At 40.8% G+C, this 70,189-nt stretch overlaps 1 protein-coding gene across 1 annotated transcript; it reads left to right on the top strand.

Annotated features, from left to right (window-relative positions):
- The first annotated feature begins 26,298 nt into the window (after window positions 1-26,298).
- On the top strand, window positions 26,299-68,041 carry lemd1 (LEM domain containing 1). Its single transcript, XM_060936902.1, has 10 exons — window positions 26,299-26,555; window positions 38,372-38,483; window positions 48,031-48,147; window positions 49,619-49,680; window positions 55,380-55,445; window positions 59,578-59,661; window positions 62,314-62,395; window positions 62,553-62,659; window positions 63,036-63,100; window positions 67,514-68,041. Exons 1-10 carry the CDS (start codon window positions 26,361-26,363, stop codon window positions 67,806-67,808), a joined length of 1,185 nt encoding a protein of 394 aa, XP_060792885.1. The 5' UTR covers window positions 26,299-26,360; the 3' UTR covers window positions 67,809-68,041.
- Window positions 68,042-70,189: the final 2,148 nt, after the last annotated feature.

Here is a 70,189-nt window from a genome sequence, read left to right as displayed (position 1 = left end):
CTGATTCGCTTTCATATTTTTCCTTTCTTTTCCACTGGCTTTTAGCTGGTGAGAGATCCGAGTCCGCCATGTTTGCCCACACTGACTTGTTTTGGTTAAAAGTAGGTCAAACATGCCTCACAGTGGTCATGTGATATTATTGCTCACTTGCGTCGGCAATCTGCAGGATTGTAAAATGCGGGACGCATTTTATCTCGGCAAAACTTTTGCATTTAGGATACACGGTGTGTGCAGCAGCACAACTCCTCAATTTCAACTCAAATCAACTTCAAATCAATGTGAAACATCTCGAAACTCCAACAGCAATAGAAATAGAACATTTTTGCCCAGAATTCAACTTTGCAGTCAGAACCTTTAACCATGGCTCCCATTCACAGGACACGTGGGCACAATGAGAATAACGCTGATGTAAATCATATGATACGGCCTTAACAGTCACCAGGTCTCACCAACTGAACAACTATGGGAGTTTATGTACTGATGTGATCGACAGCACTCTCCACCATCAGGAATTCAAACAAGAGCAGCTGAAAAATTCCAAACAGGTTTCTGCTTTTCTTTTCAAGAACATTGTTGTGATTATTTGCAGATGATGGTTATAGTCCAATTTGGTTCAAACAGAGTATTTTCCATAATGTCTACATCCTTGTCCTTTAGCTGTAGGTATAGACAGTTCAGTCCTGACCTGAGAAGCATTTGATAACTAATGTTAGCTATGTTTGCCTACATTGCCTATCTTAGCTATGAATGCCCTTCAGCATTCTTTGGCGTGAGCTTGTGAGTGTCCATTTAGTGAGCCTTTGTATTAAAGGTAGATCACAGACTTCCAATTTTATTAGGTTTTTAAAAAATAGAACAATTAATGAACTTAGGGCCACATGGCCCTAAATTCTCCGCTATTTTTTCCTGCTTCACCATGACCCAATTCAAGGTACATCATGCATCATATGATGGGCTTTCCCCGTTTGTGCAAGGCATTGTGGGATACAAATTTGAAACAGGAGAGGAAAATGGAGCATGTGAGTGTGCAAATGAAACATGAAAGACTGACTACAGTAATGGAAAGCAAGAAGAAATATGTTATTTACCAGCTGGGAGGTCTGTATCGTGAAATACCATGACCGAGGTCTTGAAAGTAGTACTGACCGAGGCCCTCTGGGCTGAGGTCAGTATTTAAGGCCGAGGTCATGGTATTTCACTATACGGACCGACCTTAAGCTGGTAAATAATATATAAATTTTTTTCTTTACCAAATTCTAACAGAAAACGAGAGCGCCCGAAAGGGAAAACCGAGCCGAGCCGAGCTGCCATTTTGAATCTTCATTCATGGCTGTAATGCAAATTGCTTCCTCCTCGGTATACAAGTGCACTTCCATGGCAGGAAAAAAACTACATTTTGCCGCCTATGTAGTCCCCTATTTATACAAATAGGAGTCATTCAGGATTCAGCCATGTTTTTGCTCGGCGTTAGCAACAGTTAGAGGTTTTTTAGCTTTCTCCTGAAGTGTTTTCTTTTATTTTGTCTTCCTCAGGGTAATAAAACTCACTTTCGCTGTGAACACTGTCATTATCGCTATCCATGATGCAGTGGCGGCTGGTAGTCTTTCAAACAGGGGAGGCTGGTCGGTTATGATATTTCCAGATTTTAAAAGAAAAAACACATAAATCTTGCCCATACTCTTGCCTCTGATCTGGCTGATTGTTGGCAGGGTCACAAACTGTGAAATAACAGGTTCTTTTGCCCCATTAGCCTACTGTCCAATATACATGATGGTGGTGTTGGGGGGGGGGGTATATTTTAACATTTTATATTTTAAAATTGTGGCATGTTGTTTAAAAATTGATCATTACTGAAAGCAGCTCTTTGTCAGGAACCTCAGCAGTAACAGCAGAGTGTTCTGGAATAGGCACAAGCACTGACCTTGGGGAGCCAAACATAGAGCTGGGTGCCACACATTTCATTCAATGACACTTTCCTTATATTTTACTTATTTTGACTGAGAAATGTTTTATTGACAAATTTTGATAACCCTTCACTTTTAATCCGGGTCTGTAGTGTGAAATGTTCTCGGCTGTGTTTTTGTTTAAAAATGTTTTCCAAATTGTAGCTGTGTTTAATTCATATCCAGAGAAATATATATTCCAATATAATATACTCAGCATAAACATTTTAAATAGATTCTATATTTTTGGTCCATCCATGACATATTACTAAAGTAGCCTATTTACTGTTGTTGATGTGGGTCACTTGCTGTTAGCCAATTCACTTTCTCGTACCAGGAGAGCTGAAAGGAACGAGTATTATTCCCTACCTTTTTCACCAAGTCAATTTGAGGCGTTGGTCTACCCTGCTCTTTAATTTTAATTTTTTCCTCGAAAGGAAGACTGGCAAATGGCTTCACCAAAATTAAATCAGCAATGCTTGGCATCCGTGCGCAGCTTTCTTGCTAGCTGACTAGCCCCCTCAAGTTCAAGTTCAGTCACTCAAATAAACGAAATTTCTGGAACTAAGATAGCAAACTTGACAACACTATATTTACACTTTATTTACAATGAAAATATATACAAACTAAAAAACCTGGTAGAAACCGTATGTAATGAATGAAATCGAAATGTAAGCTGATCTCTTACAATACACCACAGCACTTGCGAATCCGCATGGGACTGAACTGAAATTCACCGCTGCCTGTCTATATTTGAAACGAGCTGTCAATCAAAGAAAATATCCGGCCGCTTTCACCAATCATCAGTCTCCTCGCGGAAAGCTTTGCCATGTCCCTCCCATGTGAGGCTCGGAGTCCGTAGGCGGGCATTTTCGCAGTATTTGTCCAATAACCGTCTTGCATTTTGAGATTGAAAAGCACATAGCTCCCAAATGCCATTGAAGTCCACTGAGGCTGGGAGCCCGTGAGACTCCGTGGGCGGGCGTTTTCACAGTATTTGTCCTATAACCGCCTTGCATTTTGAGATTGAAAAGTGCATAGCTCCCAAATGCCATTGAAGTCCACTGAGGCTGGGCTGCATCGCGCTGTCACGAGGGGGAAAAAACTCACGCACACATTAAAGTTATAACGGAATTATTTCACACTGTAGTTGGGTTGAGCACATATTTCTATGATTCTGGATCTGAAATAGCAATGTTATAAGGTCGGCTATAACATAAGCCTAGCGCAATTCATCCTACATGATGTTCGTCATTTTTAGAGGAGGCTGAGCCTCCCTCGTTGTCTTAGAGCAATCGCCCATGCCATGATGTAAAATTAATGCTAGTCTCCTGAGAAATGCGAAAATAAATGTTGACAAAAATAGCTACTATGTTTGTTGTTGTTGTGAATGAGCGAGTCACCAGAGGTCTGTATCCAGGGTCCGTAACTGGGGTCCATACCATAAGATATGGACCTGCCCGCCAGCCAATCAGAGCGTGGGATCTGATGGAAACTGGACCGCGAAAAAAAAAAACCGTTATGTTGCGAAGGAAAGGAAATGCAGGACCAAACTAATAAATATTGGCGGTCAGTGAGCACCTCGGTGTGACCAGCTGTTCATTTAGCAACAGAATGATGTAACTGTCAGTGCACGGTCAAGGTAAACATGTAGATGGCAGTAATACAACACTGGATGCCAGCTGCCATAAAACCCAAAAGAAGAAGAAGGAAGTAAATCTGCGCATGTGCACATGGATTTCCTCTGTCTGCTTGACTGCACGAAGCGAGCGATTTCATACATATTATTTTCTTTAATCTCTTCAAATTAAATAACTTCCCGGCCACAGAATGGCCTGGGATTTTTTTGGGTTTTTTTTTAGATATTACAGTAATAAATATATATCACAATGACCAAATTTCAGATGGAACTAAATTTCACCAATATTATGAAATTGGAAGGCCGTCTAGCTTTAAGTCCATTTTCTTGCTGCTAAAATGAACCTTGTCTTTCTATTTAACTAACTATAGGAACAGTTGAGGCCTACAACTGAGGTATAGTTTTTCACGCATTTCATGTTACTATACATTTCTTTTGACAAGTTAGTTAGGGCAACTATGAGGGCATCACATCAGTCTTAATTTTACAACAGTCAGATGACTTTTAAAACAATTTTAAAACAGTCAGATTCATTTGAGGTTTAATTCACTTGTTCTGAATTTCAGTGGGTCAGAAGCATACATACACAAAGTTGACTGTCCCTTGAAACAGTCTGGGAGATTATAGAAAGTGCTATAATACCACTTAGAAGTTTCTGATTGACCAATGTCATAATTAGGCATTAACTGGAAGTACACCTAGGGTTGTATTGCACCTGACTTTTGCATCCATATGTTGTTCTTCCCCAAATTGTTGCCACAAAGTTGGAAGAACACAATTGCCTGAAATGTTTTTCTATGCTGTATCATTAGGATTTCCCTTCAATAGAGCTAATGGGATTAGCCCAAACCTTCTTCAGCATGACAATGCCCCAGTACACTAGGTGAGATCCATAAAAACATGGCTTACCAAGCTGTGGAAGAACTCAAGTGGCCTGCACAGAGCCATGACCTCAACTCCACTGAATAACTTTGGGGTCAATTGGAATGCTGATTGCACTCCTTGTCAGTCATCAATGCACGATGTCAGTAATGCTCTTGTGGCTGAACGGGCAAATTGCCTCAGCCATGCTCCAAAATCTAATGGAAACCCTTCCCAGAATATTGGAGACTATTATAGCAGCAAGGGGTGGGCCAACTCCATGTGAATGGCCATGGTTAGGAATGGGATGTTCAACAAGGACATATGGCTGTGATGATCAGGTGTCCACATACGTTTGACCATATAGTGTAACTCCCAGAATTAACCAAACTTTGAAGAAACTTTAAACCCTGCCTAATTGATAAGTATCCCCCAATCCCCAAGTGTATATACTTAATGTACCAATTACAGCTTTATATTGTATTGATTTTGGCATTTTCTTCCATTTCTTAATGCAAAATTTCTCCAAATCTCCCAAATTAGATGTAAGATGCTATTGGACAGCATTTTTCAGGACTTAAATCAATTGTATTTAAGTTTGGGCTTAAAGCTCTGCTTAGACACAAATTTCTGGCTGATTGCAACATGTTCTCCTCAATAATTTGCATGTATTTGGCTCCATTCATGTTTCTCTTGATGGCAACAAGATTTCCAGTACCTCTTGTTGAAAAGCAACCCCAGAGTATGATGCTATAACCACCATCCGTGATGGTACGGATAGTGTTACCTGTATGTTGGGCTATATTTAGTCTGCATTTTGTGCTTTTAGACCAAATATCTCAAAATGATTTTTCAAAAGCTCTCAGGTTTTTCCAGATCTGTGAAGAGCTGACGATACTGTCAGTGTCTGCACAGGTTCTTCTTTTCTGAAATTGAGGAGTTGCGCTGCTGCACACGCCGTGTATCCTAAATGCAGTTTCAGACAGTGAGCTCTGTAACTGCTTCAGTTTCATTGCTGACCTCTTGGATTCTTCTGTGACAGTTGTCCTTCTTGGCCATGTGTTTAATTTGGAAGGACAGTCTGACCTTGTTAGTGTCTGGGTTGTGCCATACTTTATTGTTATAATGGATTTTACAGTATACCTAGTAAGGTCCAGAGCTTTGCTGATCTTTTTAAATAAACTTTTGCAGTTTTATTTTCCTCATAACAACTAAATCTTGAAGCTACATGGGCAGTTTCGTGGTCCTCATGACAGCAGAACAGATCTGATCGACTATTTTTAGCTGTGAAACCCTACATTTATTGTGCAATCATATAGTTGGACACAGATGGATTTGAATCACACAGGTGATTCCCATCTCATCTCATTATCTCTAGCTGCTTTATCCTGTTCTACAGGGTCGCAGGCAAGCTGGAGCCTATCCCAGCTGACTACGGGCGAAAGGCGGGGTACACCCTGGACAAGTCGCCAGGTCATCACAGGGCTGACACATAGACACAGACAACCATTCACACTCACACTCACACCTACGGTCAATTTAGAGTTACCAGTTAACCTAACCTGCATGTCTTTGGACTGTGGAGGAAACCGGAGCACCCGGAGGAAACCCACGCGGACATGGGGAGAACATGCAAACCCCACACAGAAAGGCCCCTGTCAGCCACTCGGCTCGAACCCAGAACCTTCTTGCTGTGAGGCGACAGTGCTAACCACCACACCACTGTGCTGCCTATAGTTATAGTATGGTGGTATATTGTATAAACTGTCAGGAGCATCAAAACAACACCAACTTTCTAATACAACAGCATTTCACCTTTTAAACATTCCTTGTACAATGTTCTTTCAGTTGCTTTGAGAAGAGAGCCTGGAGGTATGAGGGTGCTGGGGGTAGCTGCTAGCTGTTAGTGCTTTAATGTGAAGGTTGTTAGCAGTGTGAAGGTGGACTAACCCCAGTGTACTCATTTTCTCTCCTTTAACTCTTTAACTCCCCAGTGCACTCATTTTCTCTCCTTCTCGCTACAGCCCTGTTGAGTGCAGTAGACAGCTGGAGATGGTGAGAATGAGGAACACAGTATGAGAGGATCGGTTCTCTCTGCTTGGTTTTAGCCAGTGGGTTGTGACAGCTTTCTGTGGAAGATGGAATAATAAACATGGGGCAACTCAGAGTTTGACTAAATGACACTGCCACAGTGTCTTTTACTGCCTAACAGAGAAGGGAAACATTGCAATGCATTGCATCATGGAATCTTTTGTTTGTGTTTATGTAGTGTGATTTTTGCGAGCTATTGTAAAGAATACATACCTGGACTGATTGTAATACATACAATTTTTTTTTTTTCAAATGACCACAAACACAGGAATGTTGGGATGATGTTAAATCTCTCTCTCTCTCTCTCTCTCTCTCTCTCTCTCTCTCTCATGAGTGTGAGCCGGTGCATAGTAATGAACTAAACTGGGGAGAGAGAGAGAGACTGAGGAGGGGGCAAGGACAAGTGTGTGTGTGTGTGTGTGTGTGTGTGTGTGTGTGTGTGTGTGTACTGATGCAGTGAGAGCTGTGAGGATAAAGCAGAGAGCAGTGAAGGGATGCAGAGGAGAATGGAGGGAGCCAAATAATCCCTCTGTCTGTGTACTCTTTCACTCTTTCCTTTCATTTCATTTCTAGCAAGCGGACAGTCTTGAAGATGACTCACTGTGGAATTTTTTCCAACTCAAATTATTTGCAATCTCTCTCTCTCCTCTCTTTCTCTCTCTCTTTCTCTCCCTCATTTTTTTTTAATCCAGTAATGCTACAGGGTGTCCCAGAGGGCCTTGAAGAATTTCTGTAGAGAGGCATTTGAGAGAGCTGAAAAAAAGAAGAAGAGTGAACCGGGAAAAGAGGCTGAAAGAAGAGAAGCACACAGGAGGAAAGGAATGTGGCTCTGAGGATGGAAGAGCACCTGCTGCCCTTCACAACCTATTTCCTGGGCTAAAGAAATGATACTTAGGAAAACATCACTGAAGAAAAGAAAAAAACTGCACAGAGAATGTCTTTTCCAACCTTGACATGATGTACAGTACTTCTTAAACCAAGTGAATTCTTCTCTGTGATGCCACATGGAAGTCAGTTTTGGCGGTATGTCATCAAATGTTTATATGTTCAAGGATATTGAAATAGCTCACAGATCTCTTTCCATATTAATGAACAATCAGAAAATTGTAAAATCGGACTATAAAAACTCAGCACCTGATGGCTGTGAAGCTCAAATATCAGTTGGAGTTCTAGTCTCAAAAGGGGTGTGTGGGGGGGGGTACATATAAAAGCACTCCCCCCTCCTTCTGTATTCTTTCCATCTAAGAGGCAGGGGCAAACAGCCAGAGCTAAAGCACAAGGGCTCATTGACGAAAATAAGAATGACGCTTGAAGCTGGGGCCCAATCTCACCCTCTCGTTTCCTTTATTCTTCTCTTAAGGAAAGTTTAAACTCCTCTTTTTTACATTCTACTCACCAAGCCATGTTGCATACGATGAGGAGATATATATATATATATATATATATATATATATATATATATATATATATATATATATATATATATATATATATATATATATAAACTATTTATTTATTACAAATTGCACAATGGGCATATGTGGCCAGATTTTGAAACATCTATTTCTGACACATAGTCTTATGCTCTCTGTCTGTGTCACACATGATCGCACACAGAAGATATGGAAATGCAGGTAAGTGTGTGTTGGTTTGTTTTTCTTTTAATCTCAAGTGTTTTAGGTAAATGTGTTTCGGGGTTTTTTGGCCACAGCCCACTATACACCTTTGTGATGAAGGTTATTTGTATAAAAAAGTGTATATATAATTAAATTCCTTAAGATATGACAGCTTCTGACATTTAGACAAGAAGTAAAGCTCAACAGTGTAAATCAGTGCAATTGTATTAACTTTGGATGATATGTACTGTCTAAATGTACTAAATGGACAGTGTAATTTGTTTTTTTGAAAGTATGTCTTAAATTAATGGATTAAGAGCAAATCCGTTTTGAAAATCAGCCTCCTGTTTTGAAAAATTGTTCTGTATTTTGGGAAATTCAGTTAACACTATCTTAAACACACACACACACACACACACACACACACACGCAATAAAGTTACTAAATCCAAGCTTATGAACTGTTTGCTAGAACTGCAATTTGAAGTGGATCAACTTCAGCCAAACTCTTTTTTTAAGCATATTATTCTTTAAAATGTGAAATCTGTGCTGTTCTTGTAAAGAAAAAAGCTGTAAAAAAACATTAGCTGTATTTCTTTGTTTCTAAGTTGCTTTTGTATATGTTAGAAATGTAAATTACTGATTTATTCCTCGTAGTACATGAGTGAGGCTTTTCACACACACAAAAAAAATAGTTTGGATCAGTTTATACTGGCCTTAATGACCTTAAACAATTGGTATTCAACCAGATAACATTCTGCATCAGAGGTCAGGTTTCTGAATAATTATAGAGGTTATATCAGGTGGAGAGTTAAGTTTAAATGTTTGCCTTGGTGATCACTGACCATATCTTTACCTTCTTTGCTAATTTGGACTGTAATCAATTTGAATCAAAAACTCAGCAGGTTGTAATAGCATTTCTTCATTAAGAAACATGATGAGTGTGCTGCTGTATGAAAGTAATCAATCACAGGGTGGTGTGATGTGGTGTGATTCATTACCACACTGAATTTGACTATTTTCCTATAGCAGTATGTCCTGAAATTTTTTTTTTTTAATACCAGAACAATTTGTGAACAGTAGCACATTTTTATTTATTAAAAAATTTCATCTTACATTTTTTATTATTTGTTAATAGTTAGATATGTTATGCCCATATTTAATAAGCTAGTAGTGTACCTGTTATCACTTACGTTATAGCAACTATAAACAGTCAAACCCTTTATCTAGAAATGTTACATAAATGGCTCCTTATAGAAAGCGTAACCATTTTAATAGTTGTACGTTTTTCAAAGACATGCAGATTAGGTACAATGGGGCCCACTGTTATTGGCGCAAGCTGTAGTGGTTTCCCAGCCATAATATGTGTGTGTGTATATATATATATATATATATATATATATATATATATATATATATATATATATATATATATATATATATATATATATATGAAGAGTTTAAACGCCAAATTTGAAAAATTGAAACTCCTGCCACCAAACCATCAGCAATTACTCATACTATCTTCAGTTTTTGCCAAAACACAAACTCTGCCATTGATTTACACACTGCATTACAGCCTTTCATTCCAAAACGCAACAAGAGCCATCACCGATTTTTCTCAAAACCAAACAAATCCATTTGGCCAATCAGAGGCCGCCACTGGCGTGAAGTCTTCTAAGATGGCTGTGCCCATGAAGTAAGAAATCGCTTTGTCACTTCTTGCATTTACTGGACAATTTCATGCTGAATTATGAATAATTTCGATAAAATAATCTAAAAAAAAATCTATAAAATAAAATTATCTGTCATGAAAGAACACAGTTAAATGAACTTTAAATAGAAAGGGATATGTAGCATTTAGGGGAAAAATGCCGTGGCATGGATATGTAGCGACTTAGCTCTGGATTTCATTTTTTAATTTTATTATAATTAAGGAGTTAGTCAATACATTTTAAAACAGGATACAGTGGTTTTCCTTTTATCACTTCCCATAATCAGAAAAAGTGATTTTTCTTGAAACAATGGAATTGGATATATAGCGTTTTGGAAACAAACTCTTTGCTATGACAAAAGCTCATCTCATCTCATTATCTCTAGCCGCTTTATCCTTCTACAGGGTCGCAGGCAAGCTGGAGCCTATCCCAGCTGACTATGGGCAAAAGGCGGGGTACACCCTGGACAAGTCGCCAGGTCATCACAGGGCTGACACATAGACACAGACAACCATTCACACTCACACCTATGGTCAATTTAGAGTCACCAGTTAACCTAACCTGCATGTCTTTGGACTGTGGGGGAAACCGGAGCACCCGGAGGAAACCCACGCGGACACGGGGAGAACATGCAAACTCCGCACAGAAAGGCCCTCGCCGGCCCCGGGGCTCGAACCCAGGACCTTCTTGCTGTGAGGCGACAGCGCTAACCACTACACCACCGTGCCGCCCATGACAAAAGCTAAATAAATTAAAAAAATTAAATACATTTCTTATTTTTTAATCCATTTATTATTAACAATAGACAACGTAGATCTGTTACTATTGGAATTATAACATATTAGAATGAGAGCATTCATATAAAACAGTAATTTACCTTGCAGCTGGCACTACTGAGAAAGCTGCTGTTATAGAAAATTAATCAACAACTTCTGACCAATCCGAGTTTGAGAATTCAACAAGACTGTTGTCTAAAAACAATCACTGCAAGCTAATAATGAACTTTTATATCTACATTCTACCATTACCAAATGCAACATTAATGGGATTCATCTAAGTACAAAAAGAGGTTTACCTTCATTTATTGGCTAACTCCAATTTTCCATGTCATGCTTTCATTCCAATTAAACAACACAAGCAGTGTCCAACAGCTGATCCCTTTAAAGACATCCATTTAGAAGGGACCTTTGAAGTGTGCTACTTCACATATTAATGACACCTGCCCTATATAATGTCCATATGAATACTTAAATTGGCAGGAAGGATCGGATCAGAGATGATGGCCTCATAGGCAACCAGAGATTTGCATGGCATGGGAAAGACAATTATGTTTGTGTTATTAACGTCAGGATCTGGGCTTAATGCACTGATGGAGAAGTCTGGCAAGCTTTCAAGTATAAAACATCAACTGTTGGAAAAAAAAACAATGACTTCAACTTAGAGAAAGAAAATGTGATCATATTTGTTGAAGAGCTCTTGCCATAACAAAAGCTTCCCACTAATTACAGTTCATTTCAAAGAGAGAGAGAGAGGGGGGAAAGCTGGCTAGATGAAAATGAACCCATTCCAATTTAGACAATTTCTTGCTCAGACAATTTTGCTTTTCACACAAGCATCACTTTCCCAGAGTAACTGCTCTTTAGGCTTTGTGATTACACAACACAGATCTGCAAAGAATATGAAAAGTCTGCTGGTAATCTCATGTGTGGGTGAATACTTCCACACCTTCCACACCACAAAAATGTCTTATATTGAGAAAATGTCTGAAAGGAAAACAATAAATGTAACAATTATCTCTCTTAGACCAATTTCAATCAAGTTACTGATTGGGACATAATTAGGTTCCTTCAAATATTCTTTTCTGTCAATATTCTTTCAGTTTGTTCAGATATTCTTCTTCTGATATCTCGGGATTTGTTATGCTAATCTGAGCATAGGAATTTTTAAATCGCCGAAATTTATTTAATATGATCAGGAGGGCAGTATGGTGGTGTAGTGGTTAGCACTGTTGCCTCACAGCAAGAAGGTTCTGGATTCAAGCCCAGTGGCTGGCGGGGGCTTTTCTGTGTGGAGTTTGCATATTCTCCCCGTGGGTGTGCTCTGGTTTCTCCCACAGTCCAAAGACATGCAGTTTAGGCTAATTGGTGGCTCCAAATTGACCATTGGTGAGAATTGTGTCTGCCCTGCGATGATCTGGTGACTTGTTAAGGGTGTACCCTGCCTCTCGCTCATAGTCAGCGGGGATAGGCTTCAGCTTGCCTGTGACCCTGCGCAGGATAAGTGGTTACAGATGGCTGGATCAGTACAGGAAAAAGAAATATATTTAAACTATATGAACCCTAGCACTCAGTGCAAAATTGTTACCATTATCAAGGTGTTTAGCAACTATTTTGAAGCAGTTTAAAAATGTTAAATATCGACCATGAATTTAGGGCTAGATGTGAGAGCTGTTGTGTGCAATTACAGTGGAAACAGAAAAATATTCATGCTATGATACCTGAATAGGTAAGATATATACTGTTTTCATGAAACAAACATTGCACACGATCCCTTTCAGCCTAATCAAATAAAAACATGGTCAGTTATATGGTGGGAGTGGAATTACATGAACTTGAGTTTTCCTAATATGCCTATACACTCATGAAGATGATATGGATGTATCGCTCCCATCCAAAAAAGAATGACTGTGATTCCAGATTGCAGTTGTGGTATGTGGTATAGACCATGAACATTACAATAGGATTTGGAGCATTCTACAATACCAGATTTTTAACAAGAATCTAACAATAAAAATCATATTCACACTCTGTCATCATGCTTCCTTTGAATGTGTGTGTGCATGGAAATTATCCATGTGGTCTGTTCTGCCTAACCTGTTGAAATGATCAATGACCTGTATTTCTCACAGAATATATGCTGACTGGCCACTTTAATAGGAATCCCTGGACACCTGCCCATTCATGAAATTATCCAACTGACGAATCATGTAGCAGCAATATAATGCATAAAATCAAGCAGGTGAAGAGCTGCAGTTAATGTTCACATCAAATATCAGAATTGGCTTTGACTTTCATATGTATATTTGTACTGTAAAATTTTATATTTGTGCTTTAAAAATGAATAAATAAACCTTGACCAAAAATATCAGAATTGGGAAAATATGTGACTCCAGTTATTTTGACCATGGCATGATTGTTGGTGCCAGAAACAGGACAGACAAGGCAAAGTTTTCCTAATCTTCAACTGTCTAATTTCTATGATCATGTGCTCACTGTAGCCTCAGATTTCTGTTCTTGGCTGACATGAATGGAGCTCAATGTGGTCTTCCTATCTAGCTTTTGTAGCACATCTGACTCAAGGTACGGCACATCGTGCATTCTGAATCTTTGGCATGTTGTGTGGCATTCAGAATTGTCGCTCCCTGGATTGTGTGTGTGTGTGTGTGTGTGTGTGTGTGTGTGTGTGTGTGTGTGTGTGTGTGTGTGTGTGTGTGTGTGTTTGCACCATTCTTTGTAAATGCTAAAGACTGTTGTTTGTAAAAATAAACAAATAAATAAATCACAAGAGATCAGCAGTTTCTGAAATCAGTTCAAATCTCAAACTAGCCCCTCTGACATTAAAGGAACAGTCCACCATACTTCCATAATGAAATATGTTCTTCTCTGAATTGAGACGACCTGATCCGTACCTCTCCGAGCTTTGTGCGACCTCCCAGTCAGTCAGACGTGCTGTTACTCCTGTTAGCAATGTAGCTAGGCTCAGCATGGCCAATGGTATTTTTTGGGGCTGTAGTTAGATGCGACCAAACTCTTCCACGTTTTTCCTGTTTACATAGGTTTATATGACCAGTGACATGAAACAAAGTTCAGTTACACAAATTGAAACGTGGCGATTTTCTATGCTATGGAAAGTCCGCACTATAATGACAGGTGTACTAACACCTTCTGCGCGCTTTGGCAGCGCATTGATATCTGAGCTCCGTATCAATGCGCTGACGAAGCGCGCAGAAGGTGTTAGTACGCCTGTCATTATAGTGCGGACTTTCCATAGCATAGAAAATTGCCACGTTTCAATTTGTGTAACTGAACTTTGTTTCATGTCACTGGTCATATAAACCTATGTAAACAGGAAAAACGTGGAAGAGTTTGGTCGCATCTAACTACAGCCCCAGAAAATACCATTGGCCATGCTGAGCCTAGCTACATTGCTAACAGGAGTAACAGCACGTCTGACTGACTGGGAGGTCGCACAAAGCTCGGAGAGGTACGGATCAGGTCGTCTCAATTCAGAGAAGAACATATTTCATTATGGAAGTACGGTGGACTGTTCCTTTAAATAAACAACAAGTCTATGGTGAGATTCACTGAGATCACACTTTTCCCCATTCTGATGTTTGAGGTGAATTAACTGAACCTTGTGATCTGTTTGCATTATTTTATGCATGGTTCTACCACCTGATTGGCTGATTGGGTAATTGCGTGCACTGGGTGTACAGGCATTCCTAATAAAGTGGCCAGTGACTGAATATTACAACATTTTTGTATTTGTTGTACAAGATTATGATTTTGGATTAAATGCTCTTTAACTTGTTTCATTTTACCTGATGGCTTTGTGGCTACTGTTTGTTGGACTCTCGTGCATCAGGAGTGCACCTAACATTGTTCTCTCTCTCTCTCTCTCTCTCTCGCTCTGCTTTTCTTACCATCTTAAATTTCTGGGCAGTTGGTAAAAAGAATTTTTCAGTGTCACTGTGCTTTTGCATGGCCCCTTTCTTTTAAGCTTCTTTTAGATTTTTTTTTTTGGACAGGATTCTCTTGGAGAATGCTTTGGATAAAGGATACATGGATACATGTCAGTACAAATGTTCTGTGCTATATAATTCATAAACCAAGGAAACTTGAAATCAAAAAGTTCTGTACTGAGAGTACATTATAGTACATCAACTCAACGTTATAAGTACATCAGCTCAACATATAGTAATCAACTCAGTATTCAACTTAATACAGTATATAAATATTTTTGTATAATGGAGGTCTGCTGCTAAAGAAAGTATGATAACAAATTGACAAGATATATATATATATATATATATATATATATATATATATATATATATATATATATATATATATATATATATATACACACACACACACAAAGTAACTGTTATATATTCTACGAAATTCAGTTGTACATGAGCTGATAGTCAATAAGGCGCGTTGCCCTGAATTGAATATAAGCTATGTACAATGAGATTGAGTGGAATAATTGTTTTATTCTATCCACATTCACTGGATTTTGAGAAACAGAACATTTTTATTTTTTGCAAATTTGATAAATAAAAACTTTATACAAAACATCCGAAAAAATCTTTTCCGCTTAGAATGTAAACAAACTGGTGAAATGGCAGTAACAATTTGTGAAAAATGCTATAATAATAATTCTTGAAAAATAAGAAAGATAATTTCATTCCATAATTTGTTGCTTTTTATGTATTTTTGGGGTTTTGTTTTTGAGTAGAGTCTTTATTTCATGCTCGGTTGGTTCAGCAACATGCTCTGCCATTTTCTTTTTCTTCTTTAGGGTTTTTTGGTGGTTGGCAAACCAACTTAAAGGTGCATTACCACCACTGACTGGGCTGGAGTGTGGAACAGGAGATATTGGGGAAAAAACTATATTCTTTTAGCTATTTCTCATCTCATCTCATCTCATCTCATTATCTCTAGCCACTTTATCCTGTTCCACAGGGTCGCAGGCAAGCTGGAGCCTATCCCAGCTGACTACGGGCGAAAGGCGGGGTACACCCTGGACAAGTCGCCAGGTCATCACAGGGCTGACACATAGACACAGACAACCATTCACACCCACATTCACACCTACGGTCAATTTAGAGTCACCAGTTAACCTAACCTGCATGTCTTTGGACTGTGGGGGAAACCGGAGCACCCGGAGGAAACCCACGCGGACACGGGGAGAACATGCAAACTCTGCACAGAAAGGCCCTCGCTGGCCACGGGGCTTGAACCCGGACCTGAGAGAGAGAGAGAGAGAGAGAGAGATATGAACATGAGCACAGAGCCTGATATCACATTATAAGCTGTAAATACTTCTGTGTTTTGGATGCGAGGTTTACTTTGAACTAGCGGTGGGAATGCTAAGAAAAATTGACTGTATGAAACTGTGTAATGTAATTTGAATGGAATCAATATATCATTTTTTGACATCATTATCAATTACGACAAACCACAAGTTTGCTTTTAATACTTTTAGCACAAGGATGAGCTGATTATGTGAATCTGTTGAGTTTCTCTGGCAGCAGCCACGATCAGTGAGGTCATTTTCAAAGTCTTTTGTGTGAAGCAAAAAAAAATAAAAATAAAAATAAATAAATAAATAAAAGCCAAGAAGAGCTCTAGTGTTGAATTGAAAATGAATGTTTGTGTAATCCCCATAGCATTCACCAGGCCATAGCAACTGCAGAAAAAAAACCCTTTTGATTAGCACTGTACCTTTTATTCTTTGGCATGGGCACCATGTTGCATCAAAGAGTGTTTTGAATGGCCTGTGGGATCCAGTGACTTTCAGTCAGATCTCACTACTGAAGCTGTAAGAGGAGCTCAGAGGTGGCATGGAGTGATAAAAAAAAAAAAAAAATAAGAAATGAACCCTCTCTGAGGAGTTAGTTTAAAAAGAATAATCAGACTTCAAACCTTTCAGCAGTGAAAGAAAGTTGAATAATTCTCATTCTACTGTTTAATTATTCATGTTGATATGAGTTTTTTAATCTTCTGAGTTGCCTGTAACTTGACTCAATGATTTACACTGTATATGTTGGCTGATAAAGTGGTTCAGTAAGACGCTCAAAGCAGAACAACTTATTGCCATTTTGGTTTATTGTTGTTGTTCAATGAAATGCTGCATAAATCACTCCTGTGTTTTATGGCTTTCTATTCCTATGTGATTCTTTTAATAATGTCATGTAGGGTTCAAAGCCATTAGATACAGAGTGGCAAATCGGCAAGAGGAAAACGGAGCACAGATGAATTATTCATAGCTTTCAGTATCACAATAAATTAAGTCACACAAGTATCACAATATCGTCCAGAGTTTGTTAGATTGTGATAGTGACATTTATAGTACAGTGCAAGGTTTTTTGCACTTGTAAGGACAGAATGTGAAGCAAATATGATTTCAATGTAAATATAAAACATTAAAGAGCAGTAAAAGATAGAAGACTAATTTAAAGACTTGGTATGGCAATCTTTTGCTTTTATAACTGCACCAATTCTCTTAAGGAACACTGTTGTACAGTTTTATCATTTAAAAAGGAAATCAGATGTTAGCGTGTTCAAGTAACATGGAGAACTTATCCTGGGTTTTCAGAAGACTTTGGTTCCCACTTGTTTTTATTTCTGCAGAAAGACAAAACCAATGATGTTTTAATGTGAGACATAGACTATTACTTATTATTCTATCCACATTCACTGGATATGAGCAATCGCATGCTCCGATTGGCTACTCTACTAGTAGGATATCAGCTCATATACCGTGAGTAGAGAAAAACAAAATGTTGGAGCATGTTGCTGAACCAACTGAGGATGAAATAAAAACTATTCGAAAACAAAACTCCAAAAAATACAAACTCCCCCCCAAAATATGGAATAAAAGTATGTGATGGTCAGAATGTCTTTTTATTTTTCAAGAATTATTTTTATAGCATTTTTCACAAATTTGTATTACATACAAAATAACAGAGCAACACATTATTTGATATTTTACTTTATACATTTTATTGTTTGTTTTTTTCTTCCAAAATAAACAGCTATTACAATTTTAATCCTTGAAGCACATTTCAAAAAGTTGGGAAGGTAAAGCATTTACCTCTTTATAATGTTGCCATTCCTTCTCACAACACTTAAAATATGTTTAGGCACTGAAGGCACCAAGTGATGAAACATTTCAGGTGATATTTTTTCTCATTCTTCCTGAAAACAGGTCTTAAGGTGTACAAAAGTACAGGGTTGTCATATTTTTCAATTCAAAATTCACCACACATTCTCTATTGGAGACAGAGGGGACAGGCACTCTCTCCTTCCACAGCCATGCCTTTGTAATGTGTGCAGAATGTGGTTTTGCATTGTCTTGTTGAAATATACCTGGAAAAGATGTTGTCTTGAAGGCACAATATATTGCTCCAAAATCTCAATGTACTTTTCTGCATTAATACTCCATCACATAAGTGAAAGTTACCTTTCCCAAGGGCACTGACAACCCCATACCATGACAGACCCTGGATTTTGGACTTGTTGCTGGTAACAGTCTGGATGGTCCTCTTTGTCTTTGGTCCAGAGCACACCGCATCCAGTTCTTACTAAAGAGACCTAGAATACTGATTTGTCTGATCACAATGTATGTTTCCACTGTGTGATGGTCCATCCCAGATGCTTCTGAGCTCAGGGAAGTCAACGGTGCTTCTGGACACAGTTAACATAAGGCTTCCTTTTTTGCACAGTAAAGTTTTAACTGGCATTTGTGTATGTAACTCCATATTGCAGTGCTGTTTTAAACTTAAACTACATGACAGATATTTAGCAGATGCGTTTATCCAGAGTGATGTACCACATACCCAGAGCAGCCCAGGGTTAGGTGCCTTGCTCAAGGGCATTTCAGCCATTCCTGCTGGTCCAGGGAATCGAAACAGCAACCTTTAAGTTCCAAAGCTGCTTCTCTAACCTTTAGGCGATGGCTTCCCCCGTTGCTTGACAAAGGTTTACCAAAATAATCCCAAACCCATGTGGTTATATCAGCTATCAATGAATGATGGTTCTTGATGCAGTGCTGTCTGAAGATCAGATACCTCAGGTGTTCACCTTAGGCTTGCACCCTTGCCCTTTACACCCTGAAATTCCTCCAGATTCCTGGAATTGTTTTATCATATTATGCACAATACAGGGTGAAATATCCAAATCCCTTCCTATCATTCTTTGAGGAACACTGTTTTTAAACAGTTCAATAACTTTCTCATGCATTTGTTGACAAACTGGAGATCCTTGGCCCAGATTTGCTCCTCGAAGACCTTTCCTGGATACTGATTTTGTACCAAATCATGATTACAATCACCTGTTGATATCACCTGTTTCAAATCACATCATTAGTTAACTGTTTATCTCGTTACTAGCCCTAAATTGCCCCGTCCCAACTTTTTTTTGGAATGCATTGCAGGCCTGAACCACAGGAATTGATGTGTATTAACAAATGAAATGAAGCTGACTGGATAAAACATAAAATATCTTGGGTTCAGACTGTCTGCAATGAAATACATGGAAATTTAGAAATCACTACTTTCTTTTTTAATTTACATTTTCCATACCATCCCAACTTTTTCTGATTTGGGATTGTAAAGGATATGTTTGGTATGAAAACATGACAGTTTATCACAATATCCATAATGAAGCATAGTGGTGGCAGCAGCGTCCTATGAAACTTCTTCTCTTCAGCTGGAATTGGGGCTCTGGTCAAGATAGAGGGAGTCATAGATAGCTCCAAATATCAATCTATTTTGACACAAAACCTGCAAGCCTGGGGTGGCATGGTGATATAGTGGTTAGCACTGTTGCCTCACAGCAAGAAGGTTCTGATTCAAACCCAGTGGCTGACAGGGACCTTTCTGTGTGGAGTTTGCATGCTCTCCCCATGTCTGTGTGGGTTTCCTCTGGATGCTCCTGTTTCCCCCACAGTCCAAAGATATGCAGGTTAGGCTAATTGGTGGCTCCAAATTGACCGTAGGTGTGAATGTGAATGGTTGCTCGTCTCTCTGTGTCAGCCCTGTGATGATCTGATGACTTGTCCAGGGTGCACCCTGCCTCTCACCCATAGTCAGCTGGGATAGGCTCCAGCTTGCCCTCGACTCTGCACAGGATAAGTGGTTATGGATAATGGATGGACCTGCAAGCCTGTTAGACAGCTGAAAGTGAAAAAAAAATTCACCTTTCAGCACAATAGCAACCCAAAGGACAAATACAAGTCAACAAAGCCTTCAGAAGAAGATGATCAACATTTTGGAATGGTTCACTCAGAGCCCAGATCTAAGTTCTATCAAAAACCTGTGGAATGACTTGAAGAGGGCTGTGAACAGGAAATCCCTTGCAATTTAATAGATGTGGAGCATTTTTGCAAGGAAGAGTGACATAAAATTGCCAAATCAAGATATGCAAAGTTGGTAGACTCTTCCCTAAAAAGACTGAGTTTAGCTAAGATAAGCAGTGTGCTCACTTATGTAGCCAGGTTATTGTATTTTTTTTCCTCCCCCCCCCAAAAAAAAAAAAAAGTTTCTATTTATTTTTCACCTTAATTTTGTTGATCGTTGTATGAGATTAAAGGTGGAAAAATATCTGACATGAATTATGTTGGGTTCATTTTTTTTTCACGTCACAAAAAACTGCACTTTTAACAGGGGACATTTTGTATCCACTAGACATAAAAAAATCTCTGTAACATTTAATTTGTTTTTGAAACATGGATGTTTGAATGAAATCTAAACTTATCTTGTTTCTGTTAGCACTGATACAGAAGATATCTTAGACAATTTTTATATAAAGGTTGCCTAAGACTGTTGCACAGTCTTATCTCATTACATTACAAGAATGTTTTGCATTATGATGTCAAATAGTTCATCCTGATGATGATGATGATGATGATGCTATTATGTGTGCATTGTGTTACTGGCAGTATCCTGTGTATTTATTGTATTGTGCTGTGCTTCTCATTCCACTGAAGGTGTAGGTTTGCACACTGATCATGTCTTGAACTTAACACACTGTTGGCAATTTACTTAGTTGCATACTAAGCAAACCTTACCTAGGTTTGGGAACTTATTTATTATTATTTTTTAAAATACTTTGTGTTTTAATTTTTTGTATCAGCAATTTTAACTGCTGTTTGTATTGGCCTCAATTTTGCATTTAGCTGCACAAATGTAAAGAAGAAAGCACATTGAAGTTTACCCTCTTTTGCATCATGGTTTCCTAGGAGAACGAATACATCCATTCAGTAAGAGAATAAATAAACAGTAAAGGGAGAGAAAACATGCACAGGCAATGCATGCTGATGAGCGTCACAGTGCCTCTCTAATCTAGTCAACAGAAGAAACGTTGCATTTCCAGAATGAGGATAAGTATGATATATTCGGGAAGCACCACAGCAGAAGAGCATTGGGCATCTTTGTCTCCATTCCCTGGCGACGTGAGGGAGAACGAGTGCAGTTGTAATGCTCAGCACGTTCCATGCTGGCAGATCTCTCTGGACTGTTGGAGCCCATTAAAATGTCTTGTAGTACAGGATAATCCTTTTGCTTGGAGCCAGGCACGGCAATGCATCAGGAAGATATGAGCCTGATGAATAACCAAAAATGCAGCCTAGTCCATGTGGAATTTAAAGCCTGGAGTGTGTGAAGAATGAGAACGAAAGGCAATTCTTTCTCTTATGTGACACTGCCATTGTTGAGTTTATGTTTTGAACAGAGAATGGTAAAATAAGCAAAATCTGTACTCAAGTAAACTTAATAATAATAATAATAATAATAATAATGATGATGACGACTCAAGTAAAAGTACTCATTAAATAACGACTTGAATATTAGTAAAAACAAATCTCATCAAGTAGTGAATAACTTCATGTGATCATTTAATGCATATGTGATAGATTACATTCAAATGTATCAGAATATCAGTTGGACTCAGGTTATGCCCAAAATAACAATATTAATTTAAAGTGTTTAAAGTAATCACAACATAAAATCTACCCAAATACAGTACCTCAGTCTTGCTCTCACCCCCCAAAAAACAACAACCCTCTAAAAACAAACAAACAAACGAACAAACAAACAAACAAACCCAGAGCTTCACTGGCTCACTCTAGAGCTTGCATATGGCTCTTTTAGGGCAATAATTTATTTCTAGCCACCCTCCCATACAGTCCTCAATTATCAAGAGCTCTTGAAATGGTTGTCTGGTGAACTTTCACTCCACTCTCAGCCACTGTACATTGCAACTCCTTCAGAGTGACTACTGATCTCATCGTGGCTTCCCTCACCAGGCTTTGTCTTGTTTTTGCACCAAGTTTGAAGGGATTCACTTCCTCGCTATTGATCCACCAGTGCTTGGGATGTCCAACCTACTAGACATAATTTAACACTCTATTCCTAAGTTATGAAATTCTTTAACTTCCTTAAAATGCTCTTTAGCCTTCATTTTCACTCTTTTCCTTCAAACTGACAGTCTCTGCAATGGCAGTTCAACTGAAGTGATTTTTGTTCTCAAAATGGGAGCTCCTTTAGTATTTTACAAGTGAAGGCCAATTATAAGTCAATTGTGTCTGTGTTAAGGCAATATTTTTTATCTAGCAATTCCAGAACATGGGGGCTTGAATACTTATGCAGTGAGTCAGTATGTTCAAACAACACACACACACACACCTACTCATTCATAGGTTTTTCTGTATTTTGACTATTGAATCTCACATATAGCAACACTAAGTACAAAATCCAACTCAATATATATTCAGTACCAGTCAAAAGTTTGGACACATCTTCTAATTCAATGTTTTATGTTTATCTTTATTAATTAAAAGACTCTTCATGTCTTAAAGTAATGATGGATGTTGTTTCTGTTTATTTAGTTGAGCGGTTCTTGACATAATATGGATTACTACAGTTGTGGAATAGGGCTATTTACGATTTACTGTTTGATAAACACGTTAAGAAGGTAAGAAATTGCACTAATTAGCTTTTGACGAGGCACACCTGTTAATTGAAAAGCATTCCAGGTGACTACCTCATGAAACTGGTTAAGATAATACCAATAGTGTGTAAAGCGTCATCAAAGTAAACGGTAGCTACTTTGAAGAATCTAAAATGTGAAACATATATTTTTTAAACACTTTTTGTTTACCACATAATTCCATATATGTTCCAGATGTTATTTTATAGTTTTGATGTCTTCAGTATTGTTCTACAAAGTAGAAAATAATCAAAATACAGAAAAAAAAACCGTATGAATGAGTAGGTGTGTCCAAACTTTTGACTGGTACTGTATGAATACATATGAATGAATGAATGAATGAATGAATGAAAAAAGCTGAGCAAGTCCAAATCCTTTTTTTTCTGATAGTGTAAATTTAGACTCCGTCAGTCCTGTTTTTTTGACACACTGTTTGGTGAAAGTGACTTAAGTTGGATAATTGAGTTTTGTTATGAACAAACAGGCCGTGTTTCAGCAGCTGGTTGGACCAATCTGGATTATTCATTCTCATCTCATTATCTCTAGCCGCTTTATCCTTCTACAGGGTCGCAGGCAAGCTGGAGCCTATCCCAGCTGACTATGGGCGAAAGGCGGGGTACACCCTGGACAAGTCGCCAGGTCATCACAGGGCTGACACATAGACACAGACAACCATTCACACTCACACCTACGGTCAATTTAGAGTCACCAGTCAACCTAACCTGCATGTCTTTGGACTGTGGGGGAAACCGGAGCACCCGGAGGAAACCCACGCGGACACGGGGAGAACATTCAAACTCCACACAGAAAGGTCCTCGCCGGCCACGGGGCTCGAACCCGGAACTTCTTGCTGTGAGGCGACAGCGCTAACCACTACACCACTGTGCCGCCTGGATTATTATATTATATATTTTTTAATAGCAGGGTTGTGTGTCACAAAGATAGTAATCCAAAATTTGCAAATGTTTTTCTAACAAACAAACAAGCAAAATCTAAATACAACAACCAAATAATAACTAACATCTGTTTGAGTTAGACTATTTTAAGGCTACTCATTTAGGCTCGGTCATCAATTCAGCTATGGCTACAACTTAGGCTATGGGAGATCGGGAATTATTTGTATGCTTAATAATAATAATAATAATAATAATAATAATAATAATGTTACCATACCTTGAAATTGCTTGGATTGAAGTAAACTGTTTATTTAAACTGTGTTGTCTGTTTTGCATATTTTTAAATATACAAAGCAGACAACACAATTTAAATAAACAATTGTGGCTTACTAGTGGCATATATGGTAATTAATTTAATATATTTACTTTCATGGATTTAAAACAGGGCTGCACGGTGGTGTAGTGGTTAGCGCTGTCGCCTCACAGCAATAAGGTCCTGGGTTTGAGCCCAGCGGCCAGCGAGGGCCTTTCTGTGCGGAGTTTGCATGTTCTCCCCGTGGGTTTCCTCCGGTTTCCCCCACAGTCCAAAGACATGCAGGTTAGGTTAACTGGTGACTCTAAATTGACCGTAGGTGTGAATGTGAGTGTGAATGGTTGTCTGTGTCTATGTGTCAGCCCTGTGATGACCTGGCGACTTGTCCAGGGTGTACCCCGCCTTTCGCCCGTAGTCAGCTGGGATAGGCTCCAGCTTGCCTGCGACCCTGTAGAACAGGATAAAGCGGCTACAGATAATGGATGGATGTAAAACATCTATTTCAGCTAGACTACAATTTAAGAGTATATAAACCTAAACTGTGTACCCATACCAGAGATTTTCACATTATCTTTAATTAATGTTCACCTAAAGCAGTTGCAGAATCGGCCTACAGTGAGGAGAATCCCACTTTTTATGCAATGCATGATCAAAATACATGAAAACCAGACATGTCCCTCCTTTTTATTACAAAGATCAAAACATTAGATGCTTTAATGATATTTTCACCACTGAACCGAAAATCTGGTCACTTTATTTTAAGATTAGGCTTCTTCTTTAAGGATCATTATTCATGCATAAAAAAATATATGAGAACAGCTATTAATCACAGATAGCTGAGTGCATAGAGAGCTGAAGGACGCCATTACAAATTGGCGCGAAAAATGTCAATTCCATGTCACTTCTTCTTCTTCCTGTTGCTGAGTCTCTCCGCCCTTTCTGAGGAGTAGATGTCAAAACCTGAGGTGAGTTTACTGTGAAAACGGCTCAGGGAGGTGTGGATACGGCTGTGTTGTCAGGAAAAAAAAATTATATATATATGTTATTTACCAGCTTAAGGTCGGTCTGTATGGTGAAATACCGTGACCGAGGTCTTGAAAGTACCCATGGTATTTCACCATATGGACCGACCTTAAGCTGGTAAATAACATTTTTTTTCTTTACCAAATTCTAACAGAAAACGAGAGCGCCCGAAAGGGAAAACCGAGCCGACATTTTGAATCCTCATTCACGGCTGTAATGCAAATTGTTTTCTCCTCGGTATACAAGTGCACTTCCATGGCAGGAAAAAAACCTACATTTTGCCGCCTATGTAGTCCCCTATTTATACAAATAGGAGTCATTCAGGATTCAGCCATGCTTTTGCTCGACCAAAAAGTTATACAGTATTATGATTTATGTTGCATAAATAAAGCCATTTGGTGAAACTTTGAAGAAGAGATTGTACCGGTTTAAAGTTTTTACCTAACGTAATATTATGTATTAGGATAACATGGTCCGAAATGGGCCTCATTAACTCATGAGATTAAACTGTTAGCAAGTTGTAAGTTTTTAGCTTTCACCTGAAATGTTTTATTTTATTTCTCCTTCCTCAGGGTAGTAAAACTCGCTTTCGCTGTGAACACTATCGTTATCGCTATCCATGCTGTAAAATTAATGCTATTCTCCTGAGAAACAATATATTTATTTTTTTTTCTTTACCAAATTCTAACACAAAACGAGAGCGCCCGAAAGGGAAAACCGAGCCGCCATTTTGAATCCTCATTCACGGCTGTAATGCAAATTGCTTTCTCATCGGTATACAAGTGCACTTCCATGGCAGGAAAAAAAACTAAATTTTGCCGCATATGTAGTCCCCTATTTATACAAATAAGAGTCATTCAGGATTCAGCCATGTTTTTGCTCAGCGTTAGCAAATTACAGTTTTTAGCTTTCTCCTCAAATGTTTTCTTTTATTTCTTCTTCCTCAGGGTAGTAAAACTCGCTTTCGCTGTGAACACTGTCGCCATGATGTAAAATTAATGCTGTTCTCCTGAGAAATGCTGGCAAAAATTTATAAGATTTTTAATAATCTTATAAATAAATCTTATTTAAAAAAAAAAGATAAATGTTGACAAAAAAAAAAGCTACCATGTTTGTTGTGAGCGAGTCGCCAAAGGTCCTGCGATACGGACCCGCTCGCCAGCCAATCAGAGCGCAGGATTTGGACCGAAAAAAATAATTAATATTAACTAACTTCGACGTGACTAGCTAAAAATAAATAAAAAGTTAAGGTAAGTTAGCATAGCTTAGGTTAGCTGCCCTTGTGAGCAGTGTGTTCTGACTCACACCACCTGTTCTCCCCCCCGGGTTTCTGCTAGCAACCTGAGAACTTTCTCTGCTAGCAGGTGTTTGGTTACCAGAGACTTTAAACAGCAGCAAACCCACTTCAGTCCTCCTGCAGCTCTACATGGAGTTAGTGTGTGTATATATGTTTAGTATTTAACGTTAAATTGTTTTCTAAACGCCGTTATGCCGCTGTTTGTAGAAAATCCCGCTCAGTTTTCTAAACAGCGCCTGAAGTCGGAGTTAATTTCCCATAATGTGGAGCTCCCACCTGCAGAGAGTGAAAAACAGGCTTATCTGGAGGTTTACATGAAGCATGTGGGGAATAAAAACAGTGCTGATTTCTCTAGTGATGAAGAGGAGCAGGTCCAAAATGGACATGTAAGTTCACATTAATGAGTGCTATGGGGAGTTAGTTTATATGGTGTATTGTGTGGGTTTACTGTCAACTGATTAAAAAAAAAAGTACTGATTTGATTTTTGCAAGCATGATCAAACTTGTCAAACATTAGGCTCGTTATTCAAATGAACTTGGAGCTTTTTGTTCCTGAAATTTCCACAGGCACATTTAAACTTGTGATCAGGTTAAAGATGACTACATTGTTTGCACATAATGTGCATAAAATAAAGGTAAATGTAGTACAAAATAGGTAGTGTAATACAAAAATAAGGCAATGATCGGACATGGCAGTAAAAAGGGCAGTAAAGTCATTGCCTGCGTCCGATCATTGCCTTATTTTTGTATTACACTACCTATTTTGCACTATATTTACCTTTATTTTGTACTATACTGTTTTTTTTTTTGCATTTATTTTGCACTATATTGCCTGTATTATTTCTTCCGCCTATTTATTTATTTGTAATTGGCATTCATGGTGGACAGCAAACTAAGAATTTCATTGTGCAAGAGGACATGTCCTTACTGTGCATATGACAATAAATACTTTGAACTTGAACTTCATATGTAGAGTTACTGGTGTTTTTATTGAGGTTTAATTGAAACCCATTCAGTTCAAGTGACCAGTTAAACAGGATAATAACTATAAGATTGTAATAATAACAACTTTTGATAATGGTTGGTTGTTAAAAGTTAAAGTTAACTTTATTATCCCACAAGGGGAAATTCAAGTGGTCAGTGCATACACAGAGGTAGACAAGATTTAAAACATAAAACAAATAATAAATACCCCACCACATACGTCAGCAATCCAATTGATACATGCTGGTCTTTCACATCCCACGCACACACAGTACTGTCAAGTTCTGATTACTACCAAAATTAAAAGTATTTCCATGTCTCGTCTCCTCTTGCGTGAGTGTGAATGCTTATAATTAACTCGCAGTACTAAAAAGACAAACTTTCACCACGCAAACAAACATTTCTACAAACAGAACGTAGTGCACCTGACCGTGTTGCCGCAAGGAGCATGCGCCACCAAATTTATTCACCAGTGGGGGAAAAAAAAAAAGATTGTCTCCCCCCCAGCTTTGCTTCATGGACCCCACTTTAAGAAGCCGTTTGGCTCATATGCTGTGTCCAAAATCACTCGCTCGCTCACTACTCCCTACTCACTATATAGTTCTTTCCACACCATGCGGCGCCGATCTCCATTTCCGTAGCCCTGGGCCTCTCGCCTATTACATAGCTAGGCTTACAGTAGGGGGCTAGTCCTCTGGTAACCGCGAGAGTTTGACTCCCCACTCTATAGACCCCTTTTACATGACGTCACCGCGCCGCGAGATTTTGTTAGGCGCCATATTGGAAGACCAAGTACATGCACTCACAATATAAAACAAAGTACGAGCGAGAGTAAAGTGACACGATGGATGATAATTCTGGTTATGTGAGTACATTACCAGCTGCAGAAAGGGCACGGTATGTGGAGAAACTGGCTGTGATTGATGGGTTTGACCCATATGATAAGACTCGCGGCAAGGGAGAATGGAAACATAAGGAGGACCTGACACCAATTCTGCCATCTGTTTGCTACCCAGACATTGTAAACTATTTGTTGTTTACACCCAGTGCCTACACTCAGTGTTCGAACTATGCCGATATTTTCGGGGGGCCCCTTTTTTTCCCTTGGGGGTGTGTGTGCTTGCGCTTGTCTCGGAGCGCGGCTCTCCAAACACATGAGAAGCCTATCTTACGCACATATCACGCGGACTCCACACCTCCACACACGCATCGTGTCTGAAGTCATAACTCATCAGGGGAAATCGTGTCCGCATTGGCCTGTTCAAAAAAACAACCTCGCGTCAACAATGATACCACACGCAAGAAAAAAAAACAAACAGTCAGGCTACTCAACAACCAACCTGGCAGCAGCGAGCAAGCCCCAAACCATCCTAAATTATTATTATTATTAAATTGTAGAAGTCTGGGAGGCTTGCTCCTCATACAGTTATCAACTTGGGGCCACTTTAGCATGTTTTAAATCTGAATTTCTTGCGTTTGCTTACCTCAAAGTGTCCGCAGATCATGCACAGACTTATCCATTATATCCACAGTTTTTTGCCAAGTCTCACACAGGTTTCTTTCAAGTCTACTGTTGGGCCAATAAATCATAAATAAAACAGCTCAGATTTGTTTGTCGTTTGCCACTCCACTTTATTCTCGTGGCTTCACATACCGCTGCCGTTATTATCCCCTTCTCACGAGTTTGTTGGTCTTCCAAAATGGCGCAGGGTCTGTTTACTTCCGGTTTCGGGTGACGTCAGTGAAAGGGGTCTATAGGGAATTACTATATAGAGGACTATATAGTGAATTGGGGGGGGAATTTCGGAGACTACTCCGTCATGTTGTTATTTATGTCATTACATTACTGTCACACAAAACGTGCCCAATCAGTCGGCTGGTGGGTTTTCAAAATAATAAATACATGCTTGTATTTTTGTGATAAATGCATATTATACTGAGCGCATTTTCCACATTAATAAATACAAAGTCCTTTGTGTCTGCTGCATCTTTAAGTTCTGTTAAATCAAGGCTGAGTACTTTTCTTTGCCACTGCCTTTTTATTAAATCAAATTTGAGGCTTTTGATTAAGTCCTCGCTCTGCACTGTAACTTTTATTCTTGTATTTTATGTCCTATTCTATTTTAGCTTATTTTCTATTCTCTTAGTATTTTTAATTGTACTTGAATGTCTGTTTTATAATGTTTTTTTTCCCTCCATCCATTCACCCCAGCATGCTTCCCCCCTCCCCCCTCAGTGCAACCGCAATGCATGATGGTATATATTGTTTGGTTAGTGACCATCGGTTGTACACTACTTTTCATGATGCATTGTGGGATACTTTGCACTATATAGGGTGTAATAATTCTCACTATACATTCGGATAGCACTACAAAATGGCGAGCTCACTATATAGTCCGCTATATAGTGAGTGATTTTGGACACAGGGTTAGTGTGTGAAGTGATTTCAAATGTACCTCCTTAATATTTGTATTACAATTTAAATATGTAGTTATAAAGCATACTATTTAAAAGAAGTGAGGCTAAAATGCTTTGCAATGTAATGACATAGGACGAAAAATGATTTGGCATTTTGGCATGAGCACCATGGGCTGGGCCTGTGGGACCCAGTGACATTTAGTCACCTGTCACTGCTGAAGCTGTAAGGAAAAGCTTGAAGGTTGCTTAAGGGGTGTACACACAGGAAGAGACTGACAGTGATGTAGAAACCAGAGACCATGAAATACCAGTGAAATTCAGCGACTTGAAGTGATGACAGGTGAAATAATCATTGGAAATGCGAAGTGGGAACGTACCAAGTTGAACTAATCTCAAGTTTGAGGTGCCGTGATTGAGGCAACGACCAGTGGGAGCAAAGGATACTGTTGATAGATGGATGACGCCAACACTGATTTTTTTTTATTTTTTATATATATATGTATATTATGTAAAATATACACAAGAGGGACCCCTGGACAACCAGAACGTGGAATGTCCCATAGTGACCAACTGTCAGCGACATAATGATATGGCAAGTGAATCGTTTTATATGTGAATGGCCCTTAGAGAAATAAATCTCCCCAACAGCCTTTTTAACCTATTTGATGTTAAATAGACTTTAAATAGGAGGTACAACCAGCATAAAGTATCTACTGTTAATAATTATGAAGACACATTTATTTGAAAATGTTTGTTTACACACTGCCACCTTATTATATTCTTGCAAATCATAAAGCTATTTATTTGCTCATTTACATATAACCTGAAACTTAACTGGCTACTGTGAAATTTCATTATTAGCTGACACCAAGTTTGGCTGCCAAACTTATGTTTCCTTTTTTGTTTTTCAGTCGCAAGCATTAGTTCAGAAGGTTGCTGCAGCTGTCTGTTATACATCCACCAGCCAGAGTGTAATATCAGTACATTACTTGATGCGTGTGTGGGCGCGCGTGCATGCACACGTGCGCGTTCCTGCGTGCACACATGCTGCAGGGAGACCTTTGCACAAGTCTGGGGAATCTGGGCCGTGCTTCAGACGCCTCTCGCGCGTCGAATTTACAGTGTATCAGGGGTTTTCAAAGTGTGGGAGAGTCAGCCCCCCCTCGGAGAGCAAATAAACAACAGCGCCCCCCCTTACAATTTTTGTTGTTGCTATACTTAATGTTCCATTCGTATTTTTAAAAAATGGTTGTTGTACAAATTATTTTTTTCTTTTTCACATTTTAAACATCTGTGCTTTTTAAAACATCTTGTTTTACACATTTTAAACATCCCATAGCATCGTTAGCTAGCACCTCTTGGCAGACACACACTGTGGCAGTGGAGCATCTTCAGATCCAGTCCATGAAAATCCAAACTTTAAATACCGTAAATCCTCTAATATAGGCCGGGGCCTTTATTTCACTCAAGTGCATCTTGGTCCAGGCCATTATTGGAAGGAGGCCAGAATTAGAGGCAGGCCTCTATTTCTATTTGAGCAAAACAGACTACCAGTGGAATGAATAAAAACGAGATTTTGTGTCTATTTGTCAAGTTGATGCTTGATTGCTTGGTTACCACCAGACCTACCGGTAATCACAATCAGGGGCGCCTGCAGGGTTGAACTGTAAGGTACGCACTAGCGGTGTAACCCCCCCCCCCCCCCCCCCCAAAAAAAAAAAAAAAAAAAACGCTTGCGTGCTGCAGTTTCTATGAAGAGTCGATCTATAGGCTTATACACAAAACAACGATAGAACTTTAACTTGAAATTGAACAATAGCCTTCCATGAACACAGGCTGATATTTGAACAACATATGTGAACTACACACGACAATAAACAATAAACTCTTTATAGCCTTGATTAGAATCTAGTGAACTTGCTCAGCACTACCGCACGCACGACTCTGACACACACTGTAGCGCAACGTGGGGTACATAGACTCGCTGAAAAACTCCTCGGGTATTTTTCTGAGTTTACCGAAAATCAGAGTAGAAGGAGCCACCCACCCTCTGTCTGGTTTGAAGCGGTTCTGTAGGACATTGAGCTTTACAGAGTCCGGTGCACATTTTAAGGCATCTGGTTGAAGTTTACCTATGTCTGATAAATCTGATGTCAGTGATAGCGGGCTGACTCGTGGCTCATTAGTAAAGCTATCTGATGGCTCATTTGTCAGCAAGGTGGAGCAACCATCTACTTCTGATCGTAAGGGACATGGGGAGATGTAGGTGTTCTTATATGAAATTCACTGGATGTATGGCTAGTTTCAAACTCAGAGGTAGATGAAGGCAATTCCCTCAAAGGAACTGAGCTAGCATCCAGCTGCAGCGTACTGCTGCTCGGTTGCGGAGGAGTGGAAGCTGCCGGTGCCGTGTTACTAGCTGATACTGGAGAGGACTGGCAAGCAGATGACACCCCTGGATCACTGCTTTTGGACTTTTTCGTAAAAGTCTGAAACAAGCTCGTTTGTTTCAGGGTTCGTTTACTCATTTTTGACTCGCTTCTCAATAAATTCTCGCACAAGCTCTGACTACTGACGATTGTCTGTCTCTGTTTCTCAAAACTGGAGAGAATCTCAGTGGTGCAAGAAAAGTATATCTGCATTGACCAATGAGCTTTCTTGGTCACGCACACCCCGCCCACTCCTGAAGCACACAAATGCGCCGGCACACACACGTCTCTCTCTTTCTCAAATTATGTTGCATTGCCAAAGCATTCGGGTAACAATTATAATAAAAAAAAAAAAAATCTCTCTCCCCAAGGTACGCCTAGTGCGTACGGCCATACGCCTGGCGGCGCCACTGATCACAATTGTCTTTCAGATCGGAACGATTGTGTAAGGCCACTATGATCTCAGAAACATCGTTGGTTATAGCCCCGGCCTGTATTAGAGTCCGGCCATTATTTACCTCCTCCGACAGCGAGACCGGCCAGTAATGGAATACAGGCGAGTATTAGAGGATTTACTGTAATCGTGGTCATACTTCCTTCTTTTTCCAGTCCCCCAGCATTCCGCGGGCCTTTTTTGTGATTGTTGTGGGCTAAAATGTCTGATGTTGCGGGGGGTTTTCCAAAAAAATTGCGATGAAAGTTGCGGTGTTTTTTAGGTTTTTGTTGCGATTACATTGCGGGAGGAAGTGAAAGTTGCGAGAAATTGTTGCGATTTCCTCTTTTTGTGATTAAAACTGAGTGATATGTTAAATATTAAGTTATCACTGAAAAACTATTGATTAAAAAAACAAAGAGAAATGGTCCTATAAACAACTTTACCAATATAAAAGATTACCAGGACTACAAAAATGCAGAAAAATAGGCTTTACTTATCCAAATGCACCTGTTGGTTCAAAAGTTAAAGTGCATAGAACCTCACAGCACAACATGAAGTTACCTTAAAATATAATATAAATGCCTCAGCTTTTATGTAAGAAAAAAAAACTAGTACTGTGTGCAGGCAGTCTCTCCTGAAGACTAAATTAAACAATAATTATAAGCTAATAAAATAAATGGCTCAGGCTTCATAGAAGAAAAAAACAATTTGAACAGAATCTCACAGTATGATGCTGAAGCTGCCTAAACAATGGAAAATAAAATACCATTTTGGCAAAAATGTTGGCATCCATTAACTTCTTGTATTAAGTAAAAAAAAAAATAAAGTGCACAGTCCTTCACTGTAAACATAACGCACTCAGTGTTGCCAGATACTGCTGACATTTTCCAGTCCAAAATATGTTCAAAACCCGCCAAAATGCACTTGAAATCGCCCAATCTGGCAACACGACGCGCATGCTGCTTCTCTTGAACACACGGAAGTAAGGCGGAAGGTAGTTTGTCGACGTCACCTCAAGACGACGCCAACGATTGGTCAAAGTTGCGGTGATTGGATATAATTGCAACACCGCCCTGAATTCGCGGGGATTGGCTGAATTTGCAAATCGCAACATCCTGGAGGCTCTGTTTTTTTGCTTGGCCCAGACTTTGTCTCCTCACTCACTGTAGCTTTAGGTACTAAAAACCGATCCATTTTGTCTCTCACGTTGCGCCCCCCCTGAAGAACTCTGGCGCCCCCCAGGGGGGGCGCGCCCCACACTTTGAAAAGCCCTGCAGTGTATGATCAGTAACACCATCTGTTGACAAGTTACAAGTCTACAGAGTTAAAAGTTTGACATTTTAAACAATTTGTGTAAAGAGTACTGAGTTGAAAAAATATTTTTATCCTTTTTTAATCCCCCCGGCATATAATGTGGGGGGATGTAGCTATCGCTCTGTCCATCCATCCATCCGTTTGTCTGTCTGTCTGTAAACATTTTAGTTTCCGGAGCATAACTCAAAAACTATTAGGAGGTTTTTTTTTCATGAAACCTGACAGTTAAAGTGGCATTCCACCATTGGATGTATTCTTTGGCATAAAATACGACAACATATATAAACGGTATCACTAGATAGAGAAATCTTTTAGCTTCAAAATGATATATCAAACATAATTTTTTGACAACGACAAGTATATTAATTTTGCGACCAAAGTCACCTACCTTTTTAATTTCCGCGCGTGATGTCATCGGCAGGTTCCCCTTCTTGTGTACCATGTGTCGGTGTTCTGTAAAGTTATCCCACCTCTTGGATTTGTCCTACCAAGCCTACTGCGCATGCGCGAAGTCTACTGCACATGCGCAGAACACATGACGCCGTTACAATTAGCAAGTTCTCATGCAGACCGTTTTATTATTCACAACAAGTCATTACAAATTATTTGACTCGGCCAAAGACTTGACCAATACGCACAAAACATAAAAATCGGCAAATGCGTGAAATACTCACCGATTTTCTATCAGCCCAGCTGATCAGTAGGACAAAACTTGAATTTTCCTACCCTCCTGGACTTCGCGCATGCGCAGTAGGCGATTTCGCGCATGCACAGTAGGCTTGGTAGGACAAATCCAAGAGGTAAGATACGTCACGTGGTACACAAGAAGGGGAACCTGCCGATGACATCACGTTTCACTACCGCGCGGAAATTAAAAGGGTAGGTGACTTTGGTCGCAAAATTAATATACTTGTCTCGTCTCGTCTTCTTCCGCTTTATCCGGGACCGGGTCGCGGAGGCAGCAGTCTAAGCAGGGAAGCCCAAACTTCCCTTTCCCCAGACACCTCGGCCAGCTCCTCGGGAAGAACACCGAGGCGTTCCCAGGCCAGCCGAGAGACATAGTCCCTCCAGCGTGTCCTGGGTCTTCCCCGGGGCCTCCTCCCGGGGGGACATGCCTGGAACACCTCCCCAGGGAGGCGTCCAGGAGGCATCCAAAAAAGATGCCCGAGCCACCTCAGCTGATTCCTCTCGATGTGGAGCAGCAGCAGCTCTACTCCGAGCTCCTCCCGAGTGACTGTGCTTCTCACCCTATCTCTAAGGGAGCGCCCAGCCACCCTGCGAAGGAAACTCATTTCGGCCGCTTGTATCCGCGATCTTGTCCTTTCGGTCATTACCCAAAGCTCATGACCATAGGTGAGAGTCGGAACGTAGATCGACCGGTAAATTGAGAGCTTCGCCTTTTGGCTCAGCTCCTTCTTCACCACAACGGACCGGTAAAGCGACCGCATCACTGCGGAGGCTGCACCGATCCGCCTGTCGATCTCACGCTCCATCCTTCCCTCACTCGTGAACAAGATCCCGAGATACTTAAACTCCTCCACTTGAGGCAGAACTTCTCCACCAACCTGGAGAGGGCAAGCCACCCTTTTCCAGTCGAGAACCATGGCCTCGGACTTGGAGGTGCTGATTCTCATCCCAGCTGCTTCACACTCGACTGCAAACCGCCCCAGTGCATGCTGAAGGTCCTGGTTTGAAGAAGCCAACAGGACAACATCATCCGCAAAAAGCAGAGATGAAATCCTGTGGTTCCCAAACAGGATTCCTTCTGGCCCCTGGCTGCGCCTAGAAATTCTGTCCATAAAAATTATGAACAGAACCGGTGACAAAGGGCAGCCCTGCCGGAGTCCAACATGCACTGGGAACAGGTCTGACTTACTGCCGGCAATGCGAACCAGACTCCTGCTCCGTTCGTACAGGGACCGGACAGCCCTTAGCAAAGAGCCCCGAACCCCATACTCCCGAAGCACCCCCCACAGAATACTACGGGGGACACGGTCGAATGCCTTCTCCAGATCCACAAAGCACATGTGGACTGGTTGGGCAAACTCCCATGAACCCTCGAGCACCCTATGAAGGGTATAGAGCTGGTCCAGTGTTCCGCGACCAGGACGAAAACCGCATTGTTCCTCCTGGATCCGAGGTTCGACTATTGGTCGAATTCTCCTCTCCAGTACCCTGGAGTAAACCTTCCCTGGGAGGCTGAGAAGTGTGATTCCCCTATAATTGGGGCACACTCTCCGGTCCCCTTTCTTAAAAAGAGGGACCACCACCCCAGTCTGCCACCCCAGAGGCACTGTCCCTGACCGCCACGCGATGTTGCAGAGGCGTGTCAACCAAGACAGCCCCACAACATCCAGAGACTTGAGATACTCAGGGCGGATCTCATCCACCCCCGGTGCCTTGCCACCGAGGAGCTTGCAAACCACCTCAGTGACTTCGGCTTGGGTAATGGACGAGTCCACCTCTGAGTCATCAGCCTTAGTCTCCTCAGTGGAAGACATGACGGTGGGATTGAGGAGATCCTCAAAGTATTCCTTCCACCGCCCAACAATGTCCCCAGTCGAGGTCAACAGCTCCCCACCCGCACTGTAAACAGTGTTGGCAGAGTACTGCTTCCCCCTCCTGAGGCGCCGGACGGTTTGCCAGAATTTCTTCGAGGCCGACCGATAGTCCTTCTCCATGGCCTCCCCGAACTCCTCCCAGTTCCGAGTTTTTGCCTCCGCAACTGCCCGAGCTGCAGCATGCCTGGCCTGCCGATACCCGTCAGCTGCCTCGGGAGTCCTGGAGGTTAACATGGCCCGATAGGACTCCTTCTTCAGCTTGACGGCATCCCTTACTTCCGGTGTCCACCACCGGGTTCGGGGATTGCCGCCACGACAGGCACCGGAGACCTTGCGGCCACAGCTCCGAACAGCTGCGTCCACAATGGAGGTAGAGAACATGGTCCACTCAGACTCCATGTCCCCCGCCTCCCTCGGAAGCTGGGAAAAGCTCTCCCGGAGGTGGGAGTTAAAGACCTCCCCGACAGAGTGCTTGGCCAGACGTTCCCAGCAGACCCTCACCATACGTTTGGGCCTGCCAGGTCTGTCCAGCTTCCTCCTCCGCCAGCGGATCCAACTCACCACCAGGTGGTGATCAGTTGACAGCTCAGCCCCTCTCTTCACCCGAGTGTCCAAGACATAGGGCCGGAGATCAGATGAAACGACTACAAAGTCTATCATTGACCTCCGACCTAAGGTGTCCTGGTGCCACGTGCACTTATGGACACCCCTATGCTCGAACATGGTGTTCGTTATGGACAAACCGTGACTAGCACAGAAGTCCAATAACAAAACACCACTCGGGTTCAGATCGGGGAGGCCGTTCCTCCCAACCACGCCCCTCCAGGTGTCACTGTCATCTCCCACGTGAGCATTGAAGTCCCCCAGTAACACAATGGAGTCCCCAGTCTGAGCACTCCTCAGTACCTCTCCCAGGGACTCCAAGAAGGCCGGATACTCTATACTGCTATTTGGGCCATAGGCACAAACAACAGCAAGAGCCCTCTCCCCAATCTGAAGGCGCAGCGAGGCGACCCTCTCGTTCACTGGGGTAAACTCCAACACATGGTGGCTGAGCTGGGGAGCTATAAGCAAGCCCACACCAGCCCGCCGCCGCTCACCACGGGCGACTCCAGAGAAGTGGAGAGTCCAGCCCCTCTCGAGGAGCTGGGTTCCAGAGCCCAAGCTGTGCGTGGAGGTGAGCCCGACTATCTCTAGCCGGTACCTCTCAACCTCCCGCACAAGCTCAGGCTCTTTCCCCCCCAGCGAAGTGACATTCCATGTCCCAACAGCCAGCCGCTGTGTCCGGGGATCAGGTCGTCGAGGCCCCTGCCTTCGACTGCCACCCAATCCACATTGCACCAGTCCCCTACTGCTACCTCTGTGGGTGGTGAACCCACAGGAGGTCGGGCCCACGTCACCTCTTCGGGCTGAGCCCGGCCGGGCCCCATGGGCAAAGGCCCGGCCACCAAGCGCTCGCATACGAGCCCCAACCCCGGGCCTGGCTCCAGGGTGGGGCCCCGGCTGCGTCATCCCGGGCGACGTCACGGTCCTCGGATTTTTCTCCATAGGGGTTTTGGTGAACTGCTCTTAGTCTGGCCTGTCACCTAGGACCTGTCTGCCTTGGGAAACCCTGACAGGGGCATAATGCCCCCGACAACATAGCTCCTAGGATCATTCAAGCAAATATACTTGTCGTTGTCAAAAAATTATGTTTGATATATCATTTTGAAGCTAAAAGATTTCTCTATCTAGTGATACTGTTTATATATGTTGTCATATTTTATGCCAAAGAATACATCCAATGGTGGAATGCCACTTTAAGTGACTAGAGGAGTTGTGCCTTTTGACATCTTGTGATTTTTTTTTTTTTTTTCCCGTATTTCCATGGCAACCAATTCAACTTAGGAAAATTTGGTGTGGGGTTTCATGTGGGGGCCGGGGGGAAAATAATATATGATCTCCTGATGACTCTTATTGTCATAGTCATCATGCCTACTGACTGCATCCCAATGTATTTTTCTGGTTTAAGAAGGTAAAATGTTTGTTTGAATGGAGTATCCTGGTGTGTGACCACACAGGGAGAGGAAGAGAGAGGAGAGGATTCAGACATGGTGGATCTGAGCTCACTGACTGATGGTCAGTTAAAACATAGACTGCTTCAGTATGGAGTCAAAGCTGGACCGATTGTAGGTCAGTATGTTCTAACCTAAATTTTTCTTTAAATGTAATCTAGAAAATTCTTTTGTAGCAGTCAAATAGAATTGTAATCAGTGACTGCTTTTACATGCACGTTAATTGTACAACCTTTGTATGGCAGTCTGGGAAAACCTGATGGATGTTGCTGCGGCCAAATTGACAATCAGACAAAAATAATGAAAAGGCAGATCTGCTTGTAATTATATTTTGATACCTCTACTTTAAGAAACCAGAAGAGTTTTTATTTAAATATAACCTTGCCTATATTATCTGCCTACAGAGGTCATGTTTGGTAAATAAGTGGCCAATATAACACAATAATTAAATGAATGAATGAATTTTATTTCGAACATGTATAAAAAATGTATGTAACTATTTGTACATACAAAAGAAAGAAAACGAGAAATTAAAAAAAAAACCAAAGAGTTAAGACATTACAAAACACTGCACATTGTTCGAAAAAGGAGTGGGAAGAAGTACAATACTTTTACAATACAATACTAAATCAGTGTCCCTTCTTTTAATTGCTAGTTAGCTTTCCTCATGCGCTGAATTTATTTTGCTTTCATCAAGCTGTTGGTTACATGCCGTCACAAAATGAAGTTGAGCCTAATCAGTTCAGTTTGAAAGGCTCAATAAATACCAGCTGTGTAATTTGTGATGTACGTGCACTATAGAGACAGCAAAGGAAAATTGCCATGTTTCAGCAAAATGTTGCAATGCTCATAGAAAAGCTAATTAAAAAAATAGCCAACACAACAAAACACTCACAGAATTAATTAGTGAAGCGATTATTTCAGCACAAATGTAAGAGTGGATCAGTTGAGCCAAGAATGATGAATAGGACCCAGTTCATCAAATGACTGACATTTTACTAGTGCATCTCAAGTTAGAGTATTGTGAGAGGTTTTTTTTTTTCATAATCTTAATTCAAAAAGGTAAACTTTCATATATTCTGTATTCATTACATGTAAAGTGAAACATTTCAACCTTTTTTTTTAATTTGGATGATTATGACTTACACTACTGTTCAAAAGTTTGGGGTCACTTTGAAACTTCCTTATTTTTGAAAGAAAAGCACTGTTCTTTTCAATGAAGCTCACTTTAAATTAATCAGAAATACACTCTATACATTGCTAATGTGGTAAATGACTCTTCTAGCTGCAAATGTCTGGTTTTTGGTACAATATCTCCATAGGTGTATAGAGGCCCATTTCCAGCAACTATCACTCCAGTGTTCTAATGGTACAATGTGTTTGCTCATTGCCTCAGAAGGCTAATGGATGATTAGAAAACCCTTGTACAATCATGTTAGCACAGCTGAAAACAGTTTAGCTCTTTAGAGAAGCTATAAAACTGACCTTCCTTTGAGCCGATTGAGTTTCTGGAGCATCACGTTTGTGGGGTCGATTAAATGCTCAAAATGGCCAGAAAAATGTCTTGACTATATTTTCTATTCATTTTACAACTTAAGGTGGTAAATAAAAGTGTGACTTTTCATGGAAAACACAAAATTGTCTGGGCGACCCCAAACTTTTGAATGGTAGTGTATAGCTCATGAAAATCAGAAATCCAGTATCTCAAATTATTAGAATATTTCATTTAGAGTTTGAATAAACAGTATAAATACTGTGTATCTCTCGGTCTAGTTCAGTACACGCAACCACAATCATGGGGAAGACTGCTGACTTGACAGTTGTCTAGAAGACAATCATTGACACCCTTCACAAGGAGAGTAAGCCGGGACTTCCGGTGGCGCGACAGTTGAGATGACAGCGTAAAATCTGAGCTCCTGTATCAGCTTAGCTTTTCCCACTCAATATTATAAAATTCATTTATTTGTTTTCAAATTCACTTGCAAGAATGAGTGCGGACAAACTCAAGAAAGCAAAGACGACTACGAAAGTGCAAGAAACTGAGGGAAAGCTGGGAGATGGAGAGAAACACGGAGGAGCACATGGCGGCGATGAAAGCCTGGACACAATTCAAGAAGCAGTGAGTGCAGTTGTAGCTAAAGGAATGGAAGCCCTAAGAACTGAGCTTAAAAAGGACCTCCAAGAATTTAGTAAGTGCTTTGGAGAAGATATTAAAAAGCAAATGGACGAATTCACTTCCGAAATACATAGAAAACTCCAAGATGTGACAAGTCAGATTGAAGATGTTACCAAACGGGTTGGAGAGATTGAACATAACATGGCGGATGCGGAGCGGTGGGATATTGCTGTTAAGGATACGCTAACTCAGTTGTTGGCAAACCAGCGAACGTTGCAGGATAAAGTGACTGAGATGGAGGGGCACGCGAGACGGAACAACATCAGAATTTATGGAATACCAGAGGACGCAGAGGGTACTTCTGCAACAGCATTTGTGGTGAACATGATCAAGACGCAACTCAGTGAGGACATTGATCCTAACTGGAGCAGTGATAGAACGCGCGCACTAGCGGCTAAACCATCCGCTGACGCCCCACCACGCTCAATGGTGGTTCGCTTCCTCCAATTCACCATCAAAGAAAGAATCCTCTACGCAGCTTGGAAGAAAGGTCTTGGCCACAATAACCAACGAGTCTATTTTGACCATGACTATGCCGAGGCTGCGCAAAAGAAGAGGAAGGAATATGCTCCTATTAAGAAAGCACTGAAGGAACAGGGGATACGATTTCAGACTCCAATGACCAGAATGCGAGTTCATCTGCAAACCGGCTCGGTCACATACTACAGCGCGACACAAGCAGCAGAGGATCTGAGAAGACATGGGCTCAACGTGAGCAAGGTCACATGCGAGAAAAATGCGGAGGCTCTCACGGAGGAAACACTGGCCAAACTGCTACCCTGGGAGGTGATTAACAAGACTCGTTCCAGAGGGGAAGAATTCCAGCAACAGGCGAGAGAGAGACTACAGGAATATCGCAGGAAGGATAAGGACGCCTCAGAAGATGAGAACCACTCGCCTCAATAGTCGCCTTTTTTGATCATATTGGAATAGCTGATACTGGTGCATCGTCAACAGACTGCCACAAAACTTTTCCGTTTTTGCGTCAGCTTGCCGAGGGACCCCACCTAGTGGCAGTTCCCTCACTTTTCCTAAAGGTGATAGGTCACCTTTCTTGTTGGAAGCCCTGTTCATTTGGTTGTATTATAGTTATAGTTCCCTTATTCCTTTTTCTTTTTCTTGTTTGAGGTCTTGGAGTGTACAATCACAGGATACCAATGATAATATGAATGCGTTATCAATATTATAATATATTGTCATGGAATGTAAATGGGCTTAACAATCCTATAAAATGTAGCAAGATGATGGCCAAGGTTAAAAGGGACAGGGTAAATATAGTGTTTTGGCAGGAAACCCATATGTCTGCAGATGAACATGAAAAATTTAAAAAGCTGGGTTTTAGAAATACCTTTTTTTCATCATACAAAAATGGCAGGAAAAGGGGAGTAGGAATACTAATTTCAAACTCGACCCCATTTGAATTTGTTTCTGAAATAAGGGATAAAGAAGGCAGGTTTGTTCTGGTTAAGTGCAAAATAGATCAGCGAGAAGTGACTTTATTTAATATCTATGCCCCTCCAGGGAGTGAGACGACATTTTTTAAAAAAGTGTTTGATCTGATTGCAGCAGAGACATATGGAACACTTATTTGTGCTGGTGACTTCAATGTACTCCTCAATCCCTCTTTAGATACCACTAAGAGAAATAGGAAAAGGAACCCCACAGAAAAACTAATTAATAAGGCCCTAAGAGAACTGGGACTAAATGATGTGTGGAGAGCAATACATGGCTCAGAACCTGGGTATACCTTCTACTCTGGGAGACATGCAACTCACTCGACTAGATTATGTGTTTATGTATAAGAAGGATCTGCATAGAATTAAAGAATGTAAAATAGGCCAGAGAATTCTCTCTGACCATGCGGGAGTTCATATAACAATGCATTTGGAAGGCAAAAGGCGCAAAACACTTTGGAGGCTAAACTCTAGTGGAGCAGGTTAAGGCAGATTTTGCTCCAAATCATGCACTTTGTGATATAAGCATGAAACTTGGCATGATTGTTGCTGATAGGTCACTTTTTCAGAAAAAAGTGTTAGCCACGAAAAAAATTCAATATGGCGGCCATTTTTTCAAGATGGCTGCCAGACGTGTCCCTGTTTTGTGGTTTTGCTAAAAAAACACAGTGCAAATTATATGAACATGAAATTTGGCAATAATGTTCTGTGTAGGTCATGTTATCAGCTAAAAGTGCTAGCCCCCCCAAAAATTCAATATGGCGGCCATTTTTTCAAGATGGCTGCCAGACGTGTCCCTGTTTTGTGGTTTTGCTAAAAAAACACAGTGCAAATTATATGAACATGAAATTTGGCAATAATGTTCTGTGTAGGTCATGTTATCAGCTAAAAGTGCTAGCCCCCCCAAAAATTCAATATGGCGGCCATTTTTTCAAGATGGTCGCCAAAAAATCCCCCGTTAGTGGTCTTGCTCTGGTGTCAAAGTACAAAAGATGAGTTCAATGAAGCATTTTTGATTTATTGCCATTATAATACTGAATTACATGCAGAAAAACAGAATGATTGCACAATTAGCCAATCTGGCATGATGAAAAGCCTATATTTCACAGTGGATAATCTTGTGAAACCCTTACATTCCAATGCTTTTTTTGGGAAAATTCCCATATCTTTCCTAAGCTCCAAGAGTTGTTTCTTGATGATTGATCCTTCCATCAAATAGTCCCAAATGAATTGGTCATATGATTTTCCAGCATTCCAGCATGCCTTTCAGAGAAAAACAAGTGAACGAAAATAGTGCTAATGCTCAACAGTGAAAAATAACTTGGTCAAATCTATGACATCGACAAAAATATCCATTGCTGAGATCTATCTTTTATCCCTGAACTGCTACCCCCCCTCCCCCAGCACCCAATTACACAGTTTTAGGTAGACAATGCCCCCTACCATAAAAATGGTTTGTCAGCTCTGATTTATGAATGGATATGTACCACTGTCCAAAGTGAAGTTTGGTAGATCATTTGAATTTGGATTACTTTGCCATCGCCAGCATGGCTAGGCCCAAAGTTCAGTCACTGTTCCTTGCTTAAAAATCTCACAAGGGCAACTGCACAGTGGAGTACACCCTATTCCAGCCTTCGAGCACTTGCATTTGGGATACTAACTCAATGTTTAGCCGACATTGAACCCCATGCTGAGTTTCACAGCAGTGTCTGTCACCAGTGTGCCCTGGTAGTGAGCGACATACTCTCTTCTTATGCCCTATGAACTGCCAGAAGATGTGCCATTACTCGGCGTCCTCATAGTCCTGTTCCAGTAAGTGCCATTACTCGTCCTTCTCATCCCCTTCCAGTTAGTGCCATTACTCAGTTTCTTCTGCCAAGAGCAATTGGTTTTGAGGCGCCAGATACCCGCCTTTCGCACCACCTCTATCTGCAAAATCACCCCTGCTGGCTCTGGAAGGCTAGGGTGGACACTTGACTGCCAGAGGCTGTGTGGTTCGCAAGCCATTTGGGATATTTTGTAAGCAATGAGAGCTCATTGCCATCCCGGCAATAGCAGTCCATTTTAGGGGCACACATGAGCACAACCACACAACGGGGATGTGCGTCTGGCAGCCATCTTGAAAAATGGCTGCCATATTGAATGTTTTGGTCTGTTAGCACTTTCAACTGAAAACATGACCTACACAGAACATTATTGCCAAATTTCAGGTTCATATGACAATATGCACTGTGGCTTTTTAACAAAGCCACAAAATGGGTACGCGTCTGGCGGCCATCTTGAAAAATGGCCACCATATTGAATTTTCTGGAGGGCTAGCACTTTTAACTGATAACATGACCTACACAGAACACTATTGCCAAATTTCATGTTTATATAACAATTTGCTCTGTGTTTTTCTTAACAAAAACATGAAACGAGGATGCGTCTGGCGGCCATCTTGAAAAATGGCCGCCATATTGAATTTTTTTCATGGCTAGCACTTTTTTCTGAAAAAGTGACCTATAAGCAACAATCATGCCAAATTTCATGCTTATATCACAAAGTGCACGATGGTTTGCTTAACCTGCTCTACTATGAGAGAACATTCGGTACCCCTTCTTGACACATGCTTTAATTACATATTAGAGGACGGATCTCCCCCGCCATCTTGGAGAGAGGCATTCATATCTGTCATCCCTAAGGAAGGGAAGGACAGGATGGATTGCAAAGGGTATAGACCGATCAGTGTGTTAAATGCTGACTATAAGCTCTATGCAACAATCTTAACAAAGAGAATGGAAACTGCAATGCATGATCTAATAGATGAGGACCAAACCGGATTCATTAGAAATAGACAAACACAAGATAACATTAGGAGATCCCTCCATATTACTGAAAATATTAACAAAACACAGTCAAGGGCCATTATTTTAAGTTTAGACGCAGAGATGGCCTTTGATTCAGTGGGATGGAATTTTCTTTACTTAGTAATGAAAAGATTTGGCTTTGGGAATAAATTTCAGTTGTATTCAAGCACTCTATTCCTCCCCAATAGCTAGAATTAAGGTAAATGGCAGTCTTTCAGATCCTATTAGCTTGGAGCGAGGATGTAGACAGGGCTGTCCTGCCAGCCCCAGTCTCTTCAACCTGTTCATTGAGCCTTTGGCCCAGGCCATAAGATAGGAGGCAAAACTGACAGGTATCTCCATTGGAGGAGAGGAATACAAAGTAAGCCTATATGCCGATGACGTACTTGTCACATTGTCTGAACCAGCCACTGGCCTACCTATTTTAATGGATATGCTGGAAACGTATGGGAAATATTCAGGTTACGTTCTTAACATTAATAAAACTCAGGTTATGCCATTTAATTTTGCTCCCACACAGGAACTTAAAACAAAATATACGTTCAACTGGAATTCCACCCAAATCAAATACTTAGGAGTATATTTGACTAAAGATCTGTCTGTTATTCCAATCTAATTACAACAATGTTAGTAAAAAAATATATGAGGATCTAAATAGATGGAGTCTCCTCCCCCTTGACTTTGGCGATAGAATTAGATCAGTTAAGATGAACATCATGCCCAGATTACTTTATCTTTTTTCGCCACTTCCTATAGACATTCCTACAAAACAATTCAGAGAATGGAATAAGCACATTTCATTATTTGTATGGAATAATAAGAGGCCAAGAGTGAAATTTCCCACACTCCAGTTACCAGGGGGGCATGGCACTCCCATCCTTAAAGGACTTATATATCAGCTCAGCTAAGGCCACTTGTATGTCTATGCAACCCATCTTATAAAGCTAAGTGGAAAGACGTAAAGACATCTTTAACAGATGTCCCATTACAATCATTAATAGGTTGTACTGACAGGGATAAGGCAAGACCACAGACAGAGAGTGACTGGGTGAACTTATCATTGAAGATATGGCTTGAAATTGTTCAACGCTATCAGCTCCAGAGGGAGGTAAAACTACTCAGTTGGCCTGCTTATGACCCTGACTATAAGCCATCACTGTATGATTTCAGATACAAACAGTGGGTTTATCATGGTATCACATCTCTATGTACAATAGTTAAAGACAGAACACTCTATAGTTTTGAACATTTATGTAAGGTCTATGGGTTGAGGAGACAGGATTTTTACAGGTACTTGCAAATCTCTGATTATTTCTGTAAAGAGGTTAGGGACTCTGACCAGAAAGAATGGTCTAAGGTTGTTCAGTTGTTTATTGATGCATACAACTGCAGGAGCAGTAAAGGACTGATAAGTAAACTGTATCGTGCTGTCACATCCCTTAAAAAGGACTCCACAGAATACGTGAAGCAACGCTGGGGAAAAAGAACTGGACATTGTAATAACAAAGGACATATGGATGAACGCTTGGAAAACACAGTCGACTACTACTAACTCATTGGGGTGGAGAGACTTTTGCTGGAAGAATCTGATTCGCTTCTTTATAACTCCTAAGGAAAAAGGCAAACAAACAGACACTCTGCTGGGATGCTGGAGAGAATGTGGAGAAAACATGGTGGACCATGCCCATATATTTTGGTTGTGCCCCCCCATCCAGACTTACTGGAGGGAGGTGACAGAAGTCATTGATAAGATTTTGGGTTTTAGTGTGGATGCAACATTCATTTATCTTTATTTAGGCAATTTTCCTGAGGGATTGGACAAAGATGATGAGTATCTCCTAAAAATTCTGGTGGCTGCAGGGAAGAAGGCAATTACTAAATATTGGCTTCAGAAAGACACCCCTACTGTGGGCACATTTGTTGGCATTGTTAAACATTTACACCTCCTTGAGCAGATGACCTATTCCCTACGGCTCCAAAAAGAAATTGGAGAGAGAAGGTGGGGGAAATGGTCCATTTACATGAATGACAGAACCAACAACATAGGTTAATTAGTTATGTACTGACCATGATGTGCATTTTCTTTGTGACCTCAAGTTTTTTTTTTCTTTCTCCCCTCTGTTTTCCTCAATGTTGTCATTGTGACAAAAATACCATAAATAAAAAGTTACAAAAAAACAAGGAGAGTAAGCCACAGAAGGTCATTGTTGAAAAGGTCTCCAAAGGTGTCACAATATTCTAATTTTTTGAGATGCATTAGTAGTATGATGATGATGAAGAAAAAGAAGCCTTTGTCACATGCTCAGTGAAATTCCTCCTCTGCATTTAACCCATCTGAAGCAGTGAACACACACAAGTGAGCAATGAGTACACACAGATGCCCGGAGCAGTAGGCAGCTATGCTACAGTACCCAGGGAGCAGTTGGGGGTTAGGTGTCAAGGGCACTTCAGCTCAAGGCCGCCCCATGTTAATTTAACCTGCATATCTTTGGGCTGTGGGGGAAATCGGAGCACCCAGAGGAAACCCATGCAGACATGGGGAGAACATGCAAACTTCACACAGAAAGGCCCCTATCAGCTGCTGGGCTTGAACCCAGAACCTTCTTGCTGTGAGGCGACAGTGCTAACCACTACACCACCCCATAGCCTTGAGGATAATGTGCATGATACTTAATAAGGCCCAAGCTGTTTTTTTTTACATGCATTTTTTATTTCTCTTTGCTATTTGGGCTTATTAGAACCTGATTAGAATAAAAACTAAGCATCATCTTTTGATAAGATGTACTTTTAGAGAAAAAGTATGTCCACATATGTGGATTCTTGTTCCGAATTTCCATAAAGTGCTGTCCACGCATGTGACCGCTAAGCCCTAGGAGGTTAAAGTCAAAATAATTATTCCTTTTCATTGCAGATTTATAACCTTTGATGTTTTTTTCCTTGAATAGGCTGGGGTACACCCGCCTTTCGCCCGTAGTCAGCTGGGATAGGCTCCAGCTTGCCTGCGACCCTGTAGAAGGATAAAGCGGCTAGAGATAATGAGATGAGATGAGGCTGGGGTACAAATGCAGTGGTAGACAGTCAATGAAGATTTATTCCATGGCTTGGGAATTACACTGTGTGATTATTACGTGTGTGTGTGTGTGTGTGTGTGTGTGTGTGTGTGTGTGTGTGTGTGTGTGGAGGTAGCTAGCACTCGAGCGTTGTACGAGAAGAAGCTGCACAAGATGATGACCCAGCACTCACAGCACAGTATCAGCAATAAAGATGATGATGGGAAATACTCTGATAGTGAGGAAGAGTCTGGTATGGATTATTATTATTATTATTATTATTACATTTAGTCTTTTTTTTTAAACTGTTACTTCATCACCTGGCACATATACACTACCTGGCCAAAAGAGTTGCGCACACTAATATTTTGCTGGACTGCCTTTAGCTTTAATTATGGCACCCATTCTCATTGTCTCAACAACCTTATGCAAGGTCACACAACTTCTTATTTCTGTCCAGGGCTGCATGAATTTTTGCCAGGCTCTTGTATTAATGAACTACTCAGTCAAGTCTTCTCCAGCAGATCCCAAAGACTTTCAGTGGGGTTAAGGTCAGGACTCTGTGGTCGCTAGTTGATGTGAGAAAACGATTCTTCCTGATCCCTGAACCATTCTGACAATTTGAGCCTGATGTCTTTGTTGTTCTGGAATATGCCCATGCCATCAGTGAAGAAAAAAAATCCTCTGATGGGATAACTTGGTCATTCGGTACACTCGGGTTTGCAGCTGACTTCATTTTATTGTCCCATAACATTGCTGAGCCTCAACCTGACCAACTTGAAGTAACCCCAGATCATAGCAGTGCCTCCAGAGGCTTGTACAGTAGCCACTATGCATGATTGGTGCATCGCTTCATGTGCTTCCCTTCTTACCCTGACACACCCATCACTCACGAATAGGGTAACTCTGGACTCATCAGACCACATGACCCTTTTCCATTGCTCCAAAGTCCAATCTTTATGCTCCTTAGAAAACTGAAGCCTTTTCTTCCAATTAGCCTCACTTACAAGTGGTTTTCTTATGGCCACACAGCTGTTTAATCCCAATTTTGTTAGTTCTCATTACATTGAGTGTGGAAATGTTCTTACTTTCGTTATTAAACATAGCTATGAGTTCTGCTGTTAATATTTTACAATTCGACCTCAAGTGTTGAAGTGATCTCTGATCACGGGGGGTGCGCGTGCATAATAAATATATAAATTTATTTATTTTCCCAGACCACATTTTTTTCTGTGAAGTTGATGGTTCACCATGATCCTTCCAGGTTTTAATAATGTATTGGACAGTTCTTGATCTAATTTCAGGAATGTCCTTGGTTTCTTTACTTGATGCAGGCCAATAATTTGACCCTTCTGAAACACAGTAACATCTTTTTTCCACAACCACAGGATACTACATCTGATGTGGTTGTTAAAGAAAGGAGAAGCTACTCACTGCATCAGTGAGTTAAAAGAATTGTTGCCAGCTGAAACTTATTAATCACTGCTGTAATTATTTAATCAAAGGCCCTTAAGTATTTACTTATTTAAATCCAAATGGAGACCTTTTTTTTTTTTTTTGGCCAAGCAGTGTATGATGAGAGCTAGAGTACTAAATGTGATGTGACTGCTAAAAACTTTGGGGGTTCTGGGACTGTAATGAGCTGCAGACAAATTATTTTCAATCATTAATTTAATCTTCTACTTCTGTGTGTGCGTCTTTTTTTTTTTTTTTTTTTTGTACAGGCTCAGAACCGCTTGGCCCAGAGAGTGTGTCCCATACTAATCTAAGTGCAACTCCAAGTACGGTGTGTATTGTCTTGTATTCTTCTGTAAAACCCAGACACTAATTCGTCCTTTGTACTTTTATTTGATCCTTTTCTGCATCATGGACAGCAACAACTGGCAAACTGACCAACTTGATGAGAATAAATTTAGTTAAGGGATGGTAGTAGATAGCTAAAACAATAACACTTGGATAAAGATCCCTTTGGTGTTTTGTAAACAAAAAGAGATGCTTGCGTAACTAAGCTGCAAAAAGACCCAAGTTAGCCTAGCAACCTGATGATATTTGGTTATAATCTGACTGAAGAATTTGTCAAGAATTTTGTTTAAGAATTGGATTGTCGTTAACTAAAATGTTATCCAGTTATTATAATGGATTTTCAGTAAAAGATGGGGAGTGCTATTCAACTAACCTAAAACTTTCAAGTGGTATAACTCAGGGCTTTTCAAAGTGTGGGGCGCCAGAGTTCTTTGGGGGGGCGCAACGTGAGGAAAAATAAACCAGAATAAGTTACTATTGCGGACATTTAGCGAACTTCAGCTAGCCTTTACCAGAGACAAAATGGATCGATTTTTAGTACCTAAAGCTACAGTGAGTGAGGAGACAGAATCTGGGCCAAGCAAAAAACAGACCCTCCAGGATGTTGCGATTTGCAACTTCAACGCAAATTCAACCAATCTCCGCGAATTCAGGGCGGTGTTGCAATTATATCCAATCACCACAACTTTCCCGCAAATTTGACCAGTCGTTGGCGTCATCTTGAGGTGACGTCGACATGTGCGCAGTGTTGCCAGATTGGGTGGTTTCAAGTGCATTTTGGCGGGTTTTGAACATATTTTGGACTGGAAAACGTCAGTATCTGGCAACATTGCATGATGTGCGAGTCAGTGGCTTAAATTCTGTTACTGAAAGTGTGTTATGTTTACAGTGAAGGACTGTGTGCACTTTATTTTTTTTACTTAATAGAAGTTGTTAATGGATGCCAACATTTTTGCCAAAATGGTATTTTATTTTCCATTGTTTAGGCAGCTTCAGCATCATACTGTGAGATTCTGTTCAAATTGTTTTTTTTTTTTTCTTCTATAAAGCCTGAGCCATTTATTTTAGTTTATAATTATTGTTTAATTTAGTCTTCAGGAGAGACTGCCAGCACACAGTACTAGTATTAATAGTTTTTTTTTTTTCTTACATGAAAGCTGAGGCATTTATATTATATTTTAAGGTAACTTCATGTTGTGCTGTGAGGTTCTATGCACTTTAACTTTTGAACCAACAGGAGCATTTGGATAAGTAAAGCCTATTTTTCTGCATTTTTGTAGTCCTGGTCATCTTTTATATTGGTAAAGTTGTTTATAGGATCATTTCTCAGTGTCTTTGTTTTTTTAATCAATAGTTTTTCAGTAATAACTTAATATTTAACATATCACTCAATTTTAATCACAAAAAGAGAAAATCGCAACAATTTCTCGCAACTTTCACTTCCTCCCGCAATGTAATCGCAACAAAAACCTAAAAAACACCACAACTTTCATCGCAATTTTTTGGAAACCCACCGCAACATCAGACATTTTAGCCCTCAACAATCACAAAAAAGGCCCGCGGAATGCTGGGGGGACTGGAAAAAGAAGGAAGTATGACCACGATTATTTAAAGTTTGGATTTTCATGGACTGGATCTGAAGATGCTCCACTGCCACAGTGTGTTGTCTGCCAAGAGGTGCTAGCTAACGATGCTATGAGATGTTTAAAATGTGTAAAACAAGATGTTTTAAAAAGCACAGATGTTTAAAATGTGAAAAAGAAAAAAATAAAAACGTGTACAACAACCATTTTTTTAAAATACGAATGGAACATTAAGTATAGCAACAACAAAAATTGTAAGGGGGGGGGGCGCTGTTGTTTATTTGCTCTCCAATGGGGGGCTGACTCTCCCACACTTTGAAAACCCCTGAGATAACTCTTGAAGATATTTATGGCTTGGCATCCTGCCAGTGGGTTAATGAGCCTAAGCGCTGGTCTAGCGTGCAAGGCCAGACGTGTATACATATCTCATGGAAAATAGTTTATAGAGAACTTGATGGTTCCTGCTTTGTCGTCTGTGGGCATGTTCGATGCATAATGTTTTACAATTACATCAAGGATGTCATGGCACTGAAATCTGAAGTAATGTTCAGCCAGATGCCATAAACTTCCTTGTTAGCTGAACAGATTTACCTAGCTAAAAGTGTCCATTATAGGCAACTCTTCAGTAAAAACATGAGCTAGTTATCTAGTGTTAGATAGCTAATTTCTTGATGGTAGGTCCCCTAAAATCTACTAGCTAGTTTTCTAGTTGGATATTAAATGAGCTATATACATTTATTGAAGCAATATTCTCCCTCTCACTTTAATCAGGAACACTATACCAATTCTGAGTAGGGCCTCGCTTTACCCTCAATTCTACATGGCATGAGTTTCATAAGACGTTGGGGACATCTCATCTCATTATCTCTAGCCGCTTTATCCTTCTACAGGGTCGCAGGCAAGCTGGAGCCTATCCCAGGTGACTACGGGCGAAAGGCGGGGTACATCCTGGACAAGTCGCGAGGTCATCACAGGGCTGACACATAGACACAGACAACCATTCACACTCACATTCACACCTACGGTCAATTTAGAGTCACCAGTTAACCTAACCTGCATGTCTTTGGACTGTGGGGGAAACCGGAGCACCCGGAGGAAACCCACGCGGACACGGGGAGAACATGCAAACTCCACACAGAAAGGTCCTCGCCGGCCACGGGGCTCGAACCCGGACCTTCTTGCTGTGAGGCGACAGCGCTAACCACTACACCACCGTGCCGCCATGTTGGGGACATTCCTTTGAAATTCTGAACCATGTTGACATGATTTGCATCACACAATTCCAGCAGATTTTTCAGGTGCACTTTTATGCTGCCAACTTCTTGTTCTACACATCCCAGTAATGTTCTATAGAGACTTCGCACCATCACGTGACCCCCACAGCAACGGTAACTACGCCACCATGACAGGAGGCAGCTTGTTGTGCTTCATTCAGCCTAGTTAGTTGTTATTGATCGGTATGGGAAGATATTGCTGCGTTTTTAGATGTGCAAATCGTTTTGAACGAAACAGACATCAGATTTTTTTTTTTTTATTTACCAAAAGTAATTCATCATCCAGGGGGGAGACTAGAACGATTTCTAAATGTAGAAGGGAAAATTGGGGGGGGGGGTTGTTCAGCAGGACTCAGTTCATTTCCACGAAGGTAAGAATTGAAAAGATTAATAATTTCACAACAGCAACGAGGTGCGCTCTCCTTTATCTCGTCTCTCGTTTCTCATCTGATTCCAGTTCTGATTGATGTTTTTGGTAGATCTTCCCCTGAGGAACAAAACTTGGTCGTTTGTTTGATGATTTTCTTGTTGTAAACAATTTGTTTACAACTTTGTTCAGTTAAATTGTGTCTCTTCCCTCAATTCTCAGTGGATTTCATTTCTGATTGTTTTATTTGAAAGAACTAGACCTTCTGCACAAAACTCGATCATTGTGTTGTCAATTTTATTTGCTAACGAACTGCTAATTAGGTCACCTTAATGAGTTTTTGGACTTTTCACTAGAATTGCGTCTCCTTTCGCAGTTCTCACCTGATTTCAGTTCTGATTGATGTTTTGGGTAGATCTTCCCTTGGGGAACAAAATTTAGTCCTTTGTTGATTTTCCTGTTGTAAACAATTTGTCGCGGAGGTTGGTCCTCTCTCACATTGTCACGTTTCAGTTCTGTTTGATGTTTTGGTAGTCATGGTTGTTGTGATGACAGGCCAGATGAGCTACTATGCCCTTGACGTTCTGGTTTGAATAAAATATGAGGAAGCAGAAACATGTTTGCTCATAGCCTAACATCAGTCATTAATTGAGCTTGTTTAAATTTATGTGGACAATTAAAAGTATTTATCCAAGACCAAAAATATGTGCACAGCTCACTATTTTCCATGATGTTTTTGGCTCAGCCTTTGGGCAAGACATCTGTTTGTATATGCGAGTTTAAGCGTGTTTAAGAATGTAATTGGCGTGCCAGCTTCAAGTAGCGATTCCACAGTCGTGGTGTGGTGCCACTTGCATTGCAAGTGCCAAGTTACATAACCTCAGTTCCCAATATGAGCCTCCATGGCTGAGCCGTCTACAGTGCTGTCCAGGAAAGGAACAGATTTTGCAGCGTCAGTTTGAATCCTGGCGTTGACGTAAAAGGCTGAGCACAGAGCTGTACAGGTCTCTAGTTGACAAGCTGTGGTTATTAAAGGAAACCAGGTAGATTTGTCACAATCTTGTCTTGGACGTCTGTGGACAATTCCTTTGATTTTTGTGGTTTGTGTTTTATATTGTATGGCCTTTTTGTGTTTTTCCAAACTATGCCTAATGAACTGAATTTCCAACATGTAAATCTAATCAAGTTGTAGAAGCATCTTATGAAATCATCATGAACTGTGTGTCAAAATCTTGGCCTTCTGGAGAAAAATAAGCCAGGATATACGTACTTTAAAAACGCAAAAGTACTGAATGACTCGTTCTTGTTCTAATGTGCATCCAATCAGATGCTCAATCAAACACATTTGTCTCAACCCTGTAAATAGACCAAGTATTGCTCTACAATAACGGCTAGTTGGCACCAAATATGGATTGTACAGTTTGTCATTAATTCCCCTAAAACCTAAACCATCCCTTGTGTGTTGGACTTGGAGTTATATGTATGTGTATCTGTGCTTCTTTCCCTTCCTAACGCTTGTTCTTAAGCTTAAAAAAAAATCTGAAATATTACCAGCTGCACTGACCACAATGGCCTCTGCAGTTAGTACACAGTTAATGTGTCTGGATAACACGGCCAGTGAAGGAGCATTTGCAGATACCAATGCGCATTGAGTGAGTTGGTGTGAAAGCATTTTTTTTCATGGTGTTATTTTAGTGCCTTGTGTTAAACAGCAGCGTATACCCTGTACATACTTGGAAGTGAGAATATTAAGCTTCCCGCGGGGGAGAGTGCCATTCAACATGAGGCAGAATAAATTGCTGCAGACCGGTAAGAAATGCCCCACAGCCTGGTACCAACCAGTAATCTCTGAGAATTCACCATGGGCAAATTGGTAGTGAGATTCTATACAGCTGAAAAGTGCTTTTTAAACACTCAGGTGCTTATTTAACCAGTTTTGTAATCCTCTGTTTAGATTTGGCAGTTTAAATTTGTTTAAATGTGCAATAGCATATCTCAAACTCTGTTGGTTGACGTGGAAAACAAGTAAGCCCTTTGGCATGCCCCCTCCCTGAATTCCTATTTGAAAAGGTGTCAACAGACAGAACCAAATCATGAGCACTTGGGATGATGAGTGGAAGTGAACGGAGTTCAATTTTAAATGACCTATCAAAGGGTCTGAAATGTCCCCCCCCCCCCCCCCCGTCATTTAGGATGCTTTTTGAAAACCTGTTTATGCCTTTTCATTGTAGAATGGTTTTACAAACTGATGATGAGAATAAACTCAATACTTTCTGAATGCACTGTATATAATGTGTATAACGTGTATTGGTAATTGCATTTAAAAATAGTTTGTTCAAGTTGAAAAGACCTACTTTGAAGACTCATTAGAAACTTGCATAATTTTCTTATACTTTTGTAGCTGGAGATCTTGCATAGATTTAATGGGTTTTCTGCTACCTTTTTCTACTTTGGATAGGTGGGGATGAACAATCGGAGCAAAGAAACATTTTATCCTCAGTGCTTTTATCCCCCTCTGAGACCGGTACTGTGTCAGCATCTTCACATTACTTAGTAAAAGGAAGGATTTCACTGCTCACTTTTGTCTTTTGGTTCTGGTTTTGACACCCCCCACCCCCAGTCACCCCTCCTTTAAAACAATATTTTAATTACACATGCTTTTAGTATTAAAAGGTTCTACTGGGAGAGAGAGTATTTGTATTTCACCTCTAACTGCCAGGGGTAGTGGGTAATACCTAGATTGATTTACAGCACTCTTGGCCCTTTTCCACTACCCTTTTTCGGCTCACTTCAGCTCACTTCAGCCCGACACGGCTCGGGTTTCGACTACCTTAGAGCAGCACGACTCAGCTCGCTTCAGCCCTGCTCAGCACCCAAAACTCGCACGGTTTTGGAGTAGGGCTGAAGCGAGCCAAACCGAGCCGAGTGGGGCTAGGGGCGTGAGGAGACACTCCCCTGTGCACTGATTGGTGAGGAGGAGTGTCCTCACATGCCCACACACGCCCCGCGAGCACGCTGGGATCTGTAAACACCGTAAACCCGGAAGAAGGAGAATTACGAATTACGAGAATTATGAAGCCTTATGCGCCTCGCCTCATCTATACGCTCTTGCCAGTATCTGTTGGCGTTGTCGGTGACAACAAGCCACAGCACCAAGACCAGCAACACTAACGACTCCATGTCCTCCATGTTTATTGTTTACTATCCGGGTCGTGAGACTACCGCTTAAAAGGTCACTGATGTCACTGTTTGCGCTGCCTAACAACATCACGTGACGTCCACCCACTTTCGCTAACTCCACCCAATGTGTCCACCCACTTCCAGCCAGCACGGTTCAGCGCGGTTGTAGTCGAAATGCAACTCCAACAGCCCCACTCAGCCCAACTCAGCACGGCACGGCTCAGCCCAACTCAGCCGCGTTGGTAGTGGAAAAGCGGCATCTGTCTTGTGATGGGCTCCAAAAAGAATCCATTTGGGAGTGGTGCCCCATTGGAGGGAGGGAAGGAGAGAGAGAGAAAATTATATATTACTGGACACTTCCTGAACTACCTGTGGAGTGGGGTGTTGTCATGGGGCTACTGGCAACATGTGGACCCCCAGTGTATGGTCAGAACATATCACCTAGCTGGAATCGAGTTCTTCCATCTTTCCTTGAAACTCTTCTTGCGGGTTCTTGGACATTGCCACATGCTGGTCTGTTCAGACAACTTTGTGACAAGATGACATGAAGTCAAGTAGCCATCTTGAAGGTTATATCAAGATGTGGGTTGATCCATGACTTGCCTCGTTGAAAGCAGCTCATCTGCCAGGGTTGCACAATTGTGCGAGGAATGCACTATCAAAATTGCACATGGGAGGGGCATTTGGACCCAGTGATGGAAGAGGATTGGCAAGACATGGATCTCTTTGCCAGTGCCAAATAAACCCATTACCAGGTATCGTCCTCCCTATATTGACCCATAACTAGCTCACAGTTGTATGCCCTTCTTCCTTCATGACTGATTTATTTTTCCACCACAGCGCACAGGATTTAGCAGCCAGTCTACATGTGCCCACGAGACAGCTGGCAAGACCTTGGATTCCATTGGAGCCTTTTCACTTTTCTTTCAGGGACTGCTAAACTATGGAAGTAAAACATGGATGCCTCCCTTGTCTAATCAGAGGCTGGCCCTCTGGGTGGTGCATGTCTTCACCTAGGCTTAGACCAGCAGGTCATTCAGCCTTAAGTGTAACATGCTGTTCTACGCATCTCCTCATCTTGGGCCTTCTTTAGATGTATACAACTCCAGGAAGTCTGCTGTTGCTGCCTTGGTATCACTCTGCGCTTTCTCCAGATCCTATAAGATCAACCTCACCTGTCCAGGGGGTGTGAGATTTGGAAGCAATCTCTGATCACTTTTTCAAGTGTTCTTAAAAGGAGTCCTGTTCCTCATTATATTGTTGGTATACATTATCCAGGTGATTCTCTGTGTCATGCATCACTACGCAACCTTGTTGGAAGATATTTGCATCCATACACACACAAACAGGATATCTGCATGTTACACGCACGCTCCTAGCAATTATCTGGCTCACATCTTTGCAGGCAAAACTCCTACAATGGTCCACGTTTATAGTTCAGCACAGACAAAAATGCTTTAAACGTAATTTATTAAAATACCGAGGGATTCAAAATATGGAATTTGACTGGTTCCTGAGCGTGCACACAGCTGTGGATGTTTCTGATTAAATGACCCTCAGTATTACTTAAAGGAAAATACTGGGAATGCTTATTCATTCTTTTTATTGATTTATTTAACGTGGGCCCTGTTTTCCCATCTCTTTGGGTCCAGATATTTACTAGGGACAAAAACAATTTAAATCAGTCCCGTATAAAGTTAGAACATTATAACCAGCAACTGCAAAACAGCTATACAGTGTAATCCTATCTGGCAAACATCTCTGTCAAAATAAACAGCTTGTTTTTGTCACTGACGGGCTCATAATATTATAAGTGTCTGACAACATGGAAAGGATCACTATAAAGATACACCTGTGTCTTTGTACCTCAATAACTCTAAAGAAACTGTAGAAAATGACTGTTTCTCATGGTTTAACTCTAATGGACTGATTTAAACCGTTTTTGACCCTAGTAAATATTTGGACTTGAAAATAGGGGCCGGTTTAAAAAAAAAATCCTGTCATTTTCCTTTAATTGCATCCAATTTTATGGTGTCTGTCTGTCCGTCCGTCCGTCCATCCAGTTATTCAGCAGTTTTAAAATGTAGACAGCACATCATTTTTGCACTTTAGTACAGTTTTAAAACACTCCTACACCATTGTGTTGTCCTCTCTTATTTACTCTTTCTTACACTGGGGATTGCTTCCACTTCAGGTTCATAATTGGTGGTAGGTAGTGAATATTTTAACTCGAGCTTTGCAATCTTTCAAACAGCTTTTTAGTGTATTCCATCCATTTTGGCATATCACTACAGTGATGTGGCCGTTCTGACGGCTTCAGCCATCAAAGTGTCTAGAGAACACTACAGTAGTGGTTTCCCATTGCCTTTTACTGGATTATTATAGAGGTTTTCTCCTCTCAACCATTCACACTCGCACCTATGGACAAGTTAGAGCCTCCAATTAGCCTAACCTGCATGCCTTTGGACTGTGGGAGAAACCAGAGCACTCGGAGGAAACCCACACAGACACGGGGAGAGCATGCAAACTCCACACGCAAAGGCTCGAACCCAGAACCTTCTTGCTGTGAGGCGACAGTGCTAACCACTTGCATCATCGTGCCACCTTTTAGTGTATTAGTGAGTTATTTATTTACTTACTTGCTTATTTAAACTACACGAGACAAGACACTGGGTTGTAACCTGTTCATCCAAGATCATGTTAGGATCATCAATAGTAAACTGTGATTTAATATTGGACAAAAAGGAAATGAACTAGATTGCAATTATTTTCTAGGTGTTGAACCCACTTTACACCAAAATAACAGATAGATAGAACCTTATAATGCTAAAGTCACAAGGTGTTAGGTTTAATGTTTTCTCTTTGGGTTAATTTGGTTGTGGTCTAGTGTACTAATTAACAGTTATTCGCCGAAGGCAAGGTGAATGTCTGTGAATAATAACTGAGATGAAGTCAAGGTTATTATTCACTGAGCCTGAGGCAGATAATTGCTTTAGTATAAATACGCAGGTGATTTATTTCAAAAATATAAAAATAAATCGTATTTAAAAAATAATTTATTTCAGTCTTCAAAAGCAGCATGCAAATGTAATAACGGTGTGGCGCAGACTTGTCACTTATCTATCCAAGTCACATCAAGTACTTTTGTTTTGAAATGGATAAAGTAAATCTCAAGTCTACCTTCCCTTTGAATAGTTTCAGACCAAACTTCGTAGCATCTTTAGTGCTTTTAGGAACAGAATTTTCTTTCATAATTTGTAATTCTTCCTCACTTACAGTGACAAAGCGATTGGCCGCCATTTTGCTGAGTCACTTGAGGTGATCATCAAGAAATAGTCAGAATCTCTCGACCAATCAGTGTGCACGGTTTTCTATAATCACCTCCATATTTATACTAAATTATTTTGTTGAACTGTTGAGCATAGCATTTGACAATTTAATTGTAGTTGTGACTGAAGTAGATATATGAATTACAGGGGAAGAATCAAGAGATGTCACTGGAGAGCATCCAAAGCAGCTCCCTGTCCTTCAGCATCACACAGCTCGTGGAGGAGGGGAGTGTGTGTGTGTGTGTGTGTGTGTGTGAGAGAGAGCGCGCAAGCGAGAGAGTTGTGAACATGATGTTTTATAAATATTGTATGCATTAAGTGTGGTACATATGTTTTGTTGTCTTGCTGTGGTGGATAAAGCATATTTTCAAAAATGTGCAATGTCCACTAAACACTAAAATAGTGAGTCTGACTTCAATTTAGCTCTTTGCTCAGGTTCTTTTGAGTAAAGATAGGATAAGTTTTGGGCAACTGTACATCAGTTTACCTTTAATTTATGGGTGTTTTGGCTATATGAATTCTTCTGTTATACAGGGTGTTTCAAAAAATTTGATATTATTTGAGATGTAAATATCCCAGAAACTACATAGTCGAGGCAAATGAAACTGAACATGCTTAATGTTGAGCAATATAAGATTTATTCTTCAAAATTTGAATGAGAAATTCAAAGGTATGTGGATTCCATGAACGATTTCACAAATTTTCAGTATTCGTGAACGCGCTCGACCGTCTCTTCTGAGGCTGGTGGTCGTCCAGATCCTTTCGCCCTGCGCAGACAGCCTTTCCTCTGTGAACTTTTTGTGCCATATCCAAATCTGCATTGCACTTGGTGCATTTTTAGAGAATTCTCTCATAAATGCATGCTGCACAGTCTTGTTCGAGCGTACTCTAACACACAAAACGCCTTTTCTTTTCCAGTGAATGGCATTTCTATACCTAAAAAGATCAAAACAAAATGCATTAAGCATAAAATTTTGACCTGTTTCCACACATGCTGTTACAATTTGAGGTCAATTGAACGAGAATTGGAAAAGTTATTAGATTGTGAAACACGGGCGATTGCTCTAAGACAACGAGGGAGGCTCAGCCTCCTCTAAAAATTCTGGATCTGAAATAGCAATGTTAGAAGTTATAACATTGCTATTTCAGATCCAAAATCATAGAAATATATGTGCTCAACCCAACTACAGTGCGAAATCATTCCGTTATAACTTTCCCCAGTTCGCCTAATGTGCGCGTGAGTTTTTTCCCCCTCGTGACAGCGCGATGCAGCGCAGCCTCAGTGGACTTCAGTGGCATTTGGGAGCTGTGCGCTTTTCAATCTCAAAATGCAAGACGGTTATTGGACAAATACTGTGAAAACGCCCGCCCACAGTCCCACAGACTCCCAGCCTCAGTGGACTTCAATGGCATTTGGGAGCTATGCGCTTTTCAATCTCAAAATGCAAGACGGTTATTGGACAAATACTGCGAAAATGCCCGCCTACGGACTCCAAGCCTCACAGTGGGAGGGACATGGCAGTTTCCGCGAGGAGACTGGTGATTGGTGAAAGCGGCCGGATATTTTCTTTGATTGACAGCTCGTTTCAACTATAGACAGGCAGCGGTGAATCTCAGTTCAGTCCCATGTGGATTCGCAAGTGCTGTGGTGTATTGTAAGAGATCAGCTTACATTTCGATTTCATTCATTACATACGGTTTCTACCAGCTTTTTTAGTTTGTATATATTTTCATTGTAAATGAAGTGTAAATATAGTGTTGTCAAGTTTGCTATCTTAGTTCCAGAAATTTCGTTTATTTGAGTGACTGAACTTGAACTTGAGGGGGCTAGTCAGCTAGCAAGAAAGCTGCGCACGGATGCCAAGCACTGCTGATTTAATTTTGGCGAAGCCATTTGCCAGTCTTCCTTTCGAGGAAAAAATTAAAATTAAAGAGCAGGGTAGACCAACGCCTCAAATTGACTTGGTGAAAAAGGTAGGGAATAATACTCATTCCTTTCAGCTCTCCTGGTACGAGAAAGTGAATTGGCTAACAGCAAGCGACCCACATCAACAACAGTAAATAGGCTACTTTAGTAATATGTCATGGATGGACCAAAAATATAGAATCTATTTAAAATGTTTATGCTGAGTATATTATATTGGAATATATATTTCTCTGGATATGAATTAAACACAGCTACAATTTGGAAAACATTTTTTAAACAAAAACACAGCCGAGAACATTTCACACTACAGACCTGGATTAAAAGTGAAGGGTTATCAAAATTGTCAATAAAACATTTCTCAGTCAAAATAAGTAAAATATAGGGAAAGTGTCATTGAATGAAATGTGTGGCACCCAGCTCTATGTTTGGCTCCCCAAGGTCAGTGCTTGTGCCTATTCCAGAACACTCTGCTGTTACTGCTGAGGTTCCTGACAAAGAGCTGCTTTCAATAATGATCAATTTTTAAACAACATGCCACAATTTTAAAATATAAAATGTTAAAATATACCCCCCCCCCCCCCCCCCAACACCACCATCATGTATATTGGACAGTAGGCTAATGGGGCAAAAGAACCTGTTATTTCACAGTTTGTGACCCTGCCAACAATCAGCCAGATCAGAGGCAGGAGTATGGGCAAAATTGATGTGTTTTTTCTTTTAAAATCTGGAAATATCGTAACCGACCAGCCTCCCCTGTTTGAAAGACTACCAGCCGCCACTGTTGTGAAAGGATATCAGATTTTTTTGAAACACCCTGTACATCACTTTGCAATTTTTTTGTTAGAAATTTGACACTTTGGTGATCACTGTTAATTATTAAAAGCTATAGGATTACTACATTGGTTTTATTTGTTTGTGAACGAGAATTATAATCCGAGTGGCTGTATGGAGTGCAGATTGAAAACAGGCTGAGTCCTCCATCAAAATCAGCAGAGGAGAAGAGAAGCTGTAGCCAGACAGCAGTGGCAAGCAAGGCACAACGGATCAGTAATCCTGTTAAATGTGTGGGTAAACACACACTCTGGGATCAGCTAAAAATTATATGCTGTAGCTTGTTAAATATTTACAAAGCATTCTAGTCTGTGTACATGGCCAAGTTAAAATCTGGAATTGTTTATAAAGTGTATGTTGGACTTTTATGACTTTCAGCAGCTCAGCAAAAGTACAGCAGATATGTCTCTCTATCTGACCCCGGAGTATTCGCCTCTTCAGAAACGGACCACTACAACAAAACCAGCAATTGTAACTCAGTCCTTTGTTTGATGTGGTTCTGTCCTCACACTCTGGTGTGCATCATCTTGTTCTTGCAGGAGCTTAACTATAATTTTTCTCCTTATTAACTTAAACTTTAAAAGGGATCTCCCCTCCCCCACTTATTTTTTCCAATATTTATTCTGATTTTGTCTTGAACAATCCGTTGTAGCTAGTGCACCATTTCCAACCACATGGGTGTTAGTCTTGTTCTTTTTGTCACTACTTCTTTTCTTAGTTGGTCACTTGCATGTGTTTTGCTGTCCACTTTAAACCACGTCTCTGTCGCCACGCCTCACTTTATTTTTATTCACAATTTTGTCCTGTCAACTCACTTCATGTAATTCCTTTGTTTCTTCTGTGGTAGGAAGCTGTGACTGATGTTCTGAGGGAGATGTTCCCAGACACTGCACTTACTCCAACTGGGATCACGTGAGTCCAACCAGTAGAAATTTATTGGAAATCTTATTGTTAAAGTTGCAGTGTGTATGATCTTTATTTATTTATTTTTGTTTAACAAAAAACAGAGTCGGTGCAGAAGAAAAATAATCTAGTGTTTTGTCATGTGACTATTTGATTGCAGTTACCATATTTGGAGCTCAATTTCTTGCTGTGCTACACAATGCAAATGCAATTAGAGGTGAAAGATGGCTGAATTTACTGTACTTCAGAAGAGAATAAACTATACTTCAACATGGTTAATAAAATCTACTGAAAATTATGTGCATTCACCCAAGCTACTTGGGTAAATTGTTGGTGCCAGAAAAGCTGGTTTGAATATTTCTGTAACTGCTGATCTCCTGAGATTGTCATGCTCAAGTCTTTAGAGTAAGGGTCTTCAATCTTGTCTGCAAAGGGCTGGTGAGGCTGCAGATTTTCATTCCAGCCAAATAGGAGGCACACTTGATGATAGTTGAGCCCAAGAGAGCTGATTAAACAACTGAAAATGGGTGTGACTCCTGCCTGGTTGGAATAAAAGCCTGCAGTGACACTGGCCCTTTGTGGACTGAATGCTGCAATAACAACATCCAGTGAGCGGCAGGTCTGCGAATGGAAATGCTTTGTTGGCGAGAGCTCAACGGAGAATGGGCAGTCCTCACTTCAAAGGGCTGCTTGAGGGTTAAGACTTATACCCTGTCCACACTAGGGATTTTGTACCGATACGATACTACTTTCGTACCGCAACACCTGTCCACACTAGCAACTATACCGGTACTGTAGCGGTATAACTGTATCGGTACTGTAGCGCTTCGCTGTAGTGTGGACAGATGAAGCAGTTCTGTATCGATACAAATATAATGCGCATGCGCAAAGTCACACAGCTCAATCGATGTCTTCGCTGAATAAAATCGTGAAAAACGGAGATTCGTTTTCTTTGTTTCTTTCTCAATTGCCTCGCGTGTTTTATACAATTCGACTGAATAAATGACCACCAGAAATACAGACTGTACATTGACAACAAAAAGCACACACACGTTGTTTCATCCGCCATATTCTCGGAAGGAAGTTACTCGGTAACCACGGAAACATTTCGCGCACGCGCATTTCAACTACCGTGAAAGAAAATCCCAAACATTTCTCGCTAGTGTGGACAGATGCACTAAACTGTACCGGTATACTTTGTATCGATACAATTATACCACTATCGTACCGGTATATATGTGAACACAGCTTTTAGTTTTAGGTTTCAGGTTGGCGTTGGGGGTAGGTTGGATTGTCCCACAATGTGGCTAGATAGCTAACGTTATCTATGGTGACATAAAATTCAATATGACCAGGGATCTTCTGTTGTAGAGAATCAAGTGTGTTGAGGTAGTTGATTAATAGTTTAACTAAAAATTAATTGTTGTAATGAAGCATTGACAGTAACTTTGGTGCAGTCAGTCCACTATTCGTTGCCATTTTAAGGACTGAATATATAGTATAATGTCACATAAAATGCTAGGATCATATGATGTTTGAGCTACTGGGGATCACTGAGAATTCTGTAATAGTATTAACACTCACTGGTGGTGTCAGGGTGTCGGTTTTAAAATTTGCACTTGTATATCATACAACAGCCGAGATGTCCTATGCCATCTCACCCAAACTTCAGGCATGAAAGATGGTCAGCTACAAAGGCCAAACATATTGAGAGCGAGTGTGAAAGTCTATTACAGTGTCTTAGGAAATCATATTCCAGACTGATACCATTTCATCCTTTATTTTTTCTGAATAGGTAAGGGGCTTATTTGGTCTCCAGTTTAGTTGTAAGTTACTGAATGATAGAGTCAGCCAGTTTATCCTCATTACAGAGTTTGTGTTTGTAACCCAGTTGAGAAATGATGATAGCCATCAGTACAGGATGTATTGGTGAGTTTCTCTATATTTCATTTAAGCAATATCACACATGAGAGAATACTCTTGTACTAAATATCAGCATGACTGGTAGCTAATCACAGCTGTGCTGATATTAAGTACAACAGCATGACCTCAAGTGTGATATTGCTTTTATACAGCAGTTCTATAAAACAAGAAATTAATATACAATAAGTGGCATGTCGGACGCAATATGGCTAAATGTTCTCTTTATTTTTGCTCCATGAGCAGAAATGGATCCTGAAGAAGCCACATTCAATTGTTGGCACATTGGCTAGCTGGCTAGCTATCTCTCATTGATTTGTATGTTCCCATTAAAAGTAGACGGCCTTTTGATTTCATAAAATCGGTGAAATTTAGTTCCCTCTGAAATTTGGTCATTGTGATGTACGTTTTTATTTTTGTAATATCTTAAAAAAAAAAAGGCCATTCTGTGGCTGGGAAGTTATTTAATTTGAGGGGATTCCCGAGCAAATAATGTACCTGAAATCACTCGCTTCGTGCAGTCAAGCAGACAAAGGAAGTCTGTGCGCGCATGCGCAGGTTTGCCTGAGTCGTTGTCGTGTTCTTCATTTTTTGGGGTTTTATGTCCGCTGGCATCCAGTGTTGCATTACTGCCATCTACAGGTTTACCTTGACCGTGCACTGACAGTTACATCATTCTGTCACTAAACGAACAGCTGAGCACCGATATTTATTAGTTTGGTCCTCCGTTTCCTTTCCTTCGCAACGTAACGTCTTCTCGTTTTCCGTTACTGTAGTCGGTCTTTCACGTTTCATTTGCACACTCGTGTTCTCCATTGTTCTCTCCTGTTTCAAATTTGTATCCCACAATGCTTTGCGTGAACGGAGAAAGTCCACCATGTCATGCATGACGTAGTCTCTTGAATTAGGTTACGGTGAAGCAAGAAAAAAATGGTGGAGAATTTAGGGCCACAGGACTATAAATTGTTCTTTTAGGGAAAAAATGTAATAAAATCCTAAGTCTGTGATTTGAATTCAGTAGCTTTCAGTCCACTAAACAAGCATAATTTGGTGTCTGGGAATCCCCCCCGTGACCTAGACATGAAAAATCTGAAAGGCAGTTTACCTTTAAAAGTGCTTCCGGTAAAATTTGTGGCCCTTCTTTTTGATCTTCATCTGACAAGCTTTCATATTTTATTTTAAGTCAGAAGTTACATTCTTGAAAAGTACCTTTGCTATGTCCTGTGATGTTGATAACACTCTCGTAGGAAGTGTAATTTTACCTGCCCAATGCAGGAGTGATGCACAGAGTGAAATATCTCTGTGCTGTCATACTAAATATTGTCACACTTGGAATGCTGCTTGACTGATCGAATTGCCACTGATGTGACTGGTCGAGTGACATTCAAAGAGTGCTGGAACTAACTGTTGTATAAATTCTGTTATATTTCCCAAGAGTGAGTGATTTGAGCCACCTGCTCCTTTGATGTGTCTTTTCCTCCTGTGGTCAGAGTCTTAGCTATTGTGCTAAATCCATCCATCCACCTCTCCCTCCTGCCCTGCTTCTCATCAGGGTTGTGGGTGCATTAGAGCAAGTCCCAGCTGACTTTGGGCGAGATACGGGGTACACCCTGGGGAGGTCGCCAATCTATCGCAGGGCTAACATGGAGATGAACTCCATGGGAGTTCACACTCCCATTCACACCTGTAGGAAATTTAGAGTAGCCAGTTGACGTAATATGCATAGTTTTTGGACTGGCCCCCGTCGGCCGCAAGGTTTGAACCCTGAACATTCTTGCTGTGAGGCAGCAATACAGCACTGTGCTGCCCTAAGACTGTTCAGTTTGTGTTAAACTTTGACAGAATGGAGAACAAACAAATTCAATTACAAGGCGTGTTCACCTTATTCTCCATAATGTTTTACTTAGCTAGGCAGACAGTGCCAAAGACATGCATGTCATTTCCTTGGGGGGGAGCCTCTGTATTCAGCCTGTGGTCTGTTGCATGCAGTGTGCGATGAGATTACAACATGGCAAACATCTTGTCTTAAATCTGAAATTGTATTCTTAGCTAGCTAGCTAGCTACAATACATTAGGCTGATTTTATGATGCCACAGAATGATCAGGCAGTCACAATAAAAGCTACGGATGAAGGTAACTAATAAACACGCTCTTGTTGAGAGGCCTTCTTTATTCGTCTGGTACTTACCAACAATGATGGTCAAATTGAAGTGCACAATATATTTATTTTATTCCCATAACACATTTGTAATACTGAGTAATCATGAGTGAAATCTTGGACTATATAATAGTACATCACTCTACCATTGGTGCCTGCTGTTTAATCTACTTGTGTGCCCAGAGAGATTTAATGAAGAAAGAGTACAGTAATAATGTTCTTTCAAAAGTAGCTTGCAATAACATGTTTTTCTCCAGAGAGAGACAAATTCCTAAATCTTTCATCCGGTAGCTTCCTGTTATTCATCATCAGATAAAGGTGCCTTCTCTTTTCTTGCTCTTTAGTGCCACCAAGAGACGGTCTATAAAGGGGGCAGCAGGTCGTCCTGTACAGTTCAAATACCTGGAAACCCCACTGAGTCCTGCCACACTGGAGAGACGGGACATCGAGCAGCGTCTGGTTCCTCTGTGGGTGCAGATTGTGGTGTTCATTTTGGTGGCTGCTCTCCTATGCTTCATTTACATATCGATGGAAGAATCACTGGAGAATCCCTTCAGCACGTTGCCAAACAGCCTGAGTCAGGAGCCGGGTAGCGATGACCTTGAACTTGTCCCTAACTCTCAGGACACACGCACCTGAGACAGGGTGTGTGTGTTGGACTGGCTTGCATAGAATTTCATAGTAATCCCGGAGTTGCAGAAGTCAAATAAACCTAGCTGTATATAGTTTCTGTTGGTATATTTACTTGTGTGGGCTTTTACCTTGTTGCAGGTTATCTACTGCTCACTTAAGCAGGATCAATAAAATGACCTGGTGAAGTCTTGGTTGAAGAGCCACAGTGTTGGGTCACAATATATTTATATGCAAGTCTTACCCACAGAAGTACTGTATGTTAACTTGTTTTTATTCCAATTTGTCATGTTGATTAAATAAATTGTTGTACATGTTTGAGTACTGTCGTGTAACATTTTAAAAGCCTAAATTTGAGTATGTTAAATGTATACGTTTTTGTTTATTTTCCATTAAACTTTCAAATTAAAAATGTCACTTAAGTTGCTTTTTATTCCACAACAGCAGGTAGCATCTAGGAGTGGTATCTTTTTAACGTGATAGCAATGTTGCCAGGTCCACAGTCTCTACATATATTTTTTTTTTAATTTCCCATTTGACTATAGACCACTTGCATGTGACGTCACAGCCGATCCAGATTGTAAACAGACGCCATCTTGTCGGTCAAACGCCATATTTCCGCCTTCTACTTCTACCTTTTCTTCTGGAAAACCCTACTATATACAATTCTACTACAACGTCAACTCCACTGAAAATCAATAAAACATAAGACGAGTGGAATCCTGTGTCCGAGTCCTTCCCTTTCAAGTTTGGGAAACCCATAATGCTCACATTACACTTGACAGTAGGCTGCCACGGGACCCTGACAGGCGTGCAAAATGGATTGCTGCTATCAGGTATACCATATATACAGTAATAGTGATAGACTACTGATACTTGATCTAACTGGTAATATAAAATATTCAACTATAATAGTGGATATGGCGGCGCATGATGGGGATGCTGCGGCTACAAGCTCTCCCTATCTGTGCACGTTTTTTATGTTTTTTGTGTGTATTTTTGCGTGTTGTTCGTCTGTACCGGACTTCAATATCCACTACAACCATATGGACTTACTGGACATTGGTTTCCAGCAGAAAATGACGGTTTGTAGCGATTTCCATCGCATGCACAACATTCCGGACGAGACAGCGAGACCAGCGGGGTCTCCGTGGATTGTTATCGGGTCTGGCAGGTGAAGGAGGCGGCGTCGGGAGAGGAAGCAAAAGCGAGGCTGCAGAGCCGGCCTGTTGACTAAGCTCAGAAAACAGCCACTCAAACCTCCACTGCCAAGCCTCTACCTCTCCAACGCCAGATCCATGGTAAACAAAACAGACGATTTGGAATTACCTTATTCTATTCTATTATCGGCTGGTCAGTGCTATACTAGATACTACTGAGATATCTAGTATCAGTACTAGTACTCAATACTTAAGTGACTTACCCGTCCAATGAGGATTGTTATTTTCTTGTTTACAAGATGCCACATCTGAGGGGGCTGACAAATCCTGAATTTCTGTAAAGATAACTGTCCAGAGATTTATAAGTACGCAGTGCTTCACCACTGAACAGCGAGGGAAAGTTAATGAGGTAATTATGCACATCTGGGTATTCCACCTCTGGCAGTTCAATATCCACTGACACGGTCGTGAAAACTACGTCCGGTAATCGATAAGGGTCACTAATCTGTAGGTCGTTTATTTTAGACATATATCTAGTTATCTGTTCATTAGAAAAATGAGCCGTGTAGTCCGTCGGTTATATTCAACTGTGTTGTTGACCGACAAGATGGCGGCTGTTTACATTCCAGCCGGGATTCGGTCACGTGACTGCAAGAGGTCTATAGACTGTTTGCACATGACGTCGCATGTCACATGACCCCCTCTGATTTAGCCGTGTCCATCATCTTTGTGGAATAACATATGCGTAGCAACAAGTACCTTAGCTGATAACTGCCACAAATTTGCGCAGTTATCAGCTGCTCAAACAATTCTGCTAAGGCTGGAGTCAGATTGTTTAGTTTATCCGCTGTTAAAATGCAAGAAGGACCCCAAATGGAAGATCTAACCCGTAGATGACCGAGGCAGTGACTTGCAAATCTGAACAGATCAGACATAAGAGACCAGCTACAAATGTATACGAGTATGTGCAGATCATTTCGTAAAGGGTAAGTTTATATTTCTACTGTTTATGTGAACCATAGACAATATTTTATATATAATATAAGATGCGACATACTGTAAGTGATATACATGTAAGCGCTACTCCAATTTATATTGCAGTTACAAATGCATAGCACAAAGCCCCAGTAAAATGTAGGTAGTTGAGCTCGGTAAAATGTTGCCTTAGAAGACGTCAATGATCAGGTTGTACGGGGGGGGGGGGTTGTGTAACATTTGCCAACATCAGGA

The sequence above is a fragment of the Neoarius graeffei genome, chromosome 13 (genome assembly GCF_027579695.1).
Source record: "Neoarius graeffei isolate fNeoGra1 chromosome 13, fNeoGra1.pri, whole genome shotgun sequence".
NCBI lineage: Eukaryota > Metazoa > Chordata > Actinopteri > Siluriformes > Ariidae > Neoarius > Neoarius graeffei.
This window is presented reverse-complemented; position numbering and strand designations above follow the sequence as displayed.

Coding starts and splice junctions, on each gene's coding strand:
- lemd1 (XM_060936902.1), top strand. CDS start 26,361: ATGCCGCTGTTTGTAGAAAATCCCGCTCAGTTTTCTAAACAGCGCCTG. Junction 48,148..49,618: donor TGATAGTGAGGAAGAGTCTG/GTATGGATTATT, acceptor TTTTTTGTACAG/GCTCAGAACCGCTTGGCCCA. Junction 59,662..62,313: donor AGCTCGTGGAGGAGGGGAGT/GTGTGTGTGTGT, acceptor TATGGAGTGCAG/ATTGAAAACAGGCTGAGTCC.